General features: G+C 40.7%; 2 protein-coding genes across 2 annotated transcripts; one reads left to right on the forward strand and one right to left on the reverse strand.

Moving 5' to 3' along the window:
* The first annotated feature begins 7005 nt into the window (after positions 1-7005).
* Positions 7006-16044, forward strand: RAB27B (RAB27B, member RAS oncogene family). The gene is made up of 5 exons (XM_065406752.1): positions 7006-7158; positions 8949-9034; positions 11014-11117; positions 12722-12845; positions 15855-16044. The coding sequence occupies exons 1-5, from the start codon at positions 7006-7008 to the stop codon at positions 16042-16044; spliced, it is 657 nt and encodes a 218-aa protein (XP_065262824.1).
* A 12332-nt stretch (positions 16045-28376) lies between these two features.
* CCDC68 (coiled-coil domain containing 68) lies at positions 28377-41541 on the reverse strand. The gene is made up of 10 exons (XM_065407010.1): positions 41419-41541; positions 40643-40675; positions 39142-39285; positions 38402-38527; positions 37588-37716; positions 35006-35079; positions 33758-33863; positions 32437-32520; positions 29443-29519; positions 28377-28443 (listed from the first exon to the last, which is right to left on the reverse strand). Exons 1-10 carry the CDS (start codon positions 41539-41541, stop codon positions 28377-28379), a joined length of 963 nt encoding a protein of 320 aa, XP_065263082.1.
* Positions 41542-72089: the final 30548 nt, after the last annotated feature.

Consider the following 72089-nt stretch of genomic DNA (forward strand, 5'->3'; position numbering starts at 1 on the left):
CTCAGAATAGTGGAGGACAGAGCACCACAGTAGGTGTAGTACACAAAAATTTGTATACAGTAGGTGTAGGGTACACAACCTCTACTTGAGATTGTGAATGAATAATGGCCACTCCCAAGATGCCTTTCTTTCTTTGCTTTATCTAATAGGTCACATGAGATTATGGTTGTACAGAACAGTACTTCAGGCCATGTAATTCTGCTCCATATTTTGACATGCATGCTGGATGAGGGAAAAACTCGTCATGCAATTGGCTTGTTGTACTCTGGCAAGAACTAGAATGATCCAGTGAATTTTCTGTCCTCTCTCTGCAGTATACAGAACAAAGGAGACACCAAGCTGTCTGTGAATAGACTGTCACAAAAACTGCTGCTGCTAGACTTTTAAAAATTCTTTTGATCTTTCCCAAGTCGGAAGATGCCAAATAGCCTCTTGCAGTCGCTGGGCTGCTTCATATTTGTCAAAGAGCGCGTATGTAGGTGAAACTGTATTGTATTCGGGAAGCTCTCACAGCCATACAGATAACAAATGAAAACAAATTGAATTTCAGGTTGGTCAAAATTTGTTAGTTAAAGCAAGCTGGCACTTCCTTATTCATGTGCCAAGGGGGATAGATTCTGTTCTTATTGAAACTACTGGAATTACACTGGTGCAAATAGGAGTATCTGAGCACAGAATTTGATCCAGGGAATCCAGCTCAGATGCCATGGTGATGCACACAATACAAGAGTTTGAATAGAATAGAACCTCTTCTACACTAAGGATTCACTAGACTCTATTCATAAGGAAGCAAAAGCTTTTACTTATGAAGAGTACTAAGACTGAGAGGCCGTGTAAAATGGCTTGCACGTACATAGTCTTTCATCTCATGATCTCAAAGCATTTTACAAAAGTAGGTACGTATTGTTACCCCTATTTTATTTATCAGCCTCTTAAGGGATTGCCAACCTGATTCAAAGTAAAAATAAATAAATAAAAAACCACATTGTATTTACTATAAAAGTAAGAATAAAACATATCTGATAACAATAGGCCCATATAATTCGTGTGTGTTTGACAGGTTGATGGAGCGTACCACAGGGAATGGGGAACAAGATTTTCTTTGCTTTAAATTGCAATAGAATTTTCAATGCCTCGTGACCCCCACTCCTTCCCATTTGCCTTTTGGGACTCCTGGGGGTCATGACCTTTGAGCTGAGGAACATTGTTATGAATAGTTTCCCTGTTGCTTTAAATACCCAAGATAATGCAACCAGTCCTCAGCAAAACTTGGTATGAAATCCAGGTCTACTGAATCTCAATTCACCCCTGTTTTCACTGCTAAACTATGGTGCCTTAAATTTGAAGTTGATGCTAATCTGAAGATTGATTTTTTTTTTTTTTAATTTGTCAGATTTGGGACAATAGCCAATGTCTAAATTTCATAAGTGCTTCTTTGCAAGAACAGATGGTGAACATGTTCACCATCTTGAAAAAATGCAGTTTCTTAGCTGTCAGGCACATACGCTAGCGTAGTATTGACCAATTAAGAGTTCACTGTCTGGTTGCAGGACTCTCTGGGCTTGCATCCTGCAAATTAACCACAACAGAGGGCTAGTTGGGACCCCAATTGGTCAGAACTACTGTTAAGAACTGTGATCATCTCTTTTCCCAAACCAGTAAGAGCCATGGCTACTAATAAATGGCACTTGATCTTTGCATACCACTCTCATGCTTTCACCACACCGTGTCCTGCTGCGGTTATTCATCGGTACAGAAAGATGCTAGACCTTGTAGTGTGCACCTGAATTGCTCAGGCGGGAACCAGTGCCACCGGGTGCTGCATCTTTCCCTATTGCTTGGGGGAACAGGGGGGAGTTCCTGGTATTGAGGTTGCCATCATCATAAGGAGAGGGAGTAACTGAATAAATAAAAGTGGCAGGGAGAAGTATGATGAAGTAACTAACATACCTCCAAGTTTTGGTCAACCAGATCCAGCAACTCAAGTTACTGCAAAGAAAGCAAAAGAGCAGTTTCTGCCCTTTGGTTGATAAGTAATTAACTTTAGGAACAATTTACCGAGGATCACGGTGGATTCTCCATCACTGGCAATTTCTTAAATCAAGATTGGATGTTTTGGGGGGAAAGAGATGATCTAGGAATTATTTTGGGGGGAAATTCCATGACCTGTTATACAGAAAGTTGGACTCAATCACAATGGTCCCTTCTAGGCATGAATTCTATGAAAAGAAGAGGAGAATCAGTCAGCTCCTATGAATATTTTTGATATTGACCTCCAATTCTATAACTAAAGTTGTACAAAGCTAGTACACATAGCACTTTGGAGATTTACTGTACCACTTTCATGATCATGATTCCTGGCGTACTGTAGTTCCTGTCCTGGTTTGGAGAATAATGCTTCTATTGATTAGTAGTGTGCCCAGCAAATAGTGATCCGGGTGGCTGACAGAGAGAGAAGTGAAATAAAATATGCCTTGTCACAAAAGAATGAGGCTTCGCAACCATCCTTTCCTCTCTGCTGAAGCTGTATTTGGGTTCCCCAAATAAACTCTGCCAACCTGCAAAGGCCCTACTGTGTAAGTAACAAGATTAGACAGCTGTTGTGTGGGGCAAAGGAAGTCCCTCAGAAGTGTTACTATTGCAGCTATTTAGTTCTAAGAGCATATGCTCAGTGCAAGCTGAACAGGCCTGGCAGATCTTCTTCAATGTTTCTCACTCTTGCATGACTCTGTGCTATCCTCTATAACTTAATGATTTAAATATTTGTAGCAGAGGTGTATGATGATGCAGCTTCCATAGATCTAGTCCATTGTTCTCTTTAGACATAGAAACACAACATTAAATTCTGAGCATTTATATTATAAATGATAGTTGGTTTTGTGTTAACATTACCTATTTGAAGTCTAGGCAAAATTCTTACTTGCCTTCAATATATGAATAACTTACCATATATGTTTTTTAAACAATTTAGTGGAGGCATCAGGATGTACACGCTCCCTAAGCAAGTAACTACCTGAACATATGACCTTCCTCATGCCATTCCCAACTACTATTAAACTAAAACCTTATTAATCCTGTTGGTTTAATAATTATTTTTGTTCTTTTTGGCGGGGGAACGTAGAGGGAGAAGAGGGAAGGCAGGGAGTCAAGCTGAGTGAACTATTTCTGTTTGGGTACTGTGACATTATCTGACTAGAGTATGATCATGCAAATCATTGTTGCTACCACTGTTCTATAATTGCAATGAATCTTCTACACAGTGTGACACATAGCTTGCAAGCTGCTTAATCCTTTCTGGCCAATTGACCCAGATTCAACCCTTAGACGTTTTGGGAGATAATTTTTGTGTTTACGTATACATTGTTAACCTCTAACAATATATATGAAACAGTCCCTGTCTGTGCTGTATTCTGTTAATTCAGGTTTCAGAGTGGTAGCTGTGTTAGTCTGTATCAGCAAAAAGAACGAGGAGTCCTTGTGGCACCTTAGAGACTAACAAATTTATTTGGGCATAAGCTTTCGTGGACTAAAACCCACTTCATCAGATGCATGGAGTGGAAAATACAGTAGGAAGATGTATATACAAAGAACATGAAAAGACGGGTTGCCATACCAACTCTAACGAGACAAATCAATTAAGGTGGGCTATTATCAGCAGGAGGAAAAAAAACTTTTGTAGTGATAATCGGGATGGCCCATTTCAAACAGTTGACAAGAAGGTGTGAGTAACAGTAGGGGGAAAATTAGCATGGGGAAATAGTTTTTAGTTTGTGTAATGACCCATCCACTCCAGTCTTTCTTCAAGCCTAATTTAATGGTGTCCAGTTCGCAAATTAATTCCAGTTCTGCAGTTTCTTGTTGGAGTCTGTTTTTTTTTTTTTTTTTTAAGTTTTTGTTGTTGAAGAATTGCGACTTTTAGGTCTGTAATTGCGTGTCCAGGGAGGTTCATTCATTTTGAATGAAGTGAAACAGTTTGGGTGTTGCATTTTGATTTGGTCATTTTAGGGTGCTTCTTGGCTTTTATAGTGGCCAAATTCCAAAATGGAATGTCATTTTGAAATGAAATATTTTGACATTTTTGAATGTCACCCTTTTTTTGTTTTTTAATTAGCCAAAACTATTTTTTGAATTCAACACAAATCCAAGAAATACTTCAGTTTATCCAAATCTATATTTTTAAAGTTTAAAAAAAACTTCCTCCTAAAAATTTCACGCATCTCTAGTACACCACTTGAAATCTACATGACAGACACATTCTGTCCATATAACCATGCCAAAGAGTAAACTTGGCTTTAGATGTGTTCTTGCATTTAGTAGTGACCTTTGGACAGTTGCTTACTGAAATTTAACTTAAATCATGGAGTAGCAAACTAGACCACCTCCTACCTATGTATGCGAGTCTAGCACTGATAGTGTCATCTGATCACATACAGCAGTTGAGCTCTGAGATTCTTTCTTTCTTTTTCCTGTTGACTGTCTCCTTTGATCTTGAAGATACAAATTTCTTTCTTGTACTTGGAAAAGGAACACACTTCCCCCCCCCCCCCCCATTTTGGAACATGAAGGTAAATCGGTTTTTAAGCTAAGTTTGATTCTACCCTCCCAACCCCCCCCCCCCTCCCATGAAGCATCTGTAGAACAGGCCACACAACTTGTACGATACAGAGGAGTTTACAAAGCCATTCGTAGGAATAATCCAACAATCTAGAGGAATGTTTTGATTTTAGCCTGGAAGGCCTATTGCATACCAAATCATCAAGAGAAGACGATGCCGTTTTCCTCTGTTACCCAATTATATTCTAAGTGATGTGAAGAAGACTGTGTCTGTGACTTTCCTACAGTGTTGGTGATTTTTAAACAGTGTAAACCGTAGCGAGTGGGAGCTTCTTCAGTGTGAAGATTGAGTACAGATGGCATATCCATTGAACAATTAACAGGATTATTATTGTTTATAGGATTAGAGGAATTTAAAGAACATGCAACTACATCTGCATTACCCTTTTTCTTTTAATTTACAGTAAAATAATGGGTTGATGAGAAGGTTGTATCCCTGAGTTTTGGTGTTACCCTGTGAGTACCAGAAGGTACCTGCTATTCTGTCTGTGGCACATCCTAATCTAGTCCAGAGGTTCCCAGACTTCACTGCACTGCGACCCCCTTCTGACAACAAAAATTACTACACAACCCCACGGGGGACCGAAGCCTGAGCCCCACCATCCCAGGTGGTAGGGCCAAAGCCTGAGCCCACCGCCCTGGGTGGAGTGGGGGTCAAAGCCAAAGCCCCAGGGCTTCAGCCTGAGGCAGGGGCCTGTAACCTGAGCCTTGCTGCACAGGGCTGAAGCAGTGAGCCCCACCAAGTCTAAGCCAACCCTAGCGACCCCATTAAAACCTAATCGTGACTCACTTTGGGCTCCCAACCTGCTCTTTGAGAACCGCTGGTCTAGTCTCTTGTGGGCTGTAATACTTTGGTATAATGTTGGTTGATGGGTTTAGTGTGTGGGTGCTTTGTGGGGGTGGTGGCCTGTGACATACAGGAGGTTAGACGAGATGATCTGGTGGTCCTTTTGGCATTAAATTCTGACTCAATTGAGATGTTTGAAAGTATAATTGAAATTTTGTCCCAGCCTCCACCAACTCACAAGATTTAAAAATTAGACTAGCCTTGGTCATGCCCAAAAACTTTCAAACTAGGATTTGAGTTCTCATGTTACATGGGCTAAAACTAAAGGCTTCCTCCCTCTGCTCTCTTCCTATGTAAACATTTTAGCAGACAATCTTGAGTACAGACAATAGCAATTAATTCAGTCAAATGAACAAAAGTTGTTTTAAAATTAAGTATAATAAGAATTCATTTGTTGAACCCAGTTATACTTCTGGCATTTAAAGAATTAGACAACTTCACAGAGCAGGAGTGGGCAAACTTTTTGGCCTGAGGGCCACATCGGGTTTCGGAAATTGTATGGAGGGCTGGTTAGGGGAGGCTGTGCCTCCCCAAACAGCCAGGCATGGCCCGGCCCCCTCCCCCTATCCCCCACTGCTTCTCACCCCCTGATGCCCCCCTCCTCCCCCGGACTCCTGTCGCATCCAACCCCACTGTTCCCTGACAGGGCCCCCCCCGGGACCCCTGCCCCATCCACCTCCCTGCTACCTGTCTCCCGACAGCCCCGGGAACTCCTGTCCCTGACTGCCCCCCATCCAACCCCTTCTCTCATTCCTGACTTGCCGCCCCCACCCCCCAGAACCCCTGCCCCATACAACCACCCCTTCTCCCTGTCCCTGACCACCCCTGGAACCCCTGCCCCATTCAACCCCCTTGTTCCCCACCCTCTGACCGCCCCAACCCCTATCCACACCCCTGCCCCGATTACCACCCCGAACTTCCCCGCCCTCTATCCAACCCTCCCTGCCTCCTTACTGCACTGCCTGGAGCACTGGTGGCTGGCAGCGCGGCTGCACCAGGACAGGCAGCCGTGCTGCCCGGCTGGAGCCATCCACGCCACTGTGCAGCACAGAGCACCGGGTCAGGCTGGGCTCTGCAGCTGCGCTGCTCCAGGAGCTCATAGCCATCCGCCCAGAGCATTGCGCCGGCGGTGGGGCGAGCTGAGGCTGTGGGGGAGGGGGTACAGCAGGGTAGGGGCCGGGGGCTAGCCTCCCAGGGCAGGAGCTCAGGGCCTGGGCAGGAGGGTCCCGCGGGCTGTAGTTTGCCCACCTCTATCATAGAAGATAGGTCCATCAGTGGCTATTAGCCAAGATGGTCAGGGATGCAACCCCAAGTTCTGGGAGTCCCTGATTCTCTGATTGTTAAAAGCTGGGACTGGACAACAGGGGATGGATCACTCAAAATTGCCCTGTTCTGTTCATTCTCTCTGAAGCATTTGGCCACTGTCAGAAACAAGATACTGGGGTAGTTGGACCATTAGTCAGACTCAGTCTGGATGTTCTTATGTTTATCACTGTTTTAAAACCAGTTCTTCCTCTCTCTGCAGGTTCATAAAGATCAGCACTATGACTGATGGGGACTATGACTATCTGATCAAACTCCTAGCCCTGGGGGATTCTGGGGTTGGGAAGACAACATTCCTTTACAGATACACAGACAACAAATTCAACCCAAAATTCATCACAACAGTAGGAATAGACTTTCGGGAAAAACGTGTGGTAAGTTTCTAAAGTCATCAATGTCTTCACTTCTTCTAGTTTCCAATAGTGTTGAGAACGTGCTTTACGTAAATGTATACAGTTCCTCTTCCTGAAAGGTTTAAGGTGTGTTAAGAATGCCTTTTCTGCTTTAGTTTCTGGCTTGAGTCCAGTCAAAATTAGAAGGGAGTGGGGGAGAAGCTGTTGCCCTCAGATGGCTGCCTGGTATCCTAGTGGGGTATTATGTATTTACATTACATTAGCACAAAAGGCCTCCAGTGGGGCCCACTGTGCTAGCTAGCTGATGTACAAACACATTACAGAGACCGCCTCTGCCACAAATTAGTTTGCAGCCTAAAGAAATAAGGTGACAGAAAAAGAATGGAAGGGGAAAGAGCACAACGATAGTATCTTGCCCAAGATCACACACCAGGTAAATGGTAGAACTGGAAGTAGAACCCATGTGTTGATACTCCTGCCCAATGCTCAGTCAACTAGATCTGGGGTTGGCAACCTTCAGCACGTGACCCATGTGGGTGATCCGCCGGCAGGCCACAAGACATTTAGTTTACGTTGAACGTATGCAAGCACGGTCCCCCGCAGCTCCCAGTGGCCGCGGTTCACTGTTCCCGGCCAATGGGAGCTGCGGGAAATGGCAGCCAGCACATCCCTGCAGCCCATGCCTCTTCCTACAGCTCCCATTGGCCAGGAATGGAACCGCGGCCAATGGGAGCTGCAGGGGCCGTGCCTGCGGATGGTCAATGTAAACAAAATGTCTCGTGGCCCACCAGCGGATTTCGCTGATGGGCCACGTGTCGAAGGTTGCCAACCCCTGTAAATACTGCCTCCCAAGGTGTCTATAGCACAAACTATTGACTTCTTTGACTCACTTTAGTAATGTGGCTGTAGACTGAACTATCTTCATGCCTCTATAGGTGACCCTTTCAGGCTACAGTTCTACACGTGTAGAACAGTGTGTGCTAGCTTGTACTGTGGTGTATTTCTTCCTTAATGTTAAATGGAAGATAACAATCTTCCGTGCTGTCAACCTGATTCCTTTCATGTGTACTAACATTCATTGCCACTGTTTTAATAGAACAGAACTATTGTGCATGTCCACAGACCTTGACAAAAATGGATATTTTTTTTATTGCACAATGTAGAAAAAAAGTTCTGCCTTCAGATAAGAATGCTCTTCGTTTGCTTGAAGCACAATAGCAATCATAATAAAGCATAGGATCGGAAATCAGGAAATCTGGGCTCTATTCCTAGTTTTACAACTGACTTGTCCTCTAACCTTGGATGTTTATACTTGCCTAACTCAAAGGGAAGTGCCCTAAACTCACTAGTGTATGTAAAGTGCTTGCATGGCATTGCGAAGTGTTTTGGAAGCATTAACCATAGCCAGAATGGAGCATTTTGCAAAAAGCAGGTCTTTAATGCACAGCAGGCCATATTAAAGAAATTAAATCTAGGAAGTGATTTCAGCACAACTTGTATACTGAGATGAGCAGAATCGGGATCTAAATGGCAGTATTAAGTATACTCAATCATCTTCAGAAGACAGTATTGGTTTTCCGGTTTTGAAATATTGTTTTGTAAGAGGCCCTTTGAAGTGGAATATTAGTGAATGTGAATCTCTGTAGCAAGTATAAGCTATAGTTAATAAACCAACTTATTCTCCATTTGTTTTTGAAGAATTTTTTGTTTTAGTACAGCACTATGTGCTAAGGGCGAAATTTTAGTAATGGGAAATACATTAATAAATTAAGCAAAAGACTACTTCTTTGTTTCTACTCTGTGTTTGTCAGATATACAATAGCAGAGGACCAAATGGATCTCCAGGAAAAACCTTTAAGGTCCATCTACAGCTTTGGGACACTGCTGGGCAGGAAAGGTAATGTACAGAGTTCAGCATCTCATATCCAGTTAATCAGAATTCTATTAACTTTTCTAAAATTTAGACCGGTGAGTCAGAAAAAAACACTGATCTTCTGTCACAGATTTTGGTTTTGACAACCAACAAAAATCCATCTCTTGTTCCTGAAGGATAATTTTAAACTGTTGCTGCTTTGCTGTGATCATACTGAAATACTGTATTCACTTCTTTTGTAAGCTTCCCCCAGCTACTCTGGAGTAGCAGTAAAGTTCATGGTGGTTTGTTAGCATACAGTATATGACTTGGCCTACTCTTGATTAAATATTGGCTGTGCCTAGAGACAGGAAGTGGGCAGGGGAAGGGAAATCAGTCATGAAACAGGAAACAATATTGAGGCACTGGAGTGGGAAACAGCCTAAAACAACTCATTAAATGGAGAAGGGGAAACCATGAGTACAAGCTGTCTTCATGCTTCTAAAGGGAACCTGAAAGCACTGAAGGAAAATTGCTTACAGCAAAATTCAATGGATAGAACAAAATTCAATGGATAGAGGAAAACAAGTGCAACTGCATTGTCTGAGCCTTTGTCACCTTTGTGTGGCTTCCACACCTGGAAAGACTAATTTTGGTTTGAACCACCATGTTTCCATGCTTCTCTTTCAAGCCCTCCTGAACCTCGTAGGCTCTGTACCCTAGACCTCCCCTGAGAGAGGTCACAAAATAAATGACTGGCAAACGAGGAACTGGATGCATGCTAAATATCACAGCTAAAGCACCTATCCCTGTGTCCATAGTCTGTGTTGTGTCTAAATTATAAGTTCCTCAAGGTAGGGACCTTGTCTTCATACTTTTTGTAGATAGCAAACACACTTACTGTGGTGCTATATTAAAATTGGCCTCTATTAAGACACACCCATTTTTCTAGTTTGAATCTGTCCCATTGTCTCTTTTATACAGTATGGCTAAATGTGGTTGTCAAAGGCATCACTTCTACAAAAGAGATCTTATGGTAGCACTCTTGCAGCTAACTTGTCATTGGGAAACCTCATGCGTGTGTGGCTCTCTTCTGCAGCAGTAGTTTGTTCTAATTTTGATGCATGTGCCCTGGGGTATCTTATTTACCACATCTGCTACTGATAGATGTGCCAGATTATGTGGTGGTTTAAGACAGAGCGCCGAATTCCATTTTCTGTTTTCTAGCTCTGTAGGAAAGTTTAATGTGTTTGGTTTCCTAATTTATTTGAGACTCTGGCTTGTGGTCCTGTGGCAGCAAACTGGGGCTATATTTTGGGTGCTGGGTCCATGGCTTTGTGCATTCAGAGATTACTCAAGTTTCATTGAGCTCAGCTTGTCAACTACAGGTAAATCAGGGCCTCTGTAGATGAGCTTCCCAGTAAACTGTTTTTATTCTAAACTATGATTAAATGGCCAGATACTTCTTTCATCTCTGCCATATTAGGTGGTGGTTATCCATCAAGTAAACGTTTCCTCACAATACTCTTCTTATGTTCATCAATTGAACCAATTTTGTGTCCCAGTGATTAGGGATGCACTCAATGCATCTGTATTCTTGTGATTAAAAAGCAACATGTTAATTTTTAGGCTAGTCCAAAGGACAGAGAATTTGAACTAGCAATGTATCACTGACAACGTAACCTTCTCACACATCTAAGCATTCTCTGGTAAATTACACCCACCTTGATAAGTAACTACTGATAGCTATGATAAATCTAGCCAAAAGGAGGGCCACAGGCTTTTGACTATTATGAAAACATTTGGCTGATAAATTGTGCAACTTCTCTGGGTTTGGATTTTATTTTTTTAAAACGGCCTGTTGCAAAAGAGATTCAGTAAAGCTTTTTTTGTATCTCCCCTTTGATGGATGGTTGTCTGTTTGGGTTTTTTTGCTCCAGTAAGTCATTCACTAAAAATGATTACCTAGTAATTTTAGAGGTCAGTCTGTGTTAACAGAGCTGCTTATTTGTTCCTTCCTTCAGATTTCGAAGTCTCACTACAGCATTTTTCAGAGATGCCATGGGCTTTTTATTAATGTTTGATCTCACCAGTCAACAGAGCTTCTTAAATGTCAGAAACTGGATGAGTAAGTAAAACAGAACAGCTTGCATGTATCCGATAACTAGCAGCTTCTTGTGGTTTTTAGGTTACTGTATATTACATGTCTTCATTTACATAATGTTAATTTCAAAGAGGTGGTCCAATATTTTTCAGGTGGTCATAAACCTATGGCTTGGGTAGGTGGGCTCTGAAGTCCCAGCTCTGGAAAATTACATAAACTTGTTAACTTCAGAGCATTCTGCAAAGCACATCTATTCCTCTGGCCTTTTCTGGGACGGGTTGGAGGTTGTGTGAAGAGGTTTGTGGTGGTCAATTTTGGGGACTTGTAAAATCAAATCAATCATACCATATATGTGCTTATTATGATCTTATGTACTGTTTATGGACTGTTACATTTTGTATTATCACTATTTGGGCCGTGTTGCATTGTTCTGATTTTTCTACTTGTATTTTTATTTGTATAAAGGATATTTATTGGTCTTTAATACAGTCCAGTGCCTAAGGTTTGGTTAGGTGTTTCATCAGATTTTAAACACAGCCTACCAAACAAAATGAGAAATATGTGTATTTTATGCATATTTCAATTGAGGGGTTTATTTTTTATTTATTTTATTTTGCAAGGCAGCAATATCTGATGCAGAAGCAACATGTGAGATAACCTGAAGCGAGGTTAAAACAAAATTGCTAGAGAGCATGGATAATCCTGATTTAAAATAAAGGTGTTTAAAAGATAGGGAGGTGTGGGTGTGTGTTCTTGTCCAGTACTGGTTAAGCTATTCTAGTGGAGGAAAAAACAACATGCAAAAGGTGACCAGACTTAATTTCAGGTTCTGTATAATTCAAACTTGCGGTTTGTTAGTAAACTAACTTCTGCGTGCTAGTTGGGAGTATTCTGGCCTGTGTGTACAAGAAGAACACTGTGAAAGGCAATATGGGAATACAAATAAATCCCTTCATAGCAAGCTATAGCTTTATTGATAGAAATAACAATTGCCATGCTCCCACTTCAGTCCGCTATTTGGCTACGGAAAAGTTAATGCATTGGAATCTATCTGCTTCAGTGGTTCCTTTGCCACACTGCTCCTCTAAATTTCTTCCACATAATATATACTGCAGCTACTCATCTTTTCTTCCCCCCAATTTTTGAGGTAAGAAAAGATAAGCGTAAGGAAATTACTTAAATATTGCAATCATTGGATCTACATAGTTCTATCCCAGCTGAAGATTTGGCCTCAAATTTCTAAATAACTGCTTGTGAAAAGCATTTGGAATTTATTTCTGTGATCTCCTAATGGGTCTCTTTGAATAGGAAAATGTCTGTCCGTACTAAAGGAAACCTAACCAAAATGTACTGATGTCTATTATTTGTAGACTGAAGTACTGTATGTAGAACACATCTTTGCATTTGATTCTCCTCTTTTTCTAGGTTGTATGGAGGGGAAGTGAATAGTTCACTGGAAATAAATTCCTAATCACATCTGTTCCATTTTCCCCTGTAGAAAATTACTTTAATGAGCCAATGTATTATGAAAAGTCCATATGGTACAAGAATTCATTTTTTTTTAAACAAAAAATCTTGGCCCTTAGTGGCATTTCAATACTTTTTACTCTAGGTTTGTTTTTTTTTAGGTCAACTGCAAGCCAATGCATATTGTGAGAATCCCGATATAGTATTACTTGGTAACAAGGCTGACTTATCAGATCAGAGGGAAGTCAATGAGAGACAAGCACGAGACCTTGCAGATAAATATGGGTAAGTAAACGGTGATGGAAAATTACTCCAGCTGATCTCTACATCAGTGTAATGTTCTTAAAACCTAAATTGCCACCATGCAGCTTTGAAATTTGGGGAACCAGTTAGATTGGTTAGAGATTTACAAACATTGATATGCTATAGAAATTAGTCTGGTGTGCAAAATCTTCTACAGTGCTGCCCACCCTGTCACACTTTGAAATTTGTGGTCCACATGTTTCAAAGTTTGACAAGTTAGATAACACTGTAGAAGATGAATCGTGTTATAGCGTAGTGATGCTTAAACAAAATATAATTACTATAGAGCTATATTCTAATTCAGCTGGTTAGTCCTGAGAACTAAGACAAAAAATGTCAAAAGCATATGCCCTAAAACTCACTGTGAGAAGGACTGCATGGCTAAAGAAACTGGTAACATGCTCTACCCGTCATGATTGCACCTAGTGTCTACAAGATCTTACAAGTGGAGAGTGTAACACACTGATGGCCTCAACTCCTTTTCTATTGGACAATTTAGAATCGTCAAATTTTGCATAATCATGCCCTGTAATTTTTTATTATTATTTTAAATGAGCAATGCTTAATACAAGAAATGCCCTCTTCTAATTACAGTAAATTTGGTTACAATTTTGGGAATTCATAGTATGAACATTTATTAAAACTAACGCTTACATTGTTTGAACTGCCTGTTACACTCAGTGCTATTTTCTGAGTTTATCTCATTAAATAGATAAAGTGTCATTTCCCCCCCCACCCCGATCTGATTCACTAGGGCTTAATGTGGCTATTCACAGAGAATTTGATGAGGAAAGCTGAGGGACTACAACAAGCAATCAGACAAAAAATTCTTATTTAGATACATGAGAAGTAGAAAGCCTAAGAATTGTGTTTAGTCAATTAAGGAGTAAGGACACTGCAGAGGATTGCAGAGAAGTGAAAGGGCTGCATCAACTTGCATAAGAGTATTTGGGGGAGATCAATGAGATATTAAAGATTTGAGGGGTCAAAAGTGGGGGCACTGGAGCAAATTGCCCTCTAGTTCTGTTGCTTTTTCTAACAAGTAAAATGATCATTCTTCTGAATTCCAGGTTGGATTTAAGCTGCGTGCATAAATAGACAATCTCTTTGAAATAGCCACTCATTCAAAGGACTAGGGAGTAGCAAAATGTTGTACCTATCTTGATTTTTTTGAAAAAGCATTGTTCATATTTTAGATCAGTGTTGCTTACTTCACAATCAGGTAAACTGGTTGAAACTCTAATCAAAAGCAGTAGCGTTGTAAACCACCTAGAACATGATTGTATAATGCAGCTTGGCTTCTGTAAAGGAAAACTGTGCATAATCTCTAAGGATTCTATGCTTGTCTACAAAACAGTAGAGAACCAGTTGCCCCGACATTTTGACAAAGGTATTTTGAAAAAGTCCTTCAAAAGAGATTATTAAGGAAACTAAGTGGTCAGAGTGACAGTTTGTTACTCGTGACAATCCTGGATCTCAGACAGAAAATGAAGTAAGACTGAATAGTATACTTTATAGCAAAATGTGAAGAGTAGTGTAACTCAGTATTCCATAATAGGGCGGCACTGTTTAATTAATGATTCGACGGCAGGAGGAATTACATGTTCTGAAATGCAAGTTCATTCACATTGAAAGGGATAATTTGAACTACTCCTACATACTGCTGCACTCTAAATGGACTGTAACAACTCAAAAGTGAACTGGTAATAATGGGTGACCACTCAATGAGAACTTCTGCTTGCTGTTGCTGTTTGACGGCTGATGCAAAATACTAGAATGCATAGAGAACGAGAAGAAAGCAATACTGAAAATATACTGCTGTAACATAAACTAATGGTGTGCCCCCCGCCCCAGAATGCTGTGTTCAATTCTGGTCATTCATCTCAAAAAGGATACAGAAGAAATAGAGGGATTTGTGAGGTAGACAACAATGATCAGAAACATGGGAAAACTTCCCTATGAAGAGACTAAACTCCTCTCTGAAAAGATTAGATAAGAAGGTGTGTGTATATATTTTAAAAATCCTTGTGGCCACTCCTACTTACCTGTTCTCCGTATGCGTTCCATTAAAATCAAAAGGCAACAATTTTAAATCTGTAAAGCAGGAATCTACCTGTGGAACTCACGGACACAGGATATCCGAGGCAAAGTTCATACTGTCCACAGCTACATTAAATAGAATCCAAAAACAAAACCTTCAAATAGAAATTAAAACCCTCTTGCTCCCCACAGGAAAAATTTAATTCTATCCCATTATGGGTTGCCTTCTCCATAACTGTCTAGTAGGTAGTTATTGCACCTTTTTCCTTCAGATAAATGCTTCTATTGGAGATATGGCATTTTCCATGTTCCTTGAGAGTTACTGTAGATGCAGACAGTCTTCACTTTCCACCCGGAAACTTCTGGTGACATAAAATGGACTGCCTGTGAATAAAAGTATGAAATACTTCAAATTTGCAGATACTTCAGTTCTGAAGCCTGGAAATCCATGTTGCCAAATATTGAGGGAGGGTGACTATAGAAACTTAACTGGAAATGCTCCTGAATGCACTAAACAGTGATTGTCAATACGTCTCTGTTTCCTGTTCCATCTCTCTATGAGACGGCACTGCAGTTCTTCTTTACAGAACCTTGGAAAAAGTAAATTTTTTATGAAGGCCTGTTTCTCTCAGCTGTAGTTTAAGCAAATGCTGCCATTCTGGTTTGAAGCCAGAACTTTCAAGTTAGTTAAAACTGGCAGTTGGTTCAAGATGCAAAACTTACCTTGATATTAATACCCATTCCCCCAACCCTCTATGTTAACCCTCTGGGGGTTTGTTCAGCCCACTTAATGCAATAAAGGCCAGCCAAAGTTGAATTCCAAAATTCCCTATTCCTCCACCAAGAAAATTGTTCAGGGTATTTGGATCAAGAGTTTTGCTCTGGGGCCTATCTCTCATTTTAAGCCCTTTCTAATGAGCTTTTTAATTTTTTTCATATCCTACATACTAGCATACCATACTTTGAAACAAGTGCAGCCACTGGGCAAAATGTGGATAAAGCTGTGGAAATGCTCCTGGACTTGATAATGAAGCGCATGGAACAATGTGTTGACAAGACACAAGTATCTGACACAGCCAATGGAGGAAGCTCGGGGAAGCTAGATTCAGCAAAGCCAGAGGAGAAAAAGTGTGCCTGCTAGACTTCACCTCTAAACTGTGAGAACCAATACGAATATTTGATCTGAAAATGGCTGATTTACCACTAAATTCAAACCTGGCCATGCACAGAAACAAAGTTGTCTTGTTTGGGTTTTTGTTCTTCTCCAGAGAACTTGAGTTTTCAGGGAAGCCTCTGTGCTGGAACTAATATTCCTGATATGGCATCATGGAAGATCTAAAAGCGCCCTCATCTTAATACAATCAGGCTAGAAAATGTAGGAGAGATGTTCCCTCCTACCTTGGAAGGAGAAAAAACTATTGTTTGTATGGGGGGAGGAGGGGAAAGATAAATAATTTGGATATCATGATAAACTAAAAAGGGGGTACTTTGTTAGGTCTCTGTCTTAATTGAATCTTGCTTCTTTATACTACTTTGTATTTACATCAGAGACCATGCATCTGCTAAAGTGGAGATATGAGTAAAGAGAATGTTATGTGGTGTATTACTTGCACAAAGCAAGCAATGGTGTGACTGACTGACTGATAATAAGCTAATGTGTGAGGAGAAAGGGGTGGAGGCTATTTTTTTAAAAATAAAACCAGGGAAACGTGCAACATTATTTGTGTTGCTAGTAAATAATCAAGCAGGCTTTGGAAGGTGAGGGGGATAGGGAGAAGATGCTCAAATTCCAGCACTACATGGAAAAGTGGCAACACTTGCTGTTTGAGGCCAGCAGAATGCATTTCGTGGTGTGTCTTACAAATTTCACCATAAGCAAAAGCACTCTTTGCTAGTCAGAAAAATTCAGTGTTCGACACCAGAAAACAGGCTGTGTGCATCAGGTAGGGCGTGCACGGGGAATTGTGAAAATGGTGTCACTGTCTAAAAGAGTTGCAAAAATTGTATAGCACTTACTGATCCTCTAAAAAGTTATTGAGTTGTTGACTGGGAACTCACCACCTGCCATGATTTTGTGATGTTGCCAGTATGCTTTGCTTTCAAATGAGCACAATTTTCGCATATACAAAATAGACTAGAAAGTGACCCTCCTTGTAAAATACTTCTGAGTGGGGAATTGGAATGCCAACATATTAAATGTGATCTAACACTAGATAAAATGTATTGTATTGTGTAGAGCCTATAGAAGTGGGGTGCTATGGCAGGTAATTAGAAGGCACCACAAGTTGCATTAAAAAGTAAAGCAGGAAGGTAAAATGTGAGTAATTTTTTGTATTGTCTCAGTGTATCTGAGTGTGGCTGAGAGAAGGAATGAGAAAGTTCTTCTACAACAGCATGTCTCTCTCATCACTGGCTTCTCATTTAAAAGCAAAGAGTACAAGAAAATATTTAGGGTTTACTTCTATTAAATAGGTAAGGATCTAACAACATGTTCAAAGGACTCCATGAATTTGTACTTCCAGACTAATTTTTAAAAATCACTCCAGGGAAAAATGTTTCACAGACGAGCTCTACCAAAGAGCAAAACTAAATTGGTTGGGTTGGGGGAGATGGTGGAAGGGAGGCAGACTTCCGCTGCTTTAAAATTGAATCAAATGTGAGGTTTTCAGTTTTAGTTTTTGAAGTACTGTGATTTTGAACCAATTAAGCTTACCAGGTGGCTAGTCCACAAACTATCTGATTCAATACCTTTTTTTGAAAAATATTGAGGGTTTACCAGCTGCTTTGGTGACTGGGCAGCACACTTCCTGCCCATCCCTCCCAATGATATTTACTGAAAGATTTGGCATGTAGACAGGGCAGATGGTCTGACAATAAGGATAGCCATTTTTGTAGGGTGAGTAACCAAATAGCCACTATAAACAAATTGGAGAAAAAATTCAGTTTGCTAAGTGTCTAAATGAAGACATACCCTATGCAGCAAGTTCTGAAATACCTGCTGCCCTTTTGTAACCCAAAAGCACATGTTACGCATGAACTTCAGTGGCTGCAAGACAGCCATTGTTATAATTGGTAGCTATTGCCTAGGCAAAGATTATAAATAGTTGAAGTAGGCTGTTTAAACTTCAAGCACAGTCCCACAAAATAAATTGAGGGAAACGGAGTTAGTGGAGTTTCTCTTCCTTTTAATACTAAACAATACCAGAGCTTTGTTCAGCTAAGTCCTCCAAAGACTGTGATAAGGGTGGGAATGGTTGTAACCTGGGATTTCCTGCCTCCTCATTTTTTAAAATCCTCAACCGTGTAGAATCAGTACTTAATTTACAGTATCTGGTTTTGCCCATTCAAACAGGGTGAGGAGCCTAGTTCAGAATAGCTCACTTATTTACTTTTAGTATGAATACATTTCCTAAAGTGACATAAGTTGGTGTTTAGAGTCTTAAAGTTGTTAGAGGATTCTAATGGCTGTTGCTAGCCTAGCAGAGTAGTGAGTTAGGGAGACTACTGCATGCAAAGCTGTGAAGAGTTCATACCCCCAATTACAAAGCAGTCTAAAGATGCTGAATCACCCCCAGTTAACAGCATCCCCGTTTTGGCCAGCACGCTTGAAAACATGGCTTTTGCCCTCATGTTATCCAAAGTAGACTGCTCTACAGCAGGACCCTATAGTCCTCCCCATTAAACTCCATTGCCTGACCACTCCCAAGGAAAAGGACTGTCTAAGAACTGGTGTTCCCGCTAAATTTAACTGTTCTAAGACATTCCACTGCTTGAGGGTTGAATGTGTAACCATCACAACTTGAGAACGGTAGGCAGTTGAGTATGGTATACTCTCTATTGCCTTAATGTACTAGCTCATCCAAAAAGCTCTCATCAATTTTTAATTATCACTGTCTTGCTGCCGCCATAAATTATTTTCAGATATTAATATGGATGGGCTGGTAGCCACCAAACCATAGTGTGGAGGGAGGGGAAGAAAAGTAAATCTATACCTTACCCCTTAGATACACTGGAAGTTTTTTGCAGGGTAGCATTCAACTTGTATTAAAAATAAACTCCAATCAGCTACGAACTGCTTTGTAGAACTCCCAGATTCATTTTCTCCACAAGAAACTGGATAACTTGCTTATTTCTTAAGTCTCCCCAGCTTGCTTCCACTTCCCCACACCTTTCTTGTTCCTCCTAACCACTGTTTTTTAGGGTCACATTCTAGTGGAGAGAAGGCTGCTATATTCGTGTAATAGCCTTTTGGGCCTGATCCTAACTACGGAGCAGGTGCAATTCCCCATTCCTTTCAATGGGTGATTGAGATGCTGAGGGATCACTCCTTTATGTCAGTGAAGATGTCTCCATTGCTACACGCCATGGAAGTGTGAAAGTTCCCATGCTAGTGTCCTTTTACTGTAAGCTACCCTGAAATGCTTATCTTGAGCACAGTGTGTCTTAAGCTCTTAAAGTGCCTGTATCCAGTGGAACTCTAATGTAGTGAAGTCTTACCCTACTGCCCCAGCTCCTATACTCCTTAACCCCTTCCTCTAAGAAAAGAGGGGGCGTGGCTGAAGTTGCAGTTTGAAGTCTTTTTTTCAATTTTCACTAACTGGAGGTTCACTATGCACAGATCCCACTATGTAATTTTTCCATAACTGATAGCTTACTGAGCTGACAATACTGAGTGACGTATGACTGGTTGTGACTCCTTGTTTGTGCAACAATTCGTTTCCAATGTCCACGTTGCAGCTGAGACTTTAATAGAATAGTTCAATTTCTACACAGATGTGATGATGAAGTAGAGAGAACTCAGTCCCTTGCCATGACACTACTATTTACCAGTTCAAACTTTTAGGTTTTCATTCTGAACTGCTACAGAGCTTAGCAGCTGCAAAACCTGTTTTTACACCAATATTCTTTGGAGCACTGCATTTGAGCATAATCCTTCCTTCAAATACCCCTAGGACCACATGGCCCTAAAATGAATTCACTTTCATGTACCATGTCCAGCAAAGAGTGACCACTCTCATTTTCAAGTAATCTAGACTCTAGCAAAATTGAAATACTGTTGCATAAATTATGTGGTACACAGTTAGATCAGAAGCTCAACATCTGCTTTATGTACAAACACAGAAGGCTTGTAGCTTGGTTAACTATCCCAAGGGTATTGGAACAATGACTCTTGCAGTTATACATGCGTATACATAAGTACTTAATATCAGTATAAACCTTCTGCTCCTGCTAACCTTTGTTTTTAAATTTAATTCACACATTGATCCCTGTGTCCTGCTGGTTTCTTGTCTTCTCTCCTAGAAATGTGTGCCTTCCTCCAAAATTCCCCTCCTTAATACCCTTTTTGTAACACTCTTCTAGGCCAGTGGTCTCCAAACTTTTTTGATCGCATACCCCATCAGTAAAGAAATTTTGAGCACGCACCCTCTGCCGTGCCAAAGCGTGGCGCCAAAAAAAAAAAAAAAAAAAAAAAAAAAGCCACTCAGACTCCCACCCGAACTGCCAAAGCGTGCAAAAAAAAAATTAAATAAATAAAAATTTAAAAAGCCGCTACTCCTGCCGCGCACCCCCAAGGATCCTCGTGCACGCACCCCACTTTGGAGACCACTGCTCTAGGCAGTGCTCATTTCTGAGTTCGCAGTTATACATGGCACTATGCATGAACCAACCCTGAGCATGGTAATTACTTAATCAAGGAATGACATGCAGCACCCAAGATGACAATACTGCCAAACCTATGTAGTTCTGATTTTCAAGGGCTCTGTTGCTGGGTTTAATATGCTGATTTCTTTTTAATTGTTGGATTTGAATCCGGTATGTCTTAAGTTCATCATCTCTCTTCTTAGGTAGCCTCCAGGCTTTATACAAATCAGAGGTCATCAGATTTTTGTCTTTCATCTGTTTTCTTGATCATCGCCATCCATGCTCAATTCACTTTTTGATTTACTGTAGTGTCAGAAATCATTTCTGAGCTCCAGGTAGTAGTCCATTATTTCTTCCTGATCTACAAGTATTTTGTCCTCCTAATCTCAAACATGAATGTAAAAATGTGACATTGCTTAATACACTAAGCAACCACAGCATTGTATGAAGATTTATTTTAGAATGTATTTATTATATATTATAAAAATCTTTATTTCTGTAACCTTCACCCCAGCCTTCAGTTCCATCTGTTGAGGTGGAACAATGGGTAAGAAGAATACCAGTGCAGACGGGTAAATACACTTGTCTTAAAGTCATTGTTTTAAGCTTCTGAAATAAGTGGTGCTCTGCTGCATGAAAACTCCCATTTTGACAGTCCACAAAACTCCTTTAGGAAATATTTTAGACAAGCCTTCCTTTCCAGCCATGCCCCAAAGCTGAAAGTCCTCTTAGCCAAAGTTACCCTTTTTATCCTGGTTCTGCATTTCCATATCTTTTATTTGTTCTAAATTAGTCTTATTTTCTACCTCTAGCCTGAATTTTAAGGGTGTTCCAAATGTGTCTGTGGGGAAAAACGAAGGAAGGCTGGTGTGGTGGCACTTGAATCAAAAACTTCTTTGCAAATATAGAAAACATTTCTGCAATGAGTTTACACTGGCCATGTTTACATTGCTCTAAAATGATGTCTCAGCTACTTCTGTGATCAAAAGCTTCTTAAATCCTTCACTGTCGCCTATGGAATCTGCATGTTACAAGGCGTCCTCTACGGGTGACATTGTCCTCAGTACAGAAGCCCAAACATGGACCAGTGCACCACTTAAATCTCAAAGTTTAAGGGTTCACATGGGGCATAGGTTTTTCCATAGTGACATCTTCATGGGGGTTGTCTGTCTCTAAGATTACCCCTAGATTATAGACCTGGCATAAAATGTTCACCAGGTCTCCAACTCAGCAAAGCGTTTAAGAGTATGCCAATGTGCTTTGCTGAATCAGGAGCTGGAGCACCTTTATGGAGAGAAATAGAACTGCCAGAGTAGAATAACCATAGTTCAAATAATCCTTAAAAATGCAACTGTGTAGAAAATACTTACTTTTTTAAACTATGTAAGTTTGTGAACAGGGTGTTTTTGTTTTGTGGGGTGTTTTACCATCCAGTGACTTGAAAAACTTAAATCAGCACTAGGGAAAATGCTAAAAGTGTTTTTTCATTAACTTGCCTCAAAGATTGGTTGCAGCCTTTACATGATATCAGTATAAATCATATGCTTAAGAGTATAGCCACTCACCTGTTTGTGTGGCAGCACCACTGCCTATCCTGAACTGTTACAGGATTAAACTCCTACTCAAGGTGACAGCAAAAAGTTTGAACTTAAAATACTCTTCTATGTTTTGTTATTTACATACTTTACATCATTATGAAACCTACTATTAGTCTCCCCTTTTTCTGTAAAATACATCCATCTGTCTAACTTTCTATGCTAATTCTCTTGTTCTAATTCTGACCTTTCCCCCCAAAATTAGAATGCAAAACAATCAATCTTAAACTGCATAGGTTGGAGAATTTACTGCAATTGTCACTGTTGATTTATGTAAACCCCAAATGCTATCTTCCTTTGGGGAGTATAAATCCCATGTTTCCTCTTTAGAGCATATCCTTTTATGTTTAAAAAGATAGTGTTATCTCTGAAAATATATTGGGTATCCAAAGATATACTTGGGTTGCTAATAGCCTAAGCATGTTTTTAACTAAAACTTGCTTACATAAATATATAAAATTCTTTGTATATGATACCATAGCCATTGAAGGCAAGAAAGCACTTTTCTGGAGCTTGACATAAAGACTGTCTCTCTTTAAAAGATGTGAAAAGGAGTGTAGATATTTCATTTTTCTTGTAGTTGATCATAGGTGCCTCTTCAGCTGTTACTCCCATATTTCCATGATTATGTAGATGAGACTGATGTTGGATATGCTGTACCAAAAATCCACAATTAAATCACTTGTCTTACAACATGTAGTTGAGAGAAGCTGCCGTTTTGCTATACTGCTAATTTTGTAAAATCTGTTGCCTTAGAAATATTTCGTGAAGGCTAAATCTTAGTTAACACTTTGAATATGTAAAGAATTATCAAACACTTGTTTAGACTTTAGAGAACACTGGGCCATATGACTAACTTTAAAAAAAGATATATAATAGAGATATTTTGATACCTGCTTGACAGCAAATATTTCAAAACCTGTTTCACTCAAAGTGGAGAGTTCATCTCCTAAAATTAATACTGTAAGGCTTACAAATAGATCCCTTGATCAACATCCAGCCTCTAGAGACATAGAACCAAAATATCCAGCTAGAACTGTACTTCCAATAGTAATCAAACCTAGCTGTGAATTGTCTTCAGACACTTAAACAATTCTACTTTCTTTAATGGAGTCACTTGTATGAGTGGTGCCATGATTGAAGGATCCTGGTAATTCGACAGGAAACAGAAATTAGCAACTGCTACACTAGTACAGGAACACAACACTATATATCTATATATCTAGAGAGAGAGAGAGAGATATTTTGATTGATTGAAGGCCTCATTCTGATTTTGCTCAAAACCCCATTTTTACACTGGTGTAACTCCAAAGATGTCCACGTGAATCAAGTAAGACCAGGCTTGCAGTGTCTTTTTGGTGTATTTTCAACAGGAAGCTGTTTTCATAGCTGCTTTCCTGTCATCAATAGCATGTAAGCCATCTGCTCAACACCGCTCTCTTCACTGCATATAGGACAATTTTTGGACAGGAAACCAGGCAGTCAGCTGAGAACCATCCCTCTGGCTGTTGGACAGATCTGTTTAGATTTTTTTTTTTTCCCTTTATGTCTATATTCTCTAGTTCAGGAAAATACAGATGGTAACTTCATTGTGTGCTTTTTCATATGGTAATTTAAAAACTGAAAATATTCTTTAGAAAGCATACCCTAAAGGTGTCAAGCCTCATTACTCAATAGGGCTTTTAATGTACATACTGTAAACTCTGATACCAATTGTATCTTACTGGACCTTATTTATGGAAGTTAAATTGTTCTTTGATTTTGTTAAAGGTAACCAGCCGACAAATGCTAACAATGTTTTATTGTTACCTTTTAAATGTTCTGTTATGTTACCTTAAGCATGTTTTATGTTTGTCTTTGCAACAGATCTGTAAACGTTATACCTAGTGATATGAATGTGATTTTAAACTCTTGAACATAGTATTTTTATTATGTATGCCCCTTAATAGACTGTGGTGCCTGCATAACACTGTTAACATTATTTTGTTGTACCAACTTACTGGTGGCTTCAAAATATATTGTCAAATGATTCTCTGGTGTCTGGGTTTGTATGATATGGTCAAGGAATGTAATCCTGTGATTCAGTTTCTGCACTGTTCTTTTCAAAATAAAAACGCATTTTATATCTGTTGTATTGGCTGTGTGTGGAGGGGAGGGGTGGAGTGGAGAGGGGAGAAAAATAAAGCTCCTCTATAAATGAAATGACCCAGCTGTCTAGTGTTTTCAACAGAAAAATTCCAGGTTTAGAATGACTGACCAAGGGGGGAGAGAAAGGAACAATTATTAATTATTATTATTATTATTATTATTATTTTTTTAACTGGCTGTTTCCATATAGCAGGTCCTAATTTGGCTCTAAGTGTTAACCAGATCAAGTTCTTCTAAATCAGTACAGTGGTAGGGTCACTGAAAATGACTCAGTCGCTATACAGCACTGTGACATTGAAGGTATGCCTATTAATAGTACACCATGTTCTATCTCTGTAGAGAGGGTTGATTGGATTGCCAAGTCAGTTCAAATTTCCAGCAAAAATCTCCCTCTTGAGTGAAGTGGCAGCTTGCGAAATGACATAAAGAGCCAAATCCTGAGTCCTTCAAGGGGCTGGAAACTCATTCAGAATTTGGCCCAATAATTATACGGATAGATTTGTAGGGGATGCTGCTTGAAGCCTTATACAAATACATCTGTTTAGCAGGTGCAGAGGTATGCACTTAACTGAGGAAATCACAATCTCACTTTCAGAAGAAAAGAAAGAGATTGGCTTGATGAGACTGAATCGTACCTGATTGACTGCATTGGGCAGAGCAATTGCTGTGATCAAGGCTAGCACTCTACAATTGTCTAGTAATTATACAAGAGTCAAGTGTTTTTTGTTTTTTTCCCCCCCCCTAACCTATGCCTGTTAATTCAGGTATCACGCTGTGCATGATTGAACTGCCAGACTGGCTGGAAGGTAAACTTCATTTGTACCTTACAGGGGGCTAATCCTGAAGTGACAAGCTGCATGAATACAAAGTCTATTAAGTCACGCAGGACTAAGATCTTGTTGAAATTAGATTCATTTTAAGACAGATGACTAAAGGGAGTTGTAGTTTGTCCAAAAGTGATTATGGGGCATTCCACTTCTAGCTACATATAGTGTATTTTTCCCTCCATCAGATCCATGAGTAGCCTATAGAGACTATAACTACTGAAATCTATGAGATAGGTATATCTCCATAGAACTGGAAGGGACCCTGAAAGGTCATCAAGTCCAGCCCCCTGCCTTCACTAGCAGGACCAAGTACTGATTTTGCCCCAGATCCCTAAGTGGCCCCCTCAAGGATTGAACTCACAACCCTAGGTTTAGCAGGCCAATGCTCAAACCACTGAGCTAGAAGTAAGGAGAGCATAGACAACTCAGTTTATGTGATGTAAGATGTAGCCAGAGTAAGAAAAATGGTGTATGGCCAACAACGGCCAGTGTTGCTGAGCAGTCACAGCCCTGCCTTTTGAACTCTACAACAACCATTCCCATTAAACAGCTGTTTCACATGGTAGCGAGCCTGGGCAATGAGCGTGTCTGCATCTTGGCGTTAAACGTTGACAGTTACACTGCTGCAGAGTCCCCCTGTGTTCCTGAGGGCTTGTCCGCATTACAGGTTATGTTGGCATAATTATGTTGCTCAGGGGTGGGACTAAGCTATACTGACCTAAGAGCTGGTGTGGACAGCACTATGTCCGTGGGAGAGCGTCTCCCACCAACCTCTCAACGAGGTGGTTTTATTATGCCAGCGGGAGTATGCTGCTGTAACACTTCTAAGGTAGATGAGTCCTCAGTTTGCTCATCTCCGTTAAACTACACCCCTCTAATTAACAGCTGAGAGTGGAGATGGTCCGCTACCCAACAATCCCAAAGCAAGCCTGAGCAGCAGCAGAATACCATGTGGCAGCTGATTATATTTGTGTCCTGTATGTAATGCACATCTTCAGCTCCTCTGCAAGTGTTTCCTGATAAGATTCTACTGCCTTGTAAACTTGGGCTGGAAAGAATAACCCTTAAAGCTCACACATTGGGTAACTAGAATATGACCACTTGTCATATTTGGTCTAAACATCAGGAAAGTCAGCTCCTTGCAGAAAGTAAAAGTGCCAGAATTCATAAGATGTCAGCATGAGATCAGCTTAGCCAAGGGTCAAATGTAGTGAGGGTATAAGTTAGTCTCTTCCCTGTTTTCTACTAGGTTGGCCCCATCGTATACATTTCTACCAGTGCATAAAACTAGTGTATCAGTACATGTTAATTATTCAAAAAAAACCAAACCTAACTTTAATCACTAGCATTTTTGTAAGCCTTGCATTGATTACAGCAAAGTGATATTTCACTGTCCCCTTCATTTAAATTTATGGGTTTGTAGTAATTTTCTGTGAGTTTATATACTGCATCCATCACTAGTATAAGCAACTTCCCCAATGTGAAAATAAACAAGGTGACCAGCAGGGCTGTCAAACTATACTACAGTACTTCCAATTACAAAGAGGTGTGAGGGAGTAGACAGGTGCAATGCATCATAGAATCTAGACCAGGGGCGAGCAAACCTTTTGGCCGGAGGGCTGCATCGGGTTTCTAAAATTGTATGGAGGGCCAGTTAGCAGAGGCTGTGCCATCCTAAACAGCCAGGTGTGGCCTGGCCCTGCCCCTTATCTGACCTCTCCTGCTTCTTGCCCACCCCCAGGACTCCTGCCCCATCCAACCCCCCCTGTTCCCTGACTGCCCCCCTGGCACCCCTGCCCCAATTCAACCCCCCTGTTCCCCACCCTCTAACCACCCTGCCCCAATCCACACCCCCGACCACCACCCCAACTCCCCTGTCCGCTATCCAATTCTCCCTGCCCCCTTACCGCACCGCCTAGCTGGAGCCAGCCATGCTACCGCACAGCACAGAGCGCTGCCCCAGGAGATTACAGCCCCGCCGCCCAGAGCATTGCGCTGGCAGCAGAGCGAGCAGAGGCTGCGGGGAAGGGGGGACAGTGGGGGAGGGGCCGAGTAGGAGGGTCCCGTGGGCCAGATGTGGCCCACGGGCCATAGTTTGCCCACCTCTGATCTAGACCAATGGTTTGAATCTAGTCAATTTAGCACTGGATTCTGGTCACTGCCAGCTAATAGAGCCCATATAAAAGTAGTTCAGTTCCACTGCAGGTCTGAGAATGTTTATTCCCTCACAAATAACAGCCAGGGAGACCTTCTCAGCAGTGAAAGGGAACAGAAACAATTACTCTGTCTCCTTAAAGATGGTAGCAGTAGCTTACTTAAGACTTATTGGAAGGCTTTGGGAAGAAAGCTTACCGTGGAAAAGCTTCAAAATATAAATACTGTAGCTGGACTACAACATTCCCACTTACGTCAGATGACCATTTTCACCTACATATGGTTATTGCAAAACAGTTTAACATCATCTGTCTGGAAGAGCAATAAATTCTATTTTAAGTGCCATAGAAGGTAAGCTTTTGCTTTGCCTAAAACTGTTTAATTAGACTTTTCCCAAAGTCTGAAAATACTGCAATCGACATGCATAGCACATGTCATCACTTGTGCAACCATTAGAGGAAGCTACCAAATGCTTATATAAAAACCAAAATAACCTATTAGTATATAGTGTTCTGATAGCTTAAAAAAAAAAAAAAAAAACATTGACACACATTCTAGATTAGAAATGATAAATTTAAGATGCTAACATGTAAAGATTGAAAAGATTAAATATAATTTATTAAATAGCCTTTTACAATTAACGTCTCAATTTTAAAAAGTTCTAGTTACATTACAATATTGTGTTAAAATTTGATAAACACCAATCCTTTTTGGATATAATTATGCAAATTTTGGTTTGTTAATCCTGAATATGCTCTTAACTACTGTTTGATGTACCTCATGGCCCATAAAATGCTTGTTGAAGATGGACTCTTCGATATGTAAGAAGCTGTTACAATGGTATCTATTTCACCATCAGCAATGTCCACAGGATGCTGCTGTCATTTGACTATCCATTAAAGAACACAATGTCTCTTCAGTTCTTGCCTTAAATCCAAATTTGTTTATTCATTTAATGACTCCTCTTCTGTCCAAGTGCCATTCCTGGTGGCCAAGCATGCTGTGTTATAACAAGATATATAAAAGGACTGAATGGAGGGTCATTAGCAGAGAGACACAGAGGTTCTTATGAGGAAGCTGGAAACAGACACCACTGATGGCCTCATCTAGCCATTTTGCTTCCGTAGCCTAGCTAGCAATGAGTAGGGGGACACCCCATCAATCCTGGATGAACTAAAAAAAAAGAAGATAACGATTACTCAGAATATGAAGCACACCAATATGAAACAAACTTAGTATAGGCATCTAGACTTTCTACTGTACCCAGATATTGGTGTGAAATGCACTCTGTCTTTTCCACTCCCATTCTTCCCCCCTTACAGTCTCTCCTCAGAGACCTGAATCATGGCTGCCTTCCCTCTGTAGTAATGACTCTCTCCCTTCTCCAGAGCCCATCAGTGCTGGTCCTTGGGTGAACAATTCACTTCCTCTAATGCAATTAAAGTTGATCCCACACAAGACCTGAGGGTTTTCTGAAAGGGTCTTAATGTTTTTTTCCTCCAGACATTTGTTTTGGTGAATGTGTAATTTTCTCTCCTATGTAATTACACACATCGTTAAAGTGACATTAATGGAGATGGCATTCCTCTACTGTAAAATGTTTTTACAGTTGAAACTGCAAGCCTCTAAGCCCATACTAATCACAGTATTCAGCATCTTCTTCACCAATTATTAAAAGCTACTTTTCATATTTAGTGTTGATCTGACAAAATTTTGTGCAGATGCTCACTGGTTGGTGTAGTTATATGATTTTGACTGCATCAGTGTCTCAGTAAATAGGACAGACATCACATCTCTTTCAAGACGGAGGGCATTCCCATTTGCAAGTCAGAATGCAACATGAGATTTAGGCAGAAGGATACACCATTGATGGACTTATTGCCAATTGGACATTTAAGACCCCTGTTATTTAGAATGTCAATTACTTAATTTCTCTCTCACATTGAGGCTTTTGTTTTCTTTCTTTATAAAGAAACTACAGCATAAAAACGTTATGACTATTTCTAACAAGACCAAAATAGAATCATTCAAGCAGGTTGGAATAAATGTGACATTAACACACAAATAGCACCTATTAATCATTTGACACAATTTTTTACGATTAACAACATTTGCAGACAGTGTAGTAAGAGAGATTTCAGATATATGGCAATATCTTTAAAAGAATCTTACATTGTTGAGACACCTTTTGAAACTTTAATCTTGGGTTGACCAGACCAGACTTCCACCTTGTATTTAAGTTCTTTATTCTGAAATTGAGACATTAAATTAATTGCATTTCCACCAGTACATTATAGCATTTAAGGAAGTCAAAGATACTGTTTGTGGGTGTGATCCTCAGCTTGTATAAATCAACAACACAGATAAATAGAAACAAGTCCAATTAGTACATTGATTTCGATAGAGCTATTCCAGTTTACACCAGTTTAGGATTTGGCCCTTTGGGTCTTCCAGAATGTCAGTACAGTTTACAGGCACTGAGGGATACAATGCAGTCACTTTTGCAAATCTTGGTATGCTGGCCGAGCCTCAAAACCTGAAGAAACATCAAGTTCCTGTGCCCAGCATTACTGTCACTGTTTGGATTTTGCTCTCTTGGTAAGAAAATCCTGCCCAGCTCTTTTGAAGTTTAGGAGTATTTTTGTTAGTTGAAAAGCATTTTTGAGGGTTGAAAACTTTCCATCAAATCTGTTTTTCCAATAGAAAGATGAGGTTTTGACTACACTAATTTTTTTATATATTTATATATTCTTCCATCAAAAAACCAATGCCCCCAAAATATTTTGATTTGGGTATTCTGCTGTGGTGCCTCATTCTCCTCGATGGCCTGGACAACATCTTGCATGATGCATTAGTCTCCCTGCTCTGGTCTGTCTGAAACATGGCAATAATTATCCTTTGATCTGTCTTGATTATTTAGACTGAGATCCTTGGGGGCAGGCATGGCCTGGATGGGTGGCTGGATGGGATGGGATGGGATGGGATACGGTGGCTGGATGGGAACACTAATTAGCCTGTACAGGTCACTTTGAAAATGTCTAGAACTATATAATTAGAGTTATAATTAACATAGCATATGTATTTATTATATTTATATGTGTGTGTGGATTATATATAATGCCCCACACATACTGGAATTAGAATCAATTTACTGGATCTGCTATGACTGAAATTAAGATTCTGAATAGCAGAAAAGCATTTTATTTGTAATATATTTAATGTTTGTACCAATGTAAATTCCAGAATTATAGACTAGTGTTTACAATGGGATGTCAAGAACTATATTGCTGCAATGCGTCATTACACAAGATTGTTACAAACTGTAAAATGTTGCCAAAAACCACACAAAACAATAACAGTATTGCTACTGAAGATTATGTAAAATTGCAAGAGGCTAGTTTCTATGCAATGCTGAAAATATGGGGTAATTATTTTGACAGAATGCACAGTTCTTCACTGTAGCCTAATGCTTTCCAAAATACCAACATGTAATATTTCCTCAGAAGCTGAAAGTGAGCAAGGGACATTATTAGAAAATCCAAACACACATGTTTTAAGACTATCAGAACATAAGAACGGCCATATTGGGTCAGACCAAAGGTCCATCTAGCTCAGTATCCTGTCTTCTGACAGTGGCCTATGGTAGGTGCCCCAGAGGGAATGAACAGAATAGGTAATCATCAAGCGATCCATCCTCTGTCGCTCATTCCCAGCTTCTGGCAAACAGAAGCTAGGGACACCATCCCTGCCTATCCTGGCTAGTAGCCATGGATGGACCTATCCTTCATGAATGTATCTAGTTCTTTTTTGGCCTTCACAACATCCTCTGGCAAAGAGTTCCACAAGTTGACTCTGCGTTGTGAGACTAAATACCTTTTTTGTTGTAGTTTTAAACCTGTTGCCTATTAATTTCATTTGGGGACCCCTAGTTCTTTTGTTAGGAGAAGGCATAAATAACACTTCCTTATTTACTTTCTTCACACCAGTCATGATTTTAGAGATCTCAATCATATCCCCCGTTAGTCATCTCTTTTCCAAACTGAAAAGTCCCAGTCTTATTAATCTCTCCTCATGCGGAAGCCATTCCATACCCCTAATCACTTTTGTTACCCTTTTCTGAACCTTTTCCAGTTCCAATATATCTTTTTTGAGATGGGGTGATCACATCTGCACGCAGTATTCAAGATGTGGACATACCATGGATTTACATAGAGGCAATATGATATTTTCAGTCTTATTATCTATCCCTTTCTTAATGATGCCCAAAATATATATTATAAGCCCTATGCTGAGAATATTTACACAAATGCTTCACTTTATTTGTGGTATGTAAAGTTCACCATGTGGGTAAGTGTTTGCAGGATCAGGGCCTAAATTATATCCTCACTGCTAAAATTCTCATCCAGGCACTCATTTCATATCTGCATTACTGCAACAACCTCTTCTCTAGCCACCCCAAAATGCACACTGCTTCCCTCCAGTCCCTATGAAATGCAGAATGCGGTCCCTCTCCTCCCTAACTCCCACTTCCAGCCTGTGGCCTAAAAGAAATTACTAAGGAATTATGATTAGGCAGAAGGCTGGCTGGGGAAAGTGGATACAAAAAAAGCAATTATCCTTTCATCCCTCACCTTTATGCCTTCATACGTTGTTTGTGTTCTCAGGTTGAGCTCTTTGGGGCAGGCACAGTGTCTTAGCACATATTTGGAAAGTGCCTGGCAGGCAGTGGGTGCTACCATAGTGCAAATAATAACTGTTAAATAGAAATTAGCAGTTTTGACTTTCTTCCCCCCAAACTCACCAATATTGTATATTGAATAGAAATAGCTCTAGGGACACAGGGACATGTAGGTGAGAGATTTCCAAAAGCACTCTGCTTTGATCTAACTTTGACCAAACTTACCACTGTGTTCAATAGGAGCAGAGTTAGACCCTTGCTGAATGCTTTTGAAAACCCCACCTGCAACTGTACCAACCACTCCCACTTCTGTGTCATCAGAAAAATACTTTAAGAATCTTATTGTACCATACAGTTGGCGGAAGATGATGATAAATCTCTTGATGACTACTTGGGGGAAGAAAAAAGGAGACTCAAAAAGATGCAGATTTGAAATAGTTTTAGGCTCACAATTGTAGAGTTTGGTATGATACAATCTTTCCCTTTACCTGAGCTTCAAGCATATTTATCTTTTCTTTCATAGCCTTAATTTTTTTATCTTGGTTTTGTAGTCCGTTGTTCAGTTCTTCAATCTAAGAGTTAGAAAGTAAAGTTAGCAATGGTTTTCAAACCTTGTAATATATTAGATACACTTTCAATAACCAAACTTTAAGTAGGGGGATATGCTATCAGAGCATGAGGATCAAGAAAGTCAATATAGTCTGAAGTCTACATGATAAAAAAAATACTCTAGAGAAAGTGTAATGACTTATTTTTAAACAGATCATGAAGTCACACTTCCATTTAGGGTAACCCGTCTGCCTTTTTTATTCTTGGTCTCTGTGCCCAAACACACATTTATTCCCCACACGCAGCTTTCTTAGCCTAAGCAAGCTAAGGCTGATGAGACGATTCTCTGATGATCCTATGACGATTCACAAAATGTGAATTAGATTTTGTACAGGTAGTTTAGCTGAGCACAAATTAATACTCTTTGTGATAATAGCTCATATTAGTACCCTCTTTACATGGGATGTCAAGTAATAAATATTAAAATGGCTTCAAGTTTTGTGCCAGCTTTATCTGGGACCAAATCCTTTTTGCTTTAGTCTCTGACTTCACTAGGACTGCTTGTGTGCATCAGGCAAGCAGGATTTGAGCCTCTAGTAAGGAACAGCCTATAGATTTCCAGACACCTTTTTATTTTATTGACTGTCTTACACAGTGCCTATAACTGCAGCAGCCAAGCATCGTTAGAGACTCAATGTTCCCCATAAAAAGGCGGTTCATTTTGTGGAACATACATAAGAGGTTTGCAGCTCTTGTATTCATTGCTGCCTCTGCAGTAGTAGCTAACCAAACACTATTTCAGAAGCTACATTAAGTCTTCTCCTGGGGAGTGAGTATCCATGCTCTGCCACATTTTAGGGATATTCCCAATGTACCTTAAATTGGCTGGGGACTCAGTATTTCCTGATGTAGCCCTACGGTATGGGCCTGTTCTCCTATGCTCCTTGGGCAGCTACCTCAGTCCTTCCATCCCACTTGCAGGACACAAAAACCTTCCTTTCTTCCTTCCTTGCAACATTCTATTTCAATCACTGTCACTCTGGGAGGTTAGAATCACCCCCATTTTTTAAAGTGTTGCCGCTTTCTTTTCTTTTAAATTATATATAAAATAGTACATAACATCTATTTCTAACTGTTTTTGCGTGTCCTGTGATGGAGATCATCACATCATCAATAATAAACTTCACAAAGTGAAGGAAGCACTAAAACAAGTCTCTAATTTTTGTTCCCCATACACTAAACGTGCTTGGTTAACCTGACCTCTTGTATCACACTGCGTAGGCTTTGATGCTGGGTCTGGATCACATGCTGCAAGTGAGAAATCTGTTCTTGTACCGTGAAAATCTCCACTTGAAGATCAAGACAGCTGGTGGGGAAAAGACAGATTACCAATAACTTTTTCAGTGGATATTAAGGGGATATATTATTCCCAAAAGATCTAATGAGTGGCCTGACATATGCTTTCTGAACTAAGAATATACCAACTAGCAATCTGAGCACCAACCTTTTGGGTTTGGCCAAAGTTGTATTAATATATGAATTATAAATACAGGCATTAAGATTCCTTTAGTGACCAGATCCAATAATTTGCATTCCACGTGGAATTCCAAGTCATTGTATCGGCCTTGATTCATATCAGCTGTATGTGAAATAATTTAATTCATGGGTAATAAGCATAGTCTGATATAAAAGAAGGAACAATTGTAGTTTATTTCTTACATTATCTTTAACAACTATATTCAATTATAGGAAAAACAGCACCACTCATACTTCATACTGGAAGAATAAAGTTTAGGTATAATGTATTGGAGCAATTCTTCAACCGTTCATCATGGCATATACTGCCAAAGTAATAGTGTACTGCATAGTAACTTGGGAACATCTACATAGCCTGTGGCAGTAAGCCTCCCAGCCCGGGTTGACAAACTTGGGCTTGTAGGGCTTCTGCTAGCTACGTTGAAAGTGCTTTGAAGTTGTGGCTTGGGCGGGAGACCAGGCTCTGAAGCCTAGGGAGGGAGGTGGGCTTTAGAGGAAATTGAACTGAACAGAAGATAGAAATTATTAAAATGTATTCTTTGGAAGAGGCCCCAAAAGCCATTAAGATATTAATTCTGGTTAACAGGGTGGGGGTTGAAGTGGGTAGAATGGTTTCCTCTCTGCAAGCCAAATCCTGCAATCCGTAATTAGTCTTTACTCAGAATTCCTGTTAATTGAACCAAGAGTTTTCCCAGAGTAAAGACAGCAAGATTTGAGCGCGTGCCTTCACATGTCAGAGTAGTAGAGAACAATTACTTATTCTCTAAATAAACCCAGGTCTGGAAACCCTACTGGACATGTCACAGGAGAAATTATATTCTTCTTTAAAAAGTAAAGACAGTGAAGGCGTTAGGCCTAACACCATGTATATATCCACTACTTGGGAGAACTTAGCCAAGTTATTGTTAGGTATTTCACTTGAAATAATCCTACAGAACAGAAAAAGCATTTCTTCATATGCTATTTGCTCACCTCTTAGTATCTTCAGAGTTTGATAGAAGCTTCTCTTCAAATGACTGCTTTTTTTCTATTAATGTTTTCTTTTCCTAGGGAAAAATGAAGAAGTAATAATGTGCACATACAAAATGTATGTAAAGTGATTAACTAATTTTTCAATCACTATCTGAAAACATACAAAACCACCAGAGATGCGTCAGGTGTAACCAGCTGGAAATTTACCTACAGATATACCCTCATCCCCTTGCGAGGTCCAGAAGCATCTGTCATCATTCTGAATTGGGTCAGAAAAGGCAGGGTTACCAGGGAGCAGCTGTGTATTGATTTACAGTGGAAAAAATGATTATTTCAATTAGAAATCTTTTTTTTTTTTTTTTTTTTTTAAAGGAAAGCCTGTCAGTAAGGAAGATTAGCTTTTTGACTGATATGTGTTCAATTCACTTTCTGCTCCAGGAACTATACCAAAAGGGCAGTGGTACTTTGCATTGCAAAGATGGATCTGAGGGTCAAGAGATTAAAATTGATCCAACTAGAAAACTTCTTCTTAAGTAACAAATTTAGGTCACTAAATAGTCAGATGTCAGTTACCAAAGTACAATAATTCCTAGTTGTAAATTTAAAGAGTACATTAATACATACAGCCACCCCATGATGTATCTTCTTAGCCTGTCAGGGTGAAATCCTGACCCTAATGAAGTCAAAAAGAGTTTTACAACTGACTTCAATACGGCAAAGAATTTTAGGAGCAAGAGATATGAGTCAAACACATCAACATATAAGCCTTGTCTGTCTATGGAGCTGGCTGGAAGAGATCCTAGCTGTGGTGCAAGTAGCCATGAAGCTTTGTGTGTTCTACCCACAGCACCTTTCCTCAGCCAGCTCCACAGTGCAACAGATTGTGTGCAGATTTGTAATGCCAAACTACACAGTGCTAAACCACATCTGCTATCAGCCTGGCCAGTCAGATGTGAGGTATAGGAGGCACCTCTGAAAGTTTCAGTGCATGGGGTAAGAAACTGGAGTGAGGTAAGAAAGGTCATGGTGTAAGAAACCTATTGATGTGCATGAGGATTGCCTGGGTGTACCAGAGGGAAGGGCTTGGGAACACCACTGAGAAATGCTTCAGGGGAACACAGTAAGGGACAATATACTCCGGGAGAAAGATGTTCAGAGGTGTATTAAAAATATCAGAAGATGAGTTATTGTGGCTGACTCTACTCAGGTGTGCAAAAAGATAGGGATCAGGGAAAGTGAGGAGAGGGCACAAGGAACTGTCCCTCCACTTGGCTGCAGGAGCATAAGCCAACCACATTTCCAGTCCTCCTGAACCTAACCACAAGAACAGGGAGAGAATCTAGCAGCACTGGAGTGATGAATGGGGTTAGGGTGGAGACATGGCCCACCTCCTGTACTGGTGAGGTACTGGAGCTGATCCAGCATGGGGGTGGGAGAGTGCACATGCTGCCCCTATTAAATGACATTGCAGCACCCACTGCAGAATGAGCTTCCCCCACCCAATTATCTCTAGTCACTCATCATTGCTGGGGGAACTCCCACAGTTACCAAACTCTTCTACTTCCCCATCACAGGCTGCAGCATAGTTGTGGCAGGAGCATACCACAGCTTGGCACCACAAGTGTCAGAAATGTTCTGAAAGCACATTGCATTTAAATGCTTTTCATCTGACTTTTTGGCAGAACTGTATTAGTGATGTGTAATCTTGCTGCATTCTTAATGACTCCAGAACGGATGGTGAAAGTTAAATTTTATGTGATATGTTCATTGCAATACCTTTCACTGGCTCACGATTATTTACTACAAGTGGAAAGTTGTTCTCTATAAACACTCACTGCTTCTGAATCAGCTGAGAACTTGGGAAGGATTTTGGAAAGAAATTCACTACAAAGGGGAGGAGATTAATAGCATATTGCAATACACTGTACTTTGACAATGCAAGAGTAGGAGTTGAAGGTGTATCCTCTTGGAAACCATTGGGAACCAGGACATTTCAAGTCTCGTAAATTAGAATTTATGGCACTTAGGTTAAGTAAGTTAACGGATTTAAAAATCTAGTTTTTAAATAACTGAAAGAAAAAGAAACCTGACCCCTCATTTCATTTACAAATTACATTTAAAGGGCCTGATGCTCAGCTGATGTAAATTGAGATAGCCTCATTGAAATCAAGGGGACTTTTATACCAGTTGAGGATCTGGCCTAAAAACTTTTTAAAGAAATAGAACTCTTCTTTATAATTAGATTGCAACATGAGACTGACAATAAAAGTGCTTAGGATACCCTTTACACTGTAGTTCTATTACTTAAGAGGTAGGAGCTAATACAATTGAAATTGACATTTACTGTAGTTCCACAGAGCTTGACACCTTTACTCATAGCACCTATTCCAGATCAAGAAGAATATGCAAGTGAGCAAGGACTGACCACATGGCTAACAGCCCGCAAGGTCAGGCCTCAGTATTGTGCAACAGATACTAACAAAAGCCACATAATGGCCTCAGAGACAGTGGCCGTGATCCTTGCATAGGGAAGTCTCCTATTGCCTATCCAGGAACTGCATGACTGGGCCCTATGAGCATACCTCTTCCATTCGTTGCACTCGTTTCTCCATGTCTGCAATCCGGCTGTACTTTTCTTCGAGTCTTTCAGTTACACAATTGACATTTTCTAGATTTTGTTTCAATTTTTGCTCTTGCTCAAGTTTGCAGGCCTGTGGTTAGAGAAAATTGAAGGGGGGAAAAAAAAAAAGCCAAAACCAATGAATGAAGATGATTTCCATTTTCAGCAAAACCATTTTGCTGCTATTCTTCAGTATGTTGCCAGTCCCACAACTGACCACCGGTAGGCCCTCTGTGAAAATCCTGACCACCTGTAGTCAAGAAAGATCCATGCTATTTTCCCCCCCAACAGTGAGCAGTGAGAGAATAGGGCAAATTCTACCCCTTTATTCCTGCCTTATTTTGAGCACTGTACCCATCAAATCTGAGACTGGACACAGGGAAAACAGAACAAGAGTTTTGTTTTAAGCTTTCCATTTTTATATTGTACTGTAGTTAAAGTTAAGCCTATAAGACAATGGAAGTCTGCATTAGAAGCAATGACCTACATTTTCAAGAGTGACTAGTGATTTTGGATCCCTCCACATTGGGTGTCCACCTTAAAGGGACCTGGTTTTCAGAATGTGCTGAGCATCCTCTGAAAATCAGGCCCCTTTAAGGAACCATCAGTTGGACCCACAGAGTCGTGTTTTTAAAGAGTTAGGTCTCTATTTATACAGCCAAGGTACTGATTTATTATGTTGACATATGGAGTTGCCAGCATATTGGACAGAAGGAACACTTGTATCCCTGCATGCTCCAATGTTTGCCTTTTCCACACACAGGAGAGTGCTGTACCTGCATCAGCTGTTTATCATCTTCATGCTTTTTCTTAAGTTCTTCAGACCGACTGCAGTAATTCTCATATAGACTTTTCGAGGCATGTCTTAGAGACTGTGCACCTGCTTCTCTTGTCGCATCCAGCTGGAAAAGGTCATTGCAATAGGATTAATAACGTACACACTTTATTATGGAAATCGGGTAGCACAAAAATGATGCAGTTGCTATCCTGTTTGAACAACTGTTAGCACCAATTCTTGCAGGGGAAAAAAACCCTACAAACCCATAAAAATATATGGCAAATAAAAATTAAATTCTAATTTTTGAATAAAGGATGCAGATTTTCTGTGTGATACAACAGCCCCTCCTGACCAGAGATGAAGGTTGAGGGTTTAAAATGACTGATACATTTCTGACTGGTTACAAGCACACCTGCTCTAGACCACTGGCTGAGCAGACTTCATGCCAGGAGCCACTGCAAGAAAATACAAACCCAGAGCACAGCCCGACAAGCTGTAGTTCCCAACAACGGCTTCAGTATGAATTCCACCATCAGCTAGTTAAAAATCTATTTCATCCTAATAAGAAAATCTGATGAGACTCTGCAGGGTTATTGCACTTCATAGAGAGGGCAATGCCATGATGAACGATTGCTTTCCTGCCACTGCTGGGATGGAACTTTAATCCAGGTAAAACTGGATCTTCTCTTCAGCTGACAAGCTGAAATATGCATTAGAGACTGTTAAAATGGAATGCACCTTGATCTTTAGTATTTCATTCTCCCTGTTCACAAGCAAGAGCTGCTGGTCGGTCTCTTTCAGCTTTTCCAGGGTTAGATTGTAGCTGGAGTTAAGCGTGTCCTTCTCACCCTCCAACTCATTTCTGGGCACTCGGAAAGGCTGCTGAAAATGAACAAACATAAAAATAATTGATAAACGACAGCTTTAGCAGACTGGGTTCATGAAGGTAACCCTGCCCTCGTCTACCTTCCTATCTCAGGCCCCCAACCTGCAATGAGCTCCAGGTACCCAGGCCTGCATGGCGCTCATTGCAGGATCATGGTCTAGAGTAATTACAAAGCACCAGTCACCACAGTTTCCAGGTACTGACTAATTGCCCACCTTCAATATTAAATCAAACAGTGTTCTATTTGTGCAGCTCTCCAGGGTTTTACATTTGAAAGCATTAGCATATCATTACCAATAAATAACTGCTTTTGGTTCTCCAGAGTGTTACTTCGTACATGAGGTTAATTAACATTTAGAATATTGCAGCATATGGCGTATTATAGTATTGGGACTAGCAGCAATGCCTATTATTAAGGTTGCCTGACACTTCCCATTATAAGACCCTCTTTTAGTTGCTTACATTTGCCAGACTTTATCCATTTGGGCTAACATTTTTCATGCCAGGTATCTCCTTCAGGATGAGTATTTTTGGAATGTTTCTGCCAAAATGGTTCAGCCATTTCAGAATGATGCTAGAGAAAGTCCCTGCTTTGGAGCATAGACTAGAGGGTGGCCTTTGTATCAGTCCTGTGCCTTTTGATATTCTTCTTAATATCCACCAAAGTTTGGTCAAGCGCTAAGCCTTTGAATAATCACCGTTTTCACATGCTCTGTAGAGATCTTAGACCAGGGGTCGGCAACCTTTAAGAAGTGGTGTGCCGAGTCTTCATTTATTCACTCTAATTTAAGGTTTCGCATGCCAGTAATACATTTTAACGTTTTTAGAAGGTCTCTTTCTATAAGTCTATAATATATAACTAAACTATTGTTGTATGTAAAGTAAATAAGGTTTTTAAAATGTTTAAGAAGCTTCATTTAAAATTAAATTAAAATGCAGAGCCCCCCAGACTGGTGGCCAGGGCCTGGGCAGTGTGAGTGCCACTGAAAATCAGCTCACGTGCCGCCTTCGGCACGTGTGCCATAGGTTGCCTACCCCTGTCTTAGACCTTGCTAAAATCTCCAAAATTCCATCCTCACTGAGCACGCTCCAGCTCCTCCTAGCGCTGACAAGGCTGTGTATGTGCCATCCCCACAGAGTGATTGAGCATGCTCTCGAGATAGACTGAAGGAGTTTAGAGTGTGAACAGAGCAACTGTGACTGGGGATGAAAGTGGGGAGCGGTACTGGGAGCTAGACGGGAGATGGTGAGCGATTGTGCAGGGAGGGTTGGGACTGGGAGCTGCAGGGGAAGGGAAGCCTATGCATTTGATTTGTCATTTGCAATTTTATGGTTTGTTGCTTCTTTGCATACCTGATTTTGAATCTTTGCTAGTGTGGATCTGATCTGCAGGGAAAAGATTAGAAATAGGTCACAAAAAGAAAGATGATTTTTTCTTGTCAATCTGCCAGGTTAGTTATTCCAGGACGTTCTCCTTAGGTCAGCAGCAATGCAGAAAAGTTGCCTTTGGGAACGATCACCATTGTGCTCTTTTGCTTGGATACTAGAAATAAAACATCTGTCCTCAACAAGCCAAACCACATTGTCCAAGAGATCTCTGATGCAGAAATGGATGCATGGAACTTAACTATTTATTTTAGTGTCAGGATCAACATACTTTTCATTGACCCAAAAGAGGGCATATGCTATGAGTCTCGCACATGTTTCAAAAAATCATCCCTTCCTCAGATATTGCATCATGAATATGACTTAGGATCATGGGATGCTTGAGAATTTTGGTACAAAATTCTCAGAGTGACATTCGGACAAGCATTTGGTCTGCTCCCTCATATGACTCATTATAAAGACAGTTGTGCATACCCCAATTAAATCCTTGTCTCAAACTAATCAATGTTCCTTGAGGTTGTGTGTTAGACTCCATTATAATGGTATTAGACCAGAAAGAGTTTAAGGGACAGTGAACTGTGAATTTCCCCAGTAAGTCAACACACACTTGTTTAGCTTGGAAAATTTAGACAGTGTAGAAGGATTCAGATTTTTTATTTTCTTACTTGCAATGGGATGTATTCATTGTTCTCCTCCGGATCAGAGGACAAGACAGCACAATAAGAATAATGAAAAAATTGTACCTTTTTTATGTATTCTGTTTCTTCAGTGATTTGGGCACAAGAAGATCCATAAAGGACATAGTTTCCTTCCATCCCTTGGTCCTCTCTTGTTACATGTTCTGTGAGCCTCACTGCAGTAGTCATTATGTGCGCACTTCACTGCTCTGTATAGTTGGGACAGAAGTGGATTTTGTCTTTTATTTATACAAATATCCACAGAGAATGAACTTAATTTTGTACATGCAGCTACACGTCCATTGCATCATTAATAACATATACAGTAAGGTTCATATTATACAGTTAAATGCCTTTAAGAAGACAGCTGCAAATATGACCTCGTGCATAATTTCCATATTTTAAAGGACCTCTCAAGTCTTCAAGATGTGTTACTTCCCCACCCCCCAATTGACTTAAGGAAGTCCCCTATAAGGTGACCAGACGTCCCGATATAATCGGGACCGTCCCGATATTTAGGCGTTTGTCCCGCGTCCCGATATTTTGCACTCCGCTTTTTTTTTTTCCTCCGCCGGCGACTCCTCCCCCCATGTGTCCTGATATTTTCTTCCTCTCATCTGGTCACCCTAGTCCCCTATCCAATTGTTGCAACTGAATGTACGTTCAAATGTGCTGCAGCATAACACATATCAGTGATTTTTTTATTGTCAATCCAAATAATTTCAGTTTAAGTATTTGCTTATTCAAAACTATTGTTCCACCTGTCACTTCATTCCACACCCCAAAACTGGTCATATCCAATGTTATATGAGTTCCTGTCTCTGCCATCTTACTCAGACTGAGTAACACTGTACTCCACAAGTAGTTGCATTGATTTCACCAAGACTATGCAATGTAAGAGTGGCAGAGTCAGTTCCATTGAAATCAGTGGGACTACTCACACTGAAAGACAACAGCTCACTTTGAATAAGTGGCAAGACCGGACACAATGTTATAGCATTCCACAATATGAGTTTTTTCATGGCACTGGGAGAGTCACAAATCAAAACACTTTTTTCTAAAGCAAGGGAAATTGGCTTTACACACCAAGAATGAAGTCCCAACCTGCTTGCAGTTGTTTCTGTGATACAATGGTGACATCCAGTGACAGTTGGATTAATCTCAAGTGAACATGTATATAAACAGCATATCTCAGAAGATATGCATATATTGCCCTCCATTTGCCATATACAGAATCAGGTTAATGTATATATTTTTTAAAAAGTCAGGCTGTCAAATGTCTATGTTTGGAGTATCTTAAATGAATTAACAATTGCTCCTGCAACAATAAGATCCCATTGTAGTGTGCAAAGTTTTATTAAGGTTTAAAACATTAGTGGAGGAAGAGGAAACAGTAGATATAGAGTGAGATTTTTCCAAAGTTTACAGCTTATTTTGGGGTTTTGTACTTGTAAAAACTCATTTAAAATGTGATTATTTAAACACAAAATGTCAATTTAATAAGAATTTACGGTTGCTTCCATTTAACTCAGCAACAATAATCCGATTCCTGTGCTACATGAGGCTTTGGCCTACAGCATCAGCACTTGTTTATTCATCCCAGACTGAAATTATTGCCTTACTAACAGGAAGTACCATCAAGTTAGCACATTTAATTAATTAAGGCATTTTCTCATGAAACCCAATTAGGCAATTTGAAACTCTTAACGCTGTAATAAATGAGGGATGACACCACCACCATGAGCAGCATGGACCTGGCTTGCACATTTTGCTAAAAGAATCATCAGCAACTAATCCATGCTACAGAAGTTTTAACTTCCATATACTTCAAGTACACATCTCCAGCAGAAAACAAAAGGAGAGAAACTGTAATTTCTTTAACATATGAGCTTTGGGTGCTCTTTACAAATATTTAAGACTCCAGTTTTTAAAAAAGTTTACAAAATTACAAATCCAGCAATTTCAAGTCACTCCCTTGCCAACAATCAAAGAAAATAAATGAAGAACTCAGCATTACCACCTCACAATTTTTCCCCACTCACCCAAAAGTTGGGATCATAGACAGGCATTTCAGAGTGCCCTGAACGTCAAGGGATTTGTACTATTTTAGACAGGAGTCAGGGAGTGAGTCCCAAAGATGAGGGGTCCAAAGTTGAGAAAGACCCACCAGCAGCCCCTTTCTTATCAACTCCAACATCTCCGCTGATCACAGCTGCAGCAGTACTGCATGGTGGAAGATGGTTACTCAAACAGACGGGTTATAAACACTTGATTGGTTTTGACCCATAGAACAAGATCTTAAACTTCACCAGGAGACTACCAGGCAGTCAGGGAAGATCATGGCAAGAGATAATACAATCAGTGGACTGCCAAATTCAATATCTGCTTCAGTTCACAATGGTCTTGAACAGGCATAGCCTCATGTGGAGCTCACAGCCGATGTCTAACCTCAAGGGGACAAAAACATGACCAGTATCACTGAGGCTTGCATCCAGCAACAAAATTTACAACCTCCTGGCTAGAATCATATGAGGATGAGTATCATCCTGACCACTGCTGCCACCTAAGAGTAGCTGGAAATCTAACCATATCCCTAGATTTTTGTGAACACAAACAAAAGGAGGACAGATACATACCATGGTCTAAGAGACTGAGATAATCCTGGCCATGTCTTGTAGCTGCTTCCCCAATCAACATTACCTTAGTTTTATCCAGAATGAGTCTTCCCAGATTAGCCCTCATGTATACCCAAGTCTTACCAAAATTCTGGGAAAGCACAGCTTTGCCTGGTTGGACAGAATGGTGATAGACATCTGCATATCACCAATATACTGAAGACTCATGTCTCCTTACTAACCCTCCTAAAGATCCCATGTACACGTTCCACAGGGAACACAAGACAGAACCCTGTGGAACCCCTTATATGAACACCGTCAGGGAGGAGGAAAACTTGTCCTCAAAAATTAGTTGTGAATGATCATCAAGAATGGAGCAACCCAAAAAAATAGCCTCCTCCATTCCTACTGTGGTCCAGAGGTCTGTTCAACACCACCTTGCAATCAACAGTACTGAAGGCGCTGATAGATTGAATAATGTCAGCTCTGACACTGCCTCTTCATACATAGCAAGGAGGAGACCATCTACCAATGCAACCAGCCTGGTATCCAAGTCATTAAATATGTGACAGAATATATACCTATGTTCACACCCTACATGCTATTGTAATAATGTTTGTCCAAGGTGCACCTTGTGGGGTGTCATTTAAAAACTCATAATTTGCTGATCGATAATATCATAGTAAAATGCACATATGTGTTATATGCGAAGTTATAAACATAAAGCTGAGATCATGATCAAAAGTATGTTTTCCAGATAAATCCGGGGGTGGCCAAACCAGTTCCTCAGAGACAAAGAGCAAGATGACGCCTCTGCCAAATGTAAACAAGGCTGATGGACCACTACCTACTAAGTGATCGTTCTTTGGTAGGAAAGGGGGTAGGAACAAAAAAATCTACCGTATATACTCGTTCATAAGCCAAATTTTTTTAGTAAAAAATGGAAGCATCAGAGAAGGGGGTCGCTTATGAACAGATATAGAGAGGGAGAGGTGGGACACAGCCCCTCCCCCCCAACAAAGGGGGCAAGGAGAGGCAGCATAGCCAGCAGAGCCAGAAGGGAAGAGGCGGGGCCAGAGTGTCTCCACTTCTGGCCACGCTGCTCTCTCCCCAGCCTCCGAAGCAGCTCCGGGGCTAGCAGGCTTCGGTTGCGCCGCCCACCCCGCCCGCCGGAGCATGCTGCGGCCATGCCACCCGGCCCACCCCGCTGGAACATGCTGCGGCCGCGCCACCCGGTCTGGCCTGCCGGAGCAGGCTGCGGCTGTGCCACCCAGCCTACCAGAGCAGCTCCAGCCAGGCCAGAGACATCCTCCCCTGGCCCTCCCCAGATAAGGTGGAAAGGGATGGGATGGGGAGAGTGTGGGGGTCCCAGGCTAGGGGTGGGGTCATGTCAGGGGTGGTCACAGGGGTTACTCCCCTGACCCCCAGCTTCTCTCCCCCCCCACAAAATTTCTCTACCAGTTGCTGTCCCGGCCCGTCAGGGTAAGCCGCTGGCAGGCTGGGTCACTTTGTTTACTTAGGTTTACCTCCGTGCCTGCGTCTCGGCCCGCCAGCGGCTTATGCTGATGGCTCGGGAGCCAAAGTTTGCCTGAATCTGCTTATGAATGGGTTATAAAAAATTTCCATTTTTACTTATCCATCTTGGGGGGGTTGGCTTATAAATGAACCGGCTTATGATCGAGTATATATGGTACATCTTAGCAAAGAAACAGAATGGAATGACCTTCCACACAGACTGCCTGTCACCTTGCTCCCAGCTGGAAATATTTTTCAAGAGGGGGACTCAAATTATAAAAAGCAGGGGCAAATACCTCAAAACACCCCCTCTCTCTGCCCATCACATTCTCTGCACCTGAAAAGACAAAGGAAGCAGCCCCCAACTTAGAGAGCTGGCATAAAAAGCAGATCATGAGTGATAAAAATCATTTAGATACCGTGGTAAAGGATACGGTATAAGATCCTTAATAGAACTGTATTGACCTTGTAATGCCAACAATTAACATTGCACTACTAGCTTGTTAAAGATAATTTTTGAAGTGACATTCTATTACATTTTAAAGCATGTTAACAGAATGAAATGATACAGGGAACTTGATTTCCCCCCCACACACACACACACACACTTTATGCAGCTCAGAGCTTGGAGTAGAAAGAAATTCACTGGCCTTACACTCAGAAAGCACAGTCTAAAGGGCATGACATTCATGGAGAAATCCTTTGGCACACTGGATAGATGCCAATTTGCGTCTTACATAGGTGTCCTACTGCAATATTCTGAAATTGCCACTTGTGAAGTAAGTTACATTTTCTCTGTCAGCTTTGCAGCTGCCAGGTGTGACAAGCTGGGAAACATCTGTGTTATAGTTTGTGAATAAAGTGCATGCTTCTGTGTTTGTTTATGATGGGTTACTTGCTATGGAGTTAGATCCAAAGGGCTTGTTAGGGGAACCAAAGAGAAAGGCAACAAAATGGCCCAGAAAAGGAGCATCCCAACACTCAAACTCAACCGGCAGGTTTAATTACAGCATGATGAGGCAACTCCACAGCCCCAATCCTGGTGACAGAGCTGTTTTGCCAAAGCTGAGAAGAGAGCTCAATGGGAACACTAAACCATCGCATGTCCCTGGAGTGAAAGGGTTTACAGGAGCCAAATGCAGTTGGGCCTGTTGCGTTAACACAGTTCGGAAAATAGGGAGCTGACACCCAGAGACGCAGTCCCAGAATGGATGAACCACGCAATTCCATCCAGTTTGAGGTGCGGCAAGCCCAGCCTGTCACTTAAAGGTCCATTTGAGAAGGACTAAAAAGGTTGAAAGCACTGTTCGCCATATAAGCATGACAACTAGCTCCTTTACTATAAACATCTTTTCAGAATAGGTCCCATAAAAGTAGAAATACCTATTCTGTGTCATAGTTTGATTCTTCTTTTCACTCTCTGCTGTTACCTGCTTATGGAAATCTCTTTTACATGATTAGCTTTAGGGGTTGGCTGGTTCATAGTTTTTTAAAGGGCAGCAATGAATTTGAGTATCCAAATTGGATCATTCAACGTTAATCTTTAGACAACCAGCATGACGCAGACACATATTTTCCACTTGGTTGTAAACTTTTCTTGGTACGGAATACATTTGAATGCTACAAGTTAGAATTGGATGATGACTGCAATGCAGTGTTAGCATACATTAATTTCAGTGAAGTGTAGCCTTTTGATTCAACAATACTCAGTAAAAATGTGTTCACCTTTTAATTTGCTATTCATGAATACCTTTGGAAAGTTTCTTGGGGTATTTTGTTCTCATGCATGTTTGAGCAATAGTTTGTATGAATACCTGTATTTACACGTGAACGCTGCTATTTGTGCTCAGAGAAGAATGTTTACTGTTCATTATTCTCCAATTTAAAAGGTTTCTCTCATCCAATCATGGTACAGAAACAGTATCAGATGATGCTGGCTGTCAATCATACAGCACAAATATAACTGCAAATAGTCAAAGGGAACAATTCGTAAACAACCCATAAACTGAAAAATTGTTCTTCTGAGTCGTTTGGCAAATATATTTATAGAAATCAGGATAGGTTCATGAAGAATATGTGTACTGCTAAATGACCTAGATTCACTGGATAATTTATTTACAATAAATAGTTCAGGCAACTATCATACTAGAGTATTTTTCCCCCATGAGAATATAATCAGCTATTTATTTTACTCTTTACCAAAAGCATGTGTGCACGGGGGTGGGAATACGGGGGACAAGACATGCCTGGATTTTTCAATTTAAAAAACAAACAAAACATGCAAATATTTACTCTGTCTTTGGGTGCGAAGAGGGTGTCTACATTCACAAGGAGCAAAGTTCCTCAAATCAAGGGACAATTATCTGTGTTGCCTGTAACTGCAAGAGATGATACAGTACAGCATCCTCTGAAATAAATCTTTATCTCTAGTACATGCCTGATTTAGGCAAAAAGCTAAATTAATACAGGATTATGGTTGAGATGTTTATTTCAGATTTTTTGAAGTTATCAAATAGTTAGGTCCTCCAGTAGCAATAACATGACTAGTGCATTTACTTTTACTGTAGATGGTACAGGCATTAAAATTGGGGCCCCACTCTAGCAAAGCACTATACCAGTCCCATCTACTTCAATGGGACTACCCACACACTTAGAATTAATCATATGCTGCAGTGCTCTTCTGGAGAGGGGAATTTGTATATAGGTAGCATGTGCAAATGGGGTGGTAATGATTCCCATAATAAGGGTGATGGGACACTGGACAGCACTCAGAAGAAATGAGTTCTACTCCTGCCACCAATCTGGTGCATGAAGTCACATCAGCTGTATGTGCCTCCATTTTCCCTCCCATCCTGTCTGTCAAGCTTCTTTAGACTGTGAGCTGTTCAGAGTAGAGACTCTTACTACATACCTGTACAGTGCCTAGCACAATGGGGTCCTGATTTCATTTGAGGCCTGTCCATGTTATTGTAATACAAATAATAAACAAGGATTTTCCCAAACGGTACCAAAAAAAATCAGAACAAAAACAAATCTCACCTTTGGGAGGAGACATGTGAAGTGGTATTTTTTTTCCAGAAGGTTCTAAGTGCCTGAAAACAAAGAATTATAGTAAAAGTGCCATTGGAAATAGACGCAGCAGCACAACATAATTAAAGCTGTCAAGGTCAGCCTCACACTCCAGAGCCTGTAAATGCCAAGAACATCACCACTAACGGACCCGGGCCACAATCACGTGTCTCCCCTCTGACTTTTTGTCTAGAGTGATATTGTTGGATGGAAGATACACAGTTCAATTAATTAAGCTCTGATGCCGCACATACTTAACTTTACATACCGCGAGTAACCCCACTGACATCAATGAGTAAAGTTAAGCTCATATGTAAATCTTTGCCGGATCGATGCCCTTGTTTGTACATCTAAGCACAATCTTTTCCCTTCTTTGTGCTTCTATTCCTCCTTTATTCTAATGAAATCGCCCTTAGATGTTACTGTCCCCGAAATACCTCTCCATTACCAGAGACTCACCACAAACATTAAGAGGTCTGCAATGCTGTCCCTTTCTCATGTAGACAGTGTTGTTGCACCCCAGATATTAAAGAGTCAAGGTGGATGAGGCCATATCTTTTATTGAACCAACTTCTGATGGGGAGAGAGACAAGCTTAGAGGTAGAAGAGCTCTGTGTAGCTCGAAAGCTTGTCTCTCTCCCCCAACAGAAGCTGGCATGCAATGAAAGATATTACCTCACTCACCCTGTATCCCTTTCTCATGTTAGTTACTAGTGTTACTCACAGGAGGGTCTGAACAAGTAAAGGGTTGGGAGGATGGGTCCCTAACTGATAATCAAGCTCTCACATTCTCCACCAACAAGATCTGCTAAATGTAAAACACACCACCACATCACTTTGTTCACATTTCTAACCTCCCGCCTGTTACACATTTAAACACCCACAGCATTCCTGCCCAGGGAGAGCGTGCAAAACCTAACCCACTGAAACCCCAAAGGATTTCTGACTGAGAGAGGAAAACCTATTGTTAAGTCTTGTGCTATGCAGTGGCATCCAAGATGTGCCCGGTGCTTTCCATCCATGGGGGGGTGAGGGGGGGGGAGAGGCAGCCCCCAACCTAGAGAGCTGGCATACACAGCAGATCATGAGTGATAAAAATCAGCTGAGTCCCCTCTACCCAGCTTCCACACCTGCGCATTTCCAGCCTCAAATGATCAATCCCCTGAATCTCTAGGGACAGGAAGTGGCAGCCCTTCCCCTTGTTCTCACTGATCCGGGGAAGGAGGGGCGACCAGATCATGGGCACGCTGCAGGGGCCCTGAAATGCCCCTTTCTGCTCCCCAGCTCGCTGGCCTATGGAGGAAGCCGGTGGGCGACAGCTCCTTACCTGCTGAGCCGCCTGCTCTCCTCGGCTCTCTCCACTCACTCACTCACTCGCTCCTCTCCCGGGCACTCACGTCCGGGGACGGGGACGGTGCCGCCCGGCCCCTCCCTTCTCTCCTCTTAGCAGTAGAGGCGAGTCCCCTGGGAGAGAGAAACTCGACCCAGTTTCCCTCTGTGTTTGCTATGTAAACACAGGAAAGGCAGGGCAGTTTCAAAGTCTATTGCCACTGAGCTAACCAGGTGAGAGTGTCGGAACAGTGAGTAAAGCCATAGTTTTTTTGTTTTTTAATATTCAACGCTGCCCCTTTGTAAGATTAACAATCTCTCTTGGCAAATGTACTGCCAGGCAGGGCAATTTCTTTTTCACTCTATGTCTCTAGAGTGAAAATAGTCTTATTTTGTTAACATGGCTTTGTCAAGCATATATAAATCACTACACAATAATGATCAAGTTGCAGTGCATTTCCAGGGGGTTAATAACCATGTTGGATGAAAGCCACGGCTCCAGGTGTGCAAAAGCCAAAATCATTAACTCCAGTCGTCACTAACTACTTCATTGCTGCCTCATGTGCCAGTGAGTTGGGGCAAAGTGCAATCCCAAAGCCCTTTGAAGTTGCATTTAAGAGTATGTGATGGCTCAGCTGCATTCAATGGCAAGGAACGCTCAGCAGTGACTTGAGATTAGTGTTATGTATCTTGCTGTTGCTGAGTTCTGGGACAGGGGAAGGAGTATGAATCTCTTTTAAGGGGAGAGGTGGTTTCAATTGATCTGTACAGGGATTTCCTATTGACTTGGCCCCAAACCTGCAATGTGTTCCATGAAGAATAAGACTCTATCCACACAGGTCCCATTAAAGCATTAGGACTTGAGTTTTAGCTTTCAAAGAGCTGTTCCTAAGCCAAGAGTGTACATGAATATGTACACTTCTCTTGATATTGTAGGATTTAATGCCCTGCACATGAGCCAGTCAGATGGCTTCAGTCATCTTGCCACACTCCATTTAGCTAAGAATAGGCCACCTGACCAAACAGCAGTGAGGCCCTAACATAGTAGTATTTGAAATACTCTGTGAGGATACTTGCCTTAGGTATAATTGGATCGGACTAGAATTGGAGGAGTGCTGTAGAATCATCCAATGAATCAATATTTTTAAGTCCTACTGACTCCCACACAGTTATAGAACATGACTCTTCTTAAAAGATAGCTCCTTTCAACACAAAGATATCCAGAATCCAAATGCCTCTTTCCAGCAAAATAAGCAATCTTGAGTGTCCAATGTGCAGTCACACAGGAACAGGTATTTCAGTAGAGACTGGAATGGGTTCTTATAATAACTCTAGAGCCCACATAACAAACAAGACGCACAGGAGGGCTGTGAAATACCCTAAGGGCTCAAACTTAGTCCTGGGTTCATTGGACTTTTTCATTACATACTGTATTGAATCAGCTACCGTGAAGCTGGTTTTCTAGGATACACAAAAGCTTATGTATAAAAGGTCAGACTATAGATTCATAGAGTCCAAGGACAGAAGGGACCATTGTGACCATCTAGTCGGATCTCCTGTATAACACAGGCCATAGGACTTCCCCAAAATAATTCTTAGAGCAGATCTTTTAGAAAAACATCCAATCTTGATTTTAAAATGATCAGTGGTGTAGAATCCACCATGACCCTCAGTAAATTGTTCCAATGGTTAATTACTCTCACCGTTAAAAATATACAAAATTCCAAATTCTAGCCTCAATTTGTCTAGCTGCAACTTCCATCCATTGGATTGTGTTATACTTTTCTCTTTTAGATTGGAAAGCCCATTATTAAATATTTGTTCCCCTGGTAGATACTTATAGACTGAAATCGAGTCAGCCCTTAACTTTGTCTTTGTTAAGGTAAATAGATTAAGCTCCTTGAGCAGGGCCGGCTCCATGCACCAACGCAAGAAGCTGGTGCTTGGGGCAGCCAATGCAAAGGGGTGGCACGTCCGGGTCTTCGGCGGCAATTCGGTGGCGGGTCCCTCAGTCCCTCTCAGAGTCAAGGACCCTCCGCCGAATTGCCGCCGAAAAATGAAAGCGGCGCGGTGGAGCTGCCGCCGAAGTACCACCGATCACGGCTTTATCTTTTTTTTTTTTTCTCCTGCTTCGCCACTTGGGGCGTCAAGAAAGCTAGAGCCAGCCCTGTCCTTGAGTCTGTCACTATAAGGCTCATTTTCTAATCCTCTAAGGTTTCAACCCTTGTATTGCTTTTCAATGGATTTAGTTCTAAATCTTGCTATCCATCTAAGTAAGCCATAAAATGTCAGAGTCAAGTCCACAAATCCATTAAAAGAGGAATGAGAAATTCATATTTTGGCATAGACTTGCCCTTCCCTGCATCCCTATTCTACACATTTGTGTTTTTTACAAGTAAAACTTTAAGCTTAGTCGGAATTTTGGGGTCTGATCCCAAAACCTGTAGAACTCAATGGAAAGACTCTCATTAACTTGAATGGCCTTTGGATCATTGTTCATAGTTTGATAAAGAAAACTGGATTGTTATTTTACTGAAAGTCTAATAAATCATCTGGATCAATTATTCTCCATATGTGATGCCCGTTTTAGCTCAAGAATAAACAAAACTTCTGTCTGTCTATATTTAATACTCATGAAAGGAGCCAAATAGGCATCCTGGAGATGGAGAAGGAGGTGCACTGTTTATCCGAACAATAACACAGTGATATAGCAAAAGGTTACTCTCACATCTCTGCTTTTATGCCTCAACCATGATCTAGAAAGACCCACCCTGATGCCTTCTGAGGGGATAGTTTAGTCTCATACCCTTCCTGTCATTGGCTTCTAAACTGCAAAAAAGGCTACTGTGTGGTCCTTAACCAGGCAAAAATTAAATCAAGCAGAATTTGGCCCAATGGTGCCAATTAGAAGCAATTGTAGTGGTAGTTTTGTTGATGTGGATATTTGTTCATTAAGAACTGGACTGAGACCACGGATATGTATAATATAGAGCACAGTATGTGTAAAATCTAAACTTGCTGATTTAGCTCTAAATTTGCAAGTGTGTGTCAAATGGAAAATAGCGAGGAAAGAGTTTAAAATATTTTAAAAAACCAAAACGCATATTAGTGTCACAATGCAGGGCAAATGCACCTGTATTCCCCCTTGATGGTCCGCCAAGGGCACCCACTCCTCAAACATCACCTCTTTTGAATAAAGACACATGTCTCTCTCCCTCCTGACTGGGTTTTTTTCAGGCTGAACACTTCCCTAACTATACTGTGATATCCCCAGCAAGCCAGATGTTCTAAACAGGACAGTGTCTGCATTTTGCTTTCTTTCTGAAGACTATGAACAGCTATAATTGCCAGCAGTCACAAGTTACCACATAGATCGTTATAAGAAAGCACATTTATTTTAAGGTGAAAGCATTACAGAGAAAACATAGTAAAAACAATAAAAGAACCTACACACATGCTAATAAGCTCACCCCAACTCCAACTCTGGGCTCTGGTAGCTGTCAGTCCTTCAAAACCCACAGCTGGGTTTTTCCCATGGTTTCAAGTTCAAAACGGTTTCAGATTCAAACCAGAACAACCATGAATAGTTCAGTCTTTCCTTTATACAACTTGGGCCTTTGATCTTGACCTCATATAACATGTGATCAGCAGAAAAAGCTTCAAAAGGCAGAGTTTTTGCATAAGTGAGGAATTTGCATTAACCTCTCCTTAGGTATTTTCCAGGAAATCCACTTCACACAGTTTGTCCTAAAAGTCCATTCTTGTCTGTCACATTACCCTTTGATCACCCAGGCCTTCCATCACTTCTTCCTCCTAGGGAGGTTGCATACAATTCTGGCCCATAATAATCCAAACATTTTGCATTTAGTACAATGGACCCCAAAGACACTGCAACTTCATTCATTAAGATTTTTCAAGGAAATTACCATATCTGTCACAATTAGGAACTAACATCCTCTTTAAAAAAATCATTCTTATACAAGTTACAAGAGCAATTTATAGAAATGCAAGTGAACTACAGGTGAACTTATTTATTGCACAGGAAAGCCCTTTGAAATAGAGGAGGAGAGTTCTTTTATGACAGGATTATATGGATTAATCACCAGAGGAACATAAATGGAGGTGGACAAAATGTTCTTTCAGTCAAAACTTCTGGGGTAAAGGATTATGACAAATACAGAGGCATGTTTTGGAGAAGAAGGGGTGAAGACTGTAGCCTTGGCATTGAGTGTAAATTTCAGAAGAATATTGAAATGCCTATGATACACAAAAAATTCCTTTCCTTGCACAGTCAAAAGCTGTCTGTTTCTGCCTGTTAGCACAGTCTGATCACATGACCATGTGCATCTGTCTTCTGGGTTTAACTGGATGCCCTCTGGGTATAATCTATTGGCTTTGGAAGTTCAGATTTAAGTCTTAATTAGCATTTGGTATTACATCACTTTTCAGGTCAGACCAAGGTAGTAATTTCCTTGGTGAGAAGTACACCTGTTAAAACAAAATACATTCCTTTTGAAAACCAGTTTTGGCTGATTCATGTTTCTTCCGGTCCTAGTACATAACATGAATGTCAGTCTATATTATTCTAGAATGCCCACTTCTTAATGGATCCCATCAAATGCATACCTACTAATTTTTTTTATCCTTCAAATATCACAGATAATGCCATCATTTAACCATAGCTATACTCCAAATAACATAGCTGAAACCGGTCTTTCTGAAGACCTTAAAAGGCAGTTCCTTCCAGCAGAGTTCTCTGCACAACAGTTAAATAGCCATTTTTATTTACCCATACATCCTCAGAAAAATGTTCTTTAGCTAAAGGATTCATGTTAGAATTATTTCGATAACAGACAGACGACATTTTGGCATCAGACTGGTTTAACACAAACCGTACATTGACTGCCCTCATGTGAAATAGTTCACTTGATCTCAATCCAAAGGGCAAGAAAAGGCATGAGAGAAAGCAAATATATTGTATGGCCGTGGCCCCTGTATAACCACTTTTCCACCCAATTAAATCCTTCATGAAAAAGAGGAGAAAAGAGCACTACAGAATAAACTTCACTTTGGTAAAAAAAATAATTTAATAAATACTGCTCAGAGCTGCATGCAAAAGACACACACACACACACACACACACACACACACACACCATTGAGTTTAGTCATGCTCCTGGCAGGAGTTACCTCTGTTCAGGACTGCTCCCAAACGGAATAGAATCATGCATTAAGGGCCAGATTCTGGCATCCTCCTTGATACTATCAGCGCTAGCCTCCCAAAAGGAGCCATGACATAGCAGGCTGGGTGTAAAGAGGAGCACCTGTTGCCCTCTTCCCAATGGTGAAGATACCCAGCTTCATCATGCATGCCAGGAAGGATTCTAGCTGACTCAGCTCGGATTGCTCCTGAAGTTCCCAATACAGCGTTATGCCGAGTTATAGTTTAAATGCACAATTCAGCCATTCTCTATGCCTATAGTTGATGAATGTGTCCATCTCTGTGGGATTTTGCCAACCTCCAAAAAATATCCAGACCCTCAAATGTTAGTGTGTGTTGAATGGTGTCAAAGCTACTGGAAGGAAAATGTATTGTGGCAATTGCTCTTACACACACATAAATATTGTTTTGTGACTACCCATTTGCCCCAAAGGAAGTAACCTAAATTGTTAAAGCCGAGTGTTGAAACTAAATAGTAACAATCCTTCAACAAGGAGTAAGAGACAGCAATTTTGCCTCAAGTGTTTAATAATCACCAGGGAAGCCTGGTAATTAATTTATTGCTTTAATTATACAGTACTGTTCCTGTCAATGTCTTTTTTAAGATAAGAATTTTGTTGCATGGGTAGCTTGGGTGAGACTGAAAAGGCTGCAGAGTTCTTCTGATCCTGCCTACACAGAAAACATAATGCTAACAGAAGAATGAAGTCCTGATTCTTCCTGTACTGTATAAAAGGCATCCCAATTTAAAAAGCCATTAACCATTGTTAGAAAAAGTCTGCTTACTCCTGACTAAGTGGGCACCTCTCTGGATGTTTCTTATTGGTAAATGGGGCAAATATTTGTGCATTGTATAAGTGACTGATAATCTCAGTTTAATTAATTGAAGTTAAGTCAGAGGATTACAACAGGGATGAATTTGGCCCATTGTTACTAAACAGACAATCCCACAAAAATTTACTTTTCTTTTTCGAAATACCCATCCTATTACACCGATGGCTCTTCAAAATATTGAAATTGTCTATCTGCTTCCTTGTCTGGGCAAATGCAATCCAAGGGGTTGACATCTAAGACACATTACCCTATTGATTAGGGCTCCTGTCCTTTCCAATGATCTTTCCTGGGGATGACCAGCCACATACAGGACATAGGGATTTGCATGAGAGCTAGCTGGGTGGAGCTCAATTCAAATCAGGCACCCTCAATTGATGGCTTATGTCCATTGTGTCTGAATCTCAATGTGCAGACCCAATGCTGGTGCTAGGTGTGGAGTGGCAGTCAGGGCCAGGTGCACATTTTCCCATCTGCTTTTGTTAATAGGAGTGTAACCTTCAGTTTCGGATGAAGACCTGGTCTTCCTTTCCTCCCTACCATACCTAGTAGCCTCCTAAGAGTCACAGGGCCAGGTTTTCTGCTGTGCCCTGTATCTGCTGCGCAATGGGAAGTAGGTGCTGCAGATCTCTGATTCTGGGACCCTTCCCGTGCCAGGCCTGAGAAACTTCAAAGCAATCTAGGGGCTCTCTAAAATATACCCACTGGTTATGGCCCATTCACCAGTGGACAATAGCTGAAGCAACATGCTCCCTGATGCAGGATTGGCTCCTGGCACTGGACATTAAGTTTTAGAGACCACTTCGCCCACTGATTTGCACTTTAAAGAGAGCTATGTAAATGTGATGGAGTATCAGACGTGTTAAGTACCAAATGTTAGAACTCAATGAAAAATGTTTGCAACAATTTATCTAATCAAAACAATTATGTAATTGTCTCATAATATAATTTAAACTACACCTCTACCTCGATATAACGCTGTCCTCGGGAGCCAAAAAAGCTTACTGCGTTATAGGTGAAACCACGTTATATTGAACTTGCTTTGATCTGCCGGAGTGCGCAGCCCCGCCCCCCCGGAGCGCTGCTTTACCGCGTTATATCAGAATTCGTGTTATATCGGGTCACGTTATATCGGAGTAGAGGTGTATTTATATAAAACAGCTGTAAAGTATAATGAAACAAAGAGAATTCACAGTACTGTAAGGAAAAAGAAAAACTTCAGGGAAATTCAAGTGCACATTAATTTGTAGCAGATCATGGTGCAAAACCAAAGAAGCAACAAATATGAGTCACCCCAGGGCTGATGCCCATGCATAGTGAAGAATATGGCAGCTATTCCCCATATGTGCCTTGTTGAAAGCACTCAATCAACAAACTATGTAGGAAAACATAAGGTCTTAAATAATATTCACAAGTGACTAGTGTTTTTGGGTGCCCTCTGTTTTTGATTGCCAAATTTAAGATGCCTTAAAGGATACTGTTCTAAAATCAGGCCCCTTTATGGTGTCTCAGATTAGACACCCAAAAATGGAGACACCCAAAATCACTAGGCACTTGAAAATTTCGGTCATAATAGTCACTGAATTTCTTCACAGCAAATGTAGCTCTTGTTTTGGACATTAAAATCATTCTCGTAGCCTAATGCTAAAGAAGAATGTCCCAAGGCAAATCCTTTTTAGCCAAGGAGAAGACCTGGTAAGCTAATAACTGATTCAAACACATTCTCCTTTCCTGCTACCAAGTAAAGTTTGCTTCCTGGATTGTCTGGTTAGGTGGTTCTTCGTCTTTATTTTTCTCCAGCCTCTAGAACATTTTGGAATAGACAAATGAAAAAATAATCTATGAATTAGCTTGCAGCATACTCTGCATTTTATACTCTTTTTTACTGATTTTATACTCTTCTTAAATCTGCCTTTTGTTCTTTTTTTAATGTTTAAATGTCTTCCTTATGGCTAAATGAAGCAAGAAAGGCATCAGTCCAGCGAACCACATGCTTAACTTTAAGCATATGAGTAGTCCCACTTATTTTGCTAGGATTACTCATAAGCTTAAAGGTAAGCATGTGAGTGCTTTACTGTATTGGGGCCAAAGTCACTGTACTGAGCTGCCAAAAATATATGAAGCATAGACTTGTACTGTATTATTCCTTAGAGGCCATTGAAAGAGCTTAGCTAGAAGGAAACAGCTGCATTCTCCTACTGTTCCTATATCTATAAGTCATAGTATTTTACTTCCATTTTTTCAACCAACCCATAGCCAACTGGTTGGATAGTTTAATTTATGTATCTGAACCAGCACTGAAACACTTTTCACATATGTGTAGGACTGACTATCCTTTGTTTCTGCAGACACTTCCATCTTTGATCTAATGTGCCTATCACATCTTGTCATTGTTTTCAATGTGTGCTCAGGCCAGGAAATATTTTGCCAATAGTGTCCAATGAGAAATGATAAAACTACTCAAGAACATGCAAAAACATGATGAAGCACTTTGTAAATATGTAATTTTCTCAGAATATTTTTTATTTTATTTACATTTATTTGAATGACTTGCAGTTTAGAGAGAGCCTTAAAGGACCCAGTTTTGCAAACCCTTATTCACATTGGTGGCTCTTATGTGGGTTGACCCCCTGAAGGCAATGGAACTATTCATGTGATGTATGTGTAAGGCTCCTAGAAGGGTCTCTATCTGTTGAGGAGGAAGAAGTACTAATAAAGGGACAAAACACATGAAAAAATAACAAGTGATTTTTGTTTTTTGAACTTTCAGAAACTTCCTAGATTGATCTACATTAGGAGGAATCCTAAAAGAATTGCTATTCTGAAAGGTGTTAATGGCTGCCATCAGTGGAGTCTTGGGTCTGAAGACAATCATAGACCTTGATAAAGCCAATGGCTGCATCCGGCACCCTCCTTCAGCCTCAACAGAAGATGCAATGAAGACCCTCTATGTAGTAAAGAGAGCTGCAAACAATGGAGGCTACCACCCAAGGCACTAGACCACATGACAAGTCAGAGATAAGCTATGTGGCCTGAGAGGTTTCCCTGGTTGCAAACACAAGGGCTAGGATATTTGTTTGTAGCCTGTGTGTGCTGGAAGCAGAAAAGCCTAGAGAAGGAGTTTTAATCATGACCGTGAGAGGAAGCAAAGAAACAGAGCTGCTTCTTGGGCACAGAGCTCACACAAATGGCAGACCTGGGAATTCCTGAGCAAGAAAACTGCCTGCTATGCTTTGTTTCTACTGTGTTCAGACAAATGGGACCCTGTGTACATTTTTGTAAATAAACAAGATTACACCAAGAATATATCTGTGTCACATTTACTGATTTCTCCTCATAACAGAAACTACCCTAGCAGGGTAGCCTTAAATTCTGGCTGACCACTTGAGCCAAAGGGTCCTGTCTGTTTGAACTCTGCCCTGAGTTGTCCTAACACTGGATTAATATTTACAATATTCTTAGTAAAAGTTGGAACAAAAATGTAGGATTATGACTAGAGATGGGTTCATCAATTCAGAAAAAAAATAAAACTCCCCCACGAAACTTTGCTTAGGACTGAAATGTGGGTTTACTACTTTTTCATGTATGAAATCATTCAGACTTGTTGATGTGAATGAATATAATAGACATATAAATCTTAAAGGCACTACACAGAAACCCAGTAGTCCTCAGTGAAAAGTTGCAATATTTAGGTTGTTTGGTGATAGAAGCTCTGGATTCAAGATCTGGCTTGATAAGTTATGATTATGAAGCTAAATGCAGCGACTCTGTGTGGGCTGAGTCTCCTGTTTAGGAGCCCAATCCTGCAAACCATGATTTTACTCATGTAAATAAAGTTACTCGCCTGTGTATTTGCATTGTTGGTCCCTAGATGACAATAATTTCATTCTGATCAAAAGAAAACTTGCAAGCATGTGGGACCCATTGAAGTCAATGGGAATTTTGCCTTTGACTTCAGTGGGGCCAGGATTTTGCCTGTGATTTATACATGCAAATATTGGCCCAAGTGGTGCAACCAGATCTGCAAGGGCAGACCCCTCCATTTGACTTTGATAGGGCTCCACACACAGATGAACTCCTATGCCCATATGGGGCTTTAGCAAAGCCTATGGGGCTGTCCCTAGCTGGACTAGTCAGCCTGTGCATATCAGATTGCAAGATCAGGGTCAGAGTACGTTTTAAATGACACTGTCTTGCCTTCAAAGTGTTCTGGGGATAGTATCTAACCTCTAACCTTGAATTTTGAGATAAAATAAACCTCATAAGTGAAACATTGTACTTATAAAGTCCGTTTGATTTGATGAATTTATATCCAAAGGTGTTTCCTCTCACAGGGCTGTTAACATGCATGAATAATGAATTCCCCAAACCAATCACTCACCAACAACTTGCTTGAGTGGTTTCGGTGAACTGCTGATCTGCGCTTGGAAGCAGTCGGTAAATTCCCTTCTGTTCATTTGCTTCCCACTGGACTGGTCCACGATCCATATCAGTCTCTTTGTCCCCTTCCTACAGCTGCTGCTTTGGAGATTGATTTTGAAAAATCAAGCTGTTCATTCAAAATTGAGCCCCAAGTTACTGTGGCTAAGATAAGTTCATTCTACTTTTCAGAAACCTAGGGTTACAAAACTGAACTGCAAAAATGACAGAAAGAGTCCTGACCAATCTGGGTTCTTGTAGTAATGGGGAAAAGTTCCTGAAAATGTAAGACTCTCATTTAATTCTGTATTTGTGAAGTGATTGCATTTCTGCCATTTAATCTTTTGATGTGCCATTGCTTCCAACTGTTTCAACAGTATCAAATTGCATCTCTTGGACAAAGCATCAAAAAAGCAACTGGATACAAAACATTGTGGGGTTTAGCCAGGCAAGATGTCAAATTTCCAAATTTCATGGCTCAGCTTCTGTAGAGTCTAAGGGCCCCATTCTGATCTCAGTTACATCAGTTTTATACGGTTATTTCCATTGACTTCAATCCAATTACTTTTGAAATACACCGCTGTGATTGAAATCAGAATCAGGTTCTAAGGGGGAAAAAAACCCAGTCGTAGTGTGGCATCAGCAGAGTAGCAACCACTTTCACCAGGGCTGAGTTTGGGAAATTGGTAGGAAGTGGTCACTAACTTTGAATGCCTCCATCTTTGGGTACCCAACTTGAAGTATCTTGGACCTCATTTTCAGAGGTGATGAGCTCCTGCAGCTCCTATTGAAGTTGTTTGATTGTGAGTGCTCAGCACCTCTGCAGATCAAGCCCAGGGGTTTATATTGGGCCCCAAAACTCAAAGCATCCCAAAATTGTAGCTAGTTTTGAAAAATTTGCCATTAGCCCTTATGTCTGATTCTGAAGGTGAAAGTTCTCTGCTCAGTTTCTGTAGCATTAAGACTTGCCGCTTTTGTCATAATCAATGGACCAAGTAATGGACATTTATATCTCTGGCTTTTGATGGTTTGACTCATGGTCTATATTCTTGTCACTTGGTGTTTTTATTGGGCACATAATGAGAGACACATTTTGATCCTAAATGTGGCAACTCCTGCTTTTTTCTTTTTTGACCTTGTGTCAGAAAATGCTATCAAGCCCGGTCTGTTGATATAACCGTGATGATACACTGTGCTGACTATGATCCCAAAATCACTGGGCTCGTGAAACCTGGAGCAGTTTCTTCTTTGACTGTTCCTGGCTGGGAACCACTGAGACCACCACACCATCATCTTTGAGAAATAAAGTTACCGATCCACAAATAGATAGTAATTTTTCATCTTTTACCTGTGTGAAAAGAGTTGTAATAATTCATGTGAATGATGACACATGTGCTAAAAACAGAACCCTAGTCTTTCATTTGAAAGATGTTGGTAAATATGTTTTAAATGGCTGTGCTACCACTTATATTTTTAAAATCTATAATGTGATGCGTGTCCAAGTATGTAGAATACATGCATTTCCCAGCTTTTATGGCAAATACACAGTTACAATGTTATAGGAGAATTGCACATAGCACTGTGGTGAATTGTTCCTTTCCCAACATTTTCAGCAGACAGATGCACAGTAGAAGGATAGCATTAGAAAGGATGATCTACGGGATATGACACAGTTGTAATTCGCCCATGGATAAGATGGAGGTGGCAGCATGATGCATACCATTACCATAACACCGGTGGAGCTTTTCTTTTTGTGCAACAGCACCCATCAATGCAAAAATTGAACTAAACAACCTCTGAGGTTCAGTTTAATCATATTTTCTCTATAGGCAGAGAGGGCACGTTCTTTTTTCCATGGACTTCATGGTCCTATTGTTTACCTAGCCCTGTGCCCTTTCTGTAACCAGACTATGACATCAAATACTAGATCCCTGAATAATAACTGGTAAAGTTAAGGCCCTGATTAACTTCAAAGGGCTTTGGATCAGGCCCTACATCTTTCTGGCACAGTGTTATGCCGTGTTAATTTGGAAGATAATGTGGCTGTATTGATTTCATTATTCCATATTGATATGTGCAGCATAAGTTAAGATTTGTTTTAAATTGTAACAGAACCATTTTTGGTGCTTTTTCATTATTTTTCACCTGCCAGTATAAAAGACGCATCTTTGATTTCAGGCTGGGGAAGTTCTGTAGGCTCAAAATAGTCACCTGTCACCCCCTGGAAACTGAAATGATTTTTTTTCTGTTTGCACACATAGAAAGGGAAGATCGAGAATTTCATCTGGGAAGGTGAGGAAGTAAGGAATCCAAAATATCAATAATCCAGTGCAGTTTCAAAGACTGAAGAAGTTAGAGGCCAAGTTTAAGAAAGGGGGAAGAATCATAGAATATTAGGGTTGGAAGAGACCTCAGGAGGTCATCTAGTCCAATCCCCGCTCAAAGCAGGACTAACACCAACTAAATCATCCAAGCCAAGGCTTTGTCAAGCTGGGCCTTAAAAAGCTCTAAGGATGGAGATTCCACCACCTCCCTAGGTAACCCATTCCAGTGCTTCACCATCCTCCTAGTGAAATAGTGTTTCCTAATATCCAACCTAGACCTCTCCCACTGCAACTTGAGACCATTGCTCCTTGTTCTGTCCTCTGCCACCACTGAGAACAGCCGAGCTCCGTCCTCTTTGGAACCCTCTTCAGGTAATTGAAGGCTGCTATCAAATCCCCCCTCACTCTTCTCTTCTATAATAACCCCAGTTCCCTCAGCCTCTCCTCCTAAATCATGTGCCCCAGCCCCCTGATCAAAACAACATCTGAGCCTGTTTAAGGTGTACATCCAGGATATAATACTTACTACTTCTACAAATAATTACTTGTGACTAACAATACCTTGAATGCTCAGAGGTGGAAATGAGATTACAGTATGTCTGTGTGAATGACTGGTGGAGTTGTGATAGCAAGAGGTTAGGAATTGACACATGATTGCTGATCATACATACTTCCTTTGCTGAAATGTTCCGTTTTGATTTTACAGCAGCCTGATTCTGACAAACTACCAGGGTGACATTTAATTGTAACCTGATCAGTTACCATTATAGCCAAAAGCTTAACAAAACTAAAAAGCTGGAAATATTAATCTCTTGCTCTTTCTTGCTCATTCTCTAACTTTCCCAACCTCACACATACTTTCAAAAACTTCTTGTCCCAAAAGCTGGAGTAAAGGAGCAGGCCAGGGAACAAATTGTGACTCAGAGTCACAGTTTGGTCCATTTCTCCATCCTATTTCACGAGGAAAATAATTTCAGCTCTCCCTTTACCAGCACAGTTGGTTTCCTCCTCCCCACCAGCTTAGATCTACTGGCACATTGGCTGGCAGAAGGTCAAGCCTCTCTACCCATTTCCCACCGCTACTTAGGAAGGCAAGTAGCAGCCTTGCAGAGGTTGCTGTCTTACCTGTGCTGATGTGATTAACCCATGAAGTGGCAGTGGGGGTATCTAAAGTCCTCTTACCCTCTGTTCAATAACATTTGGCAAGTGTCATGCTTGCCCCAAATGAATATTTTCATGTAAAATAACGGTTATAATTAAAGATGAGATCACTCTATTCAGAGTCAATATTTTGCTATTCAGCTATTCTTCTTAAGAGTATGGACACAGCTGGAGGATCAGAGCGAGGCCAGAATACAGTACTGGGCACCAACATATAAGAAGGTAGGATAGTCTAAGGTGGACAGTAAAGCAAATACAGAGCATGAGAAAGAAATATTTGTACCAGAATTCCAAAGACCATAACTATAGTTGAGCAATATAAAATTGATCATAGGACTCAAAAGGACCAACTAATTTTAGCTAAGAAAACTGATTCAGTCTCTGTGCAATTTATCTCTAGGCTCCAGAAAGACAAAGAGCAGCTGCTAAACACTGTTAGGTGGCTTGTGGTCTGAAATGATTTCTGAAAGGATTCTTCATTTTTAGCTGATGATCAGTGTTCAATTAAAGTCCTTATTTCCAGAGGTTGAACTCAATCCAGTAAAGTTGACAGTTACCTTGAATTTATATGTGGTTTTAATGGGAGGCAGTCAAAGCCAGTTACGTTGTTACCTCCCAATGTGCCATCATGTAATTCATTGTAACTGAAAGTGAATTGAAATAAACGGTATGCCGTGTATGTGACCACTCCAGGGTCCAACAAAGATCCGTTCTGCTTCTAATAAGAGCAGAATAGTGCTCACTGACTGAAATCCTGGGCCCATTGGAGCGAATGGGAGTTATGCCATTGAGTTTAATGGTGCTACAATTTCATTTAATAGATTTAGGTATATACTTTGGGTGGTTTCTTGAGGCTTGATTCAAAGCTCATTGAAATCAGTGGGAGTCAGCTGGCCTGAGGGGTGAGAAGCCATGTTAGTGATTCAGACCATTTTTTAAATCAAGGGCCTCTATCTGCCGTGACCTTGCATAGTGGGGTATGTGGTATTTACCTAGAAAGAAACAGACCCCAAATATGAAAAGGTAACATTAAATGAATACTCACAGATAGCTAAAACTAAGTATCCTATCTTGGTGGGACAGCTGGAAGGTGTAAAGAGTCTTTCCAGAATAATACAGGCCCCCTTGCTTTAAATACCATTTGTAAGAATCAATGCAGCCCTCATTCTTCAGTCAGATAGTCTTTAATGATAGCTGCATGAGCTGCATTTGGAGAGAGTAACATGCCAGTAATATGACAATATACTGCCACCTAGTGTTGTGTCTACAAAAGGCAAGGAGGTACATCATTAGATAGAAAGTTTTAGTCACAGAAAAGTAGCTGTGGAACACTATCCAGGCAAAAACAACAAGGAGTCTGGTGGCACCTTAAAGACTAACAGATTTATTTGGGCATAAGCTTTCGTAGGTAAAAACCTTACTCGGCTACCCCCTGATACTATCCAGGCAGACTCTTTGCTCCAGGAGGGCAAATTCATTGATGAGATAAGCAAGGCCAAGTCCATTAAAGACTAATGGAATCATGTGCACTTCTGTCTCCAGTGAATTTGCTTCCGTGCATTTACCCACCTGCAATGCATCAAATCCATTGTGTTATGGGTGTCATACAATGTTACTCCTGGTCAGGTGGCCCAAGTGTCAATCCAAACCACCTAGCACTGACGTGGGTACAATCAGAAGAAGGGTGTTATGTTCCTCCCTCCCACAACATTTTAAGCAAGACCATTTGTTGTCTCCAACTTTTGCCAGGGTTCATTTTCCATATAAATATGCCAAATCTTGAGTCTGTGCTGGTGCAATATTTCTGAAACTCTTCTGCCTACCCAGAGTCCTAGTAAATGAAATCAGTTTTCCTTTAAGCTGAATATGGGCTGTGCTAAGAGAGAAAGCTGTGAAGTAGGATGTGCTGGGGAGAAACAGCTTTAACTGGTTCGGTTTTCTTTAAACATTTTTTTTCCCTGTTGGTTTTCTCTGTGTTTCCATTCCTGCAAACACGTACATATGTGATTAACTTTACTACCATGAATATCCCCAATGATTAAATAGTAATAAAAATAAGACATGTTTAAGTATTTGTAGGGTCATGGCCTATGCTGGTTACTTCATTGCTGATTTTTACTTCATGCTTTGGCAGATAATAGCATCAGTATGTGCAGGGTCTTCAGCCAGCTCTGTTCCAAACTATTACACCTAAAATGTGAAATTTTTAATTGATGTTTTTTTCAATAAAAAATGCCTCTTATTTCTTTCAAAATGTTTTAACTGAATATAAGGAAAGATTTGACCTTATCAATTATCTTACAATAACCAGGAAGTTTGTGCAATATTGTCATTCGCAGCGTGCTACTTTTGGAAATGTCTAGTCAGAATTTCAGAATATTCATGCACTACTACTTACCATTTACCAAACGTTTTCCACAATTCTTGCATTACATTAGTACTGTCTCAATACAACACATCAAAATATCAGCCTGATCACTTCGCTCTGCGTAGAACTGCCTGAAATCTAGTACTGACAGCAGTGAAACTTGAACTTCCTGAAACCAAGAACTGACTTCAATGGGGCTACCAACAAGACTAAGGTTAAGTATGTCCATAGGCGTTTGCAAATTCAGGTGCTTCATCGGTAGTATGCTGTGTAAATACAGTACTACAACTACATCTGTGTATCTTATGATGCACTCACTGACTCCTAGGTGCTTTCCATGCACACAAGAAGGATGGGCCCTTCTCTGAAGAGCTCACACTCGATCATCATATTTATGTAAAAGGGGGCGGAGTTGAGATCAACGTTGGCATTTTCTTATTTTCGAGTACTTAATTGTACAGCCAAAGTGTTCCCTTAATGTAGCATTTTTTGGGCGACCATTTCTCTTTCTCGCTCTTGTTTTACAGATACAGAAACACATGCACAGACACACTCCATGAAAGATAGAGGCCAACGTAACAGATGGACAGACACAAATTTCATTACTGCTTTCTTGGACTGAGCAGTGGCCCTAATCTCCAAAACAGTGCCTGGGTTGGAAAAAAGAATATAGTAGTATGCTCCTCACCCCCATCTCTTTATGTTCATTTCAGGCAGTGATTAGACTGACCCCAACATTCCTCTTTACCTGTGACATATAGCCACTCCTCTACACACACACACACACATTTTGATAGGCCAAAAGAGTTACCTTTTGTGTTTAAATATGTTAAGGTGGGTCTACCATACTCTTCCCTCTCCAACCCTACACCAACCCTTCCCTTGCTGACAGGGAAATACAAACAACACTGTAAGAACGCTACACACACACACACACACACGCACACACCCTTAATGTCCATAGAATTGTAGAAATGTAGGGCTGGAAGGGACATCAAGAGGTCAACTCGTCCATCTCCCCACACATAGGAAAATTATCTTCTCCTCCCCATTCTTTAATCTTTTCCATTGTTCTCTCCTACTATCTCCCATTTACACCTTTGTAGCATTTTCCCTTTTTCTTCTTTTCTTTCTCCCTTTTATTATTTTCTTCCCTTCTTCTTCTGTCTCTCAAACTCCCTCTCTTTTGTGTGTCTTACTGGCCATATGCATGCAGAAATTAGGAGTCAGCATGGTCTGGTGTTTTGAATATCAAGTCTTAAGTGATTTGTCCAAGGTCACAAAATAACCTGGAAATGCCTAATAGCCTAGGATTCTTCTCCTACATTATTGGAACCCATTGGAGCCCAGATCTGGAAAAAGATCGCAAGAGGAACTCATAGTTCACTCAGTCTGACTCATGAAACATATTCCCATGTGGAAATTCCTCTCTGGAACACATTGGTTTGCCCTTGATTGCAGTAATTGGACTCAGTACATTATTCCATGTGTGTATGTATCATCTCAACTTTATTTAAGCTGTGTAGCCTGAAACCTATGATAGAAGGGAAGTGATTGAGTGAGCTCTTTTATGGCATCCACTGGAGACTAAGGGGAGTCGACTGAGTGAGTCAGTACCTTATTTACCTATGAACTGTAGGTAGTTTGGCGTATGATGAAGTATTATACTTTGGAGATTATTCTGCTGGGCAACGCCTGGGCAATGACTAGGTATAGAATCACCCTGATAAAAAATACTGCTGTTTGCCGAGGTGGGTAAGAGGACCTGCACGGAGCTAGGAAATGAAAGAAGAAAGACTGCACATTCGTGGCTTGCTGCTGGGAATACCTCTCTGGGGGGTGGGGACTTTGATGAGTTCTTAAGGCTACTGATCACCTCAAATCTGAAAGAGCTGAGTTAAGAGCTATAATTACCGCAGAGCTCACCAGAGGTCCCGGTTGTCTAGCTAATGGAAAACAGCGGTCAGACCCAAGCAGCAGTTCCGGTCACCTGACAGCAGGCAGAGCAGGGCAGCAGTTGGATTCACCCCTGGGCCACAGCTTCCAGCAGGCGAGCAGCAGAGTGAGATCAGTTGCCTGCACTATAGTGGGAGAAGAGAAATTCATAGCAATTGTCTACATCAGCCTAGCGATGCAGGTGAGTCCCCCCTGTCCTAGCTGGTGAAATCATTATAGGAGGACACGTGGTGGAGCCCCAGAGCTGCCTACAAAACGGGGACCATGATTTTCCTTGACTCCTGGAACTATAAGCTGTAAGTGAGGAAGCTGGGGACCCATGAACTGAGAGTGGGAGCCTGGTAGGCAGAACACACTGCATCAGCCATTCTAGGTCCCAATTGTTAGGAAGTGTGAATCATGCACCCCGAGGTAAATGGTGGTGGAAGGTGCGACACTGAAAATACTTGTCCCAGTTCAACCAAGCCTTTCCTTTTCTTTCCTCCCCCCAATAAAGTTTGTTTGTTTAAACCTTTGTGCTCGCGAGTGGATAGAGATCTGCCTAGCAAAGGTGCCCAGAATGCTTATAGGTTCCCAGATTACTGGGTGGGGGCTCAAGTAAAAAAAAATTAAGAAATTATAGAGAATCCCCTAAAATAAGGACCTAGTTGCTGCTGACGCCATTGGCAGAAGGGTTACATTTAGTTATTTATTTGAGGGTAACCTCAATACAAAATGTAGAATACATTTCAGGCCACAAAGGTAGCTGCTGCAGGTGACACCACAGATATCCAATTCTGTTCCACTGAGGTTAATGCAGTCAGGCTGGATTTATACAGCTGTACCAGGGCTGAGATGCTGACCCAGACTGTGGAAACCTATTACATATTCCACACTTGTGGGAGCTCGATATTCATAATGGGTGCAGCACATGCAATATTGTAATCTTATTTATATCGGTGCAAATCTGGAATAAATCCATTGACGTCAGTGAAGTTACTGTGAATTTACACCTACGTAACCGAGAGCTGCATCTAGGTCAAGATTTGCAATGTGGAGTGGAGAGCAGAGCGTTGATCTGTGCAGGTGAACTAAGCAGGACCTATGCAGCTACAAACATTTCATGCATTAATTTCTCCCTAAATTCCACATTGATGGCTGCATTTTTTTCTTTCTGAGTTAATGATACCACAACTTCCTTCATTTGTAAAATCTCAGAGGGCAGATGCTGTTCTCTTTGTTCTACACTGCATCACCTCAGAGACAGCTCTCTGCCTTCTAATGTATCAAGAACTGTATTTGTAACAGATGAGAGATCAGTAAAGTAGCCTTGAAACAGACTTCAATAAAACAGAAAAGGGTAATAATACAGCTCCTATCCACTGCAGATTTCAGCAAATGTTCCTTTTCTCCTCGATACAAATCTTACATATATATATCTGCCAGAGTCGGTAAGCAAGACAACTCTACCTAAATAAAAGAAAGGAAGCTGCAGCCTCAGCAGGGGTAAATGGGTTTCCTGCAGATTTAAGAAGATTTCTCTGATCCAAACTGGGGTGCTTGAACAGTTCAGATAATGAAATGAAATGAATTTTCAACTGCTACAAGAAATGCTGCTCAGTGGACCCAGACGTGGATCTCCAAACGCTGAGTATAATTCGTTTGATCACAGATGTTCATTTCTTAAAAGTGCCCCATTCCTTTTATTTTAAGGAGCTTGCACGCTATTATGTTGGGAGTGTAAAGTGGGAAACTGAGTCACGCATCTACCCAATTTAGGCTTAATCAGTTTTTGCCTTTATTTAATACAATTTCAGACAGAATTATTGTCACTTACAATGTCTGGACATACATTCATGCCAGACAAGTAATAACAGACAAGACGGAATAGGTAAACAGGCCCAAGTTACCATATACTGGAGCACCTCCAGGATGGCCATCACCTTACCTGTTCTCCTGGTCTGATCCTTCAGGATCCTTCTTCAGTTTCCAGTTTTGGAGCCCATTTTACACGTACTCTTAAACATTTTCCCATTCTCCATTACCTAATTTTCCTCCAATCACCATTCAAAACATTACCCATTTATTTTTACATGACCTTTACATTATGCATGCACAAGCTTTAATCTCCTAATATCCAAATTTTCTCTGCTGAATTTGCAATTTCTGGGTCATGTTGCCCTGGACACCTGGTTTCTCAGTTTCCCAGAAAAAGGAAGTTTTTGTTGATCATTACATGTTTGTACCTCTTTCTTACATCTTCCAAAACAACATGTTACATAGCTTGCCAACAATATCATTTAAAATAAATCAGCAATTTTTTTCAAAGAGAAATTAACAAATGAACAAAAATACACTTATGCTAGGTGAAGCCTTGGCCAGCATGTTACCTTATGTATATACTTACTCACTATCCATAATTACAATGTATTAATAATATAACCAATAAAGCGTTTAATGTTATCATTAGAAATTCTTCATTTCATGTTATACAGTAGAACCTCAGAGGTACGAACACCTTGCGAATGGAGGTTGTTCGTAACGCTGAAATGTTCAGAACTCTGAACAAAACGTTATGATTGTTTCTCTCAAAAATTTACAACCGAATATTGGCTTAATACAGCTTTGAAACTTTACAATGCAGAAGAAAGATGCTGCTTTCCTTTTTCTTTTTTAGTAATTTACGTTTAACTGCATTTTTGGGGGTGTGGGGTGTATTTATTTATTTATTTATTTATTTATTTATTGTCTCTGCTGCTGCCTGATTGCCTCCTTCCAGTTCCAAATGAGGTGTGTGGTTGACTGGTCAGTACTTAACTCTGGTGTTTGTAGCTCTGAGGTTCTACTGTAGATCAGTATGTGTATATTACTCTCCCCCTTAATCTATTAGGAGGGGGATATTGGATAGCACACTATGATTCTTTAATGTCAACATTTCTTATATTCTGCAAACACAAATTTGTCAGGGAATATTTATTTTACTCAAAGACCAAAGTTTTTCCTGTTACAATTTTTAGGTGCTCTGGTTTTTAGGTCTTGGGATTTTTTTTTATTTTAATGGTATCCCAACAAATAGGTCCTTCACAAGATCACGTGTCAACAATGGTTGAAGCAGCCCTTACAAAGCAGAGCTCAGAACACGGGGATCAGATTAAGAACTTTGAAACTCCTTCTGCATAGGACTATTTTCCCCCAAACCCCAGTTCTAGGACTTGGCTTCACATTGAATAGTACCCATTCTGCAAAGGCTAATACAGGCGACTACTTGCAAAGTAAGGAAACTACTCAGTGGGAGTCAGGGTGAGGGAATCAGGTTATGAGAGAACAATTTGCAGAATAAAGTTTTCTCAACATGGATCAGGGTGATAGATATGGACCATTGTGTTCCCAGATCCTTGGAACGTGCTTCCTGCCTAGATCCATAACAGACCATGTAGATCAGCTTTCAAGGTGCATTGCAAGACCCACCTTTTCTCCCTTGCCCATAGGCAGATGAATGCTGGGTGGGCTGGGTGTGGGACTCTGAGGACTGCGTGTGTGGTCAATACATTTCTCTTGCCACAGTGTATTTGATTTGATCTGGGGGAATTGATAGGTCTGTTTATTTAATATATTTTTATGTGGATGGATGCTCTTTTATAGTTTGTAAAAAATATCAAAATAGCTACAAAAGAGTATGCAGATGCAGCTACCTTTTTCAGTAGAGGCTTTTCCTGGCCCCTTAAATACGTAGATTGTTCTATTTTGGGGAGCCATGCATAAATCTCGGTTTGGATTCAGTCTTCAGCGCAGTAACGGCAACAGACATCATCTGTCAAGGGACACAGCACATTAGCAATTATTATTGTCAAGCTTTCCTTTTTTAATCAAAAAGGTTTAATAGGTTCTATGCGCAAGGCTCATGTTTGACCAAAAAAAAAAAAAAAAAAAAAACCCACACAAACAATGTGT

The sequence above is a fragment of the Emys orbicularis genome, chromosome 6 (assembly GCF_028017835.1).
Source record: "Emys orbicularis isolate rEmyOrb1 chromosome 6, rEmyOrb1.hap1, whole genome shotgun sequence".
In the NCBI taxonomy this organism is placed as follows: domain Eukaryota; kingdom Metazoa; phylum Chordata; order Testudines; family Emydidae; genus Emys; species Emys orbicularis.

Excerpts from the sequence above, each read along its gene's own strand:
- CCDC68 (XM_065407010.1), bottom strand. The coding sequence starts at position 41,541 with ATGACTACTGCAGTGAGGCTCACAGAACATGTAACAAGAGAGGACCAA. Across the intron at positions 37,717-38,401 it reads ATGATAAACAGCTGATGCAG|GCCTGCAAACTTGAGCAAGA; the intron begins GTACAGCACTCT and ends CTCTAACCACAG. Across the intron at positions 28,444-29,442 it reads TCAAAAGGTGTCTCAACAAT|TTCATCCAGGATTGATGGGG; the intron begins GTAAGATTCTTT and ends CTTTTTTTTTAG.
- RAB27B (XM_065406752.1), top strand. The coding sequence starts at position 7,006 with ATGACTGATGGGGACTATGACTATCTGATCAAACTCCTAGCCCTGGGG. Across the intron at positions 7,159-8,948 it reads ACTTTCGGGAAAAACGTGTG|ATATACAATAGCAGAGGACC; the intron begins GTAAGTTTCTAA and ends TGTGTTTGTCAG. Across the intron at positions 11,118-12,721 it reads AAATGTCAGAAACTGGATGA|GTCAACTGCAAGCCAATGCA; the intron begins GTAAGTAAAACA and ends GTTTTTTTTTAG.